This window comes from Myiozetetes cayanensis, unplaced genomic scaffold, assembly GCF_022539395.1.
Source record: "Myiozetetes cayanensis isolate MyiCay16 unplaced genomic scaffold, myiCay2020 scf5-8, whole genome shotgun sequence".
In the NCBI taxonomy this organism is placed as follows: domain Eukaryota; kingdom Metazoa; phylum Chordata; class Aves; order Passeriformes; family Tyrannidae; genus Myiozetetes; species Myiozetetes cayanensis.
The window spans coordinates 111029334-111101422 of record NW_026087742.1 but is presented as its reverse complement, the minus strand read 5'-3'; the positions used below and the strand labels follow the sequence as shown (position 1 = coordinate 111101422).

Here is a 72089-nt window from a genome sequence, read left to right as displayed (position 1 = left end):
GCCCCAGCCTTAGAGACTGGAGAACAGCTTCTCCCACACCTCTCTTTTGAAACTTTTGAGCATTTAGAAAACCAAGAAAATATGGCCTAGTTATGCTTTAAAAACCAGAAATGGATAGGATTAATTTAGGGGATTTTTTTAGGATTCATTAAGTTTATCTCTGGATACTGGGATGCCTGAGGTTAACAGTACTGCCCCAATTTAACCCCAAAATTTGAATTTGTATTTCTGAAGTTAATAGATTAAATAGATTTCCATATATTTTACTGGAGAATGTATAAGGAAGCCATATTGTTTAGCCAGCACAAATATCCAGGTTAGTGGGGTGGGGTTTTAAACTTTCTCTCCCTCCCCTCCCCACGGGAAGCTGGACAAGTCACTCAGAGCAGTGTCTGCTTGCCCTCCTTGCCCCAGCCAGCCCAAATCACTTCTGCTCCTCCAGCTTTAGGCAGGCCCATCCACACCAGGCCCCAGTGCTGAGCATCCTTAGCCCTCACTTTTCATTCACATGTGGCAGTGGCAGCTTTAACATCTCTGCAGGCAGGTGAGAAGAGGGGGATTTCCACTGGCATTTTATTTTATATTTATTTTATTCCACTTCGTTTTTGGGTTGCTGATGCTTCAGAAGTCCCAGTCTCAGAGTATCCCCTGCTTATAGATTCAGACAAGCTGGAACATCACATAAGGTCGTTCAAAATACCGGGTCTGATCCTGAGTCAATCAAAATCAGAAACAAGATCTTCACTTGTAATTTTTTTCCGTGGACAGAGCTTCACAGTGCAGAGCAGAGAGGACAACATATGGCCTTTTTCTGAGGCAAATATTAGAGCTGCATGGGGGACAATGTTTTAAGCCAGTATACCAAATAATCTACATTATGGGTAGACCTAGAAGTCTGGTCAACATCCAAACTTTCCATGACTATGGAGGAATCTCATCTTCCGTTTGATTGTGGTGTTTGAATGTGGGTAGCCACTGGATCAGCAACAAGTGCTGTTCCAAACTGCAATTTTACCTCTGTCTCACATCTTGCAGAAAAAGAAAAAAAAGAAAAAAAAATATCACCTTTTAGAGAACTAATTTACAGACAGGTTAGTACTAGAGAAGCCAACAGAATGTGAGTGGAATAGGAGATAAAATACCCCCAACATTCTCTCAAAATTGCTGAATAAATATCCTAAATCTACAAAGAAATTTCCATTTAAGATGACATTTGATATTCATGTCAAAAAAAACCCAACCAAACCCAAATCAACCTCCACTGTAAGATCATCAATACAGTTGCTCCGGATTAATGCTGATAAAACTGAAATCTGCCTTCCACCCACATAAGAAATCTGTGATTAGCAGGTGGGAGATCACACACAGTTCTGTGGAAAATTTATATATATATATATTTTTTTTTTTTAAATAAATCAGCAGTGAAACAGAGATAGTTGATTTCCTACGCTGGGTTTCTTCCCAACAGCGCTCATGTGAAGTTGTGGGTTTTTTCCTCCTGCAGGCAGATTTTGGTTGTGTGAAGCAGCTCAGCTTCCCCTGGAGTGCACTGCGGAATAGCAGTGGCTGACTGCACTGCTGAGCATCGCCACAGTGAGGGCAAGATGTGGCTTTAGTGTTGGAGGTGGAGAACATGTGGAGGAACGTTTTATTCCAAGCAGAGGCAGATGGAAGCAGGCACAGAACGGAGAGGATGTTTCTGAAATGCTGCGGTCCCACAAAACCCACTGAACGTCTCCGTGGCGGGATTACACAGCATTTAAAGAAGAGGAAAATAAGTGGAAAAACAGAGCAACTAAAAGGTCTGTCAGATCTGACACTCCCTGGGAGACAAGCAAGGGAAATATAAACCACACTTCACTCCATGTCTGTAAGCAATGAGAGCTAGTGAAAAAGGACACATATCTTGCTCCTGACATTAACTGTGTCTGATACCTTTGATGTGTTTAACAGTTTCCAGTTCCTCAAGCAGAGCAGGATAGTAGGAATGTACCAATCCCATACTCCCAACACAATGAAACATGTAAGACATTTGTAACATATTCATAACATGAAGGTAGAAAACCGAAGAAGAGGTGACTGATCTAATGACTAATCTTGTCACATGGGCTGGAGAGTGGCTGTGATTTAAACATGTGGGAAAAAAAACCAACCTTGGAGGTGGCCAGGAGAGCCAACATCACCTCTGGGAGAGGGACTGCAGATGGGAGAGGACAGTGCACTGCTCACAGGTCTCTGCTCAAGGAGCCACAACACCAGCACAGCTCGTGTGGCTCAAAGGCACTCACAGCTCAGTGTCAGGGGCTCCTCAGCACAGTTGGGCTGGTCTTAAGGGCCTCTAAGTGCCCATATCAAAACCATATATATGGGGGTTTGTGTGCTTGGATTTAGATGGAGAACAAAATGAATTGGTGGGAATTTCCTGTGAGGGACTTGATTTCAGGGACAAGGAGCCTGAAAGAGGTTGCAGAAATCAGTCAAGCAGTCACACACTTCTTGTGTCTCTCATTCTCTCTGTGGGCTCTGCTCCTCCTTTCTCTTCTGGAGGGGGTGCACCTTGCAGTTTGGGAAACATTGCTGCAGGATAGAAACTGGAAGGTAGGTGAGGAGCTGGAGGCTGTTGCAGGGAGTGTTTTAGTTTGACAGAGTAGGGAAAAAATGGAGCAATCTGCAGGAATGGCAAGGGAAAGTTTTGTTTTGTTTTGTTTGTTTTGTTTTGCTTTTTACTCTGTGCAACTCTTCTGCTGTTTCGTTCAATTCCCAACCTCTCCCTCTCTGTATTGCTCCATCCCTCCTCAGCCATCCCCTTAAGCCTCCCACTCACACGTTTGTTAAGGATTAATTGTTTCCTTTACACTCATCCTTGCCAACCCTGGCCTTCCCCACATGTTCAGAGCTTTCCCAAGCTCCTTTACCTCTGCACAGCCCAGCTTCTGCTCACTCAGAAATCCCCTCTTTGAGAGCAAACAAACCTCTGTGCAACTAGCCAGGACCATTCCTTCTTTCCCTCACCCAGGGTAAACCACCATCCCAACATCAGAGCCAGCTCTTCCCTTGGCCTTGGCACTCAGCATGTGTTACCCAGAAAGCCTCACATCCTTGCCATCTGTTCCACCTGGGCTCAGAAACTCCCTTATTTCTTGTTCTGGCCCTGGAAAACTAAAAGCAGTGGCATTAAATCCTATGACCAACCTCTCTCAGGTCAGTCTGATCTACGCAGAAGCTGCTGCACTCTGTGCTTGAGCAGCCCAAGGGCTCATGGGGATGTCCTTGCTGGGGAGATGCAGCTGAGCTGCCCTAAAACAGTGTGACCACCTTGGCTGCCATGCAGGTAGTTCCCAGCACTTACCACATTCCAAATTGCAGGATAACACCCCCAAACCAGCCCAGCCCAACAGCCAGACTTTGAGTAGCTGCAGTTCTGGCTTAGTTACTGGGGCTTAGTCCATCACCTGTGTGACCAAGCTGCAGTGCAGCTACACAAAATACAGCATGTGTGTAGGGGAAGGCAGGGAGCAGGAGAGGGGAAGACACAAATCACCCAGGCACAGCGTGGAAGACATAATGAGGAAAGCAGGTGTTTATAAATTTTTATTCCCTCAAGAGCACCCACATCTTACCCACAACAGGAATGTCTAAAGCTCAGATCAACTAGAACTTGGGTTTTGGGAAGTGGAATTTTCATCTGGCTCTTTCCCTTTTAAATAAAGTGCTACTCCATCTCACTAGCTGAAGCTTAAGGAGCCTCCTGAGAAAGAGGTAGCCCCTCCACTGCCACCCAGGATGAATACATGCATTTAAAGACAAAACAAATGTGTTTGTCCTTGAAACAACTATGACGCTGCTAGCTGGAAGAGCTGTTTGCATTTAAAACCGTATGACTGCATGAAGTGTGAAAGTTATATATATACAACACAGACCAGAGAAACACAGTCTTTTTTCCTTATTAGGAGGATTTTTTTTTTCCTTTTTCTTTTCCTTTTTTTTTTTCCCCCATTTGGAGCCACGTGTCACCGGGAAAGTAGGTACTGATAGTGTTCCTCCTTGGCGCCCCAAAACGCAGGAGGTGTGTTTGCCTAAACATGCAAGCACAGAAGCAAGACTTGTGTGTTTTATATAGGAAGCTGCTTTTGTTTGCTGCCAGTAGGATACACAATGTGCTCTCTACAGGGGATCAAGATGTAGGGCTGTACAAACACCAAGCAGCAATACCTTACATAACTGGCCCTGGGGGAGAGCTGTGTGTCATGAGGAGAAACACTTTTGCCAGGAAAGGTAAAACACAAGAGGTGATGCAGAATTCATGGAAGAAAACAAGAGGCACAGAAACCAAACAAAAGAAACTATCTGTGCAGATTATCCCCAGGCAGGCGGTTCTGAGGAAAACAGCCATGGAGCTACCACTGCAGACTCACAGTCGATTCACTGCTTATTGCACCAACTGCATCCATAACTCCTCCCTCCTGGGATTTGGCTTGCCTGCTGGCACCAGGCGGGCAGGATGGCTCCTCAGACTCCTGCCACGCTGCCCGAGTCCCTCAGTGAACACCAGCCTTTTCCAGATGGCATTAAAGGCAAGGGATGCTGCAGTGGTGCAGGACCAGCTCTGTGGTGGCAGTAAAGGGTTAGGGTTAGACCCTAACCCTGTCTGTGGGGTTTGGGGAAAGGGGGTTACTGTGGGGCTGGTGGGGAACCCAGGAGTGGACGGTGTCCCCTGAGTAAAGTGCTGGGCTGAGAAGGACCAGGAATGCTTGGGGGCTTGCTAATACACCTTTGCTCCTCCCAGGGGGACCACCTGGATGGGAGATGAGGACAAAGCACATGGGGCTGCCCCCAAAGGGCTGGTCAGGAACTCTGAGCTGCTGTGAAAACCACTGTGGACCTACATGTACAAAATAACCCTGTAATGGCATGACATGGTCTGGGTTTTGCACGTGAATGGATAGATGGGTCCCCCACAGCTGGCTTGGCACAGGAGAGAGAAACCCTTTGGAAAGAGAAAGAGATGGATGAAAGAGTGAAATGGGCTCATAATTGATGGACAACCCAAAACTCTGCATGCAAGAAGGTGAAAGAAACTGCTGGGCCTGATGAGAAATGTGGGCCATTGTAACCAGCAACAGCTTTTCTAAACCTGAATCAAGAGGACAGTCCCAGAGAGTCTCCTGAAACTGCAGCTGCTCTTGTCATCCCTGATGCACCAGCACCAGCTTCTTGCATTTTAACCCTTTGGGAGAATCAAGGATATCAAAGGACTTCTCAGAAGCCTGGCAGGCCACATGGAGAGAAGGTACATGAAAGCAGCGTCACAGTCACTTTCCATCCAAAAAGAAAGGAATTAAGGCCTAAGAAAGTAAGAACAACTCTTCCCTTCTCCAGCTTCCCACTAGTGTTGCCTCCAAGGGCCATCCCTCTCTATACAGATGTCTTGGCAACACAGGACACTGTCAGGAGCTGAAGGACTTAACCAAGACATCAGTAAACATCCAAGCCAAACAAAACCTAACGTGTTCTTTGATGAAGTACATTATTCCTGCCACTTCACTGAGGGTCCTCCACCTGATACAAAGCATTTGCCAACGATCACTGCAGAGTTCCAAGAAAAAGATGGAAAACCTAATGTAAGCTGGAAGCAGCAGTGAGCTGCTGCTCTGTGTCTGATGCTAAGCAGGGAAATGGGTTTGATTTTTATAGATGTCTTTTGCACTTCAGAAAAGTACTGTAATTGCAGATACCAAACTGAGTAAGAAATAGCAGTTCTGCTGCCAGTGCAGACGAAACACTCCCCAAATGTTATTAATAGAAAGGCAGGGGCATTGCCGGCAAGATAAAAAGGTCAGCAAGAACTTTTAGCCATTTTCCAATTAAAAAGGAAAAAAAAAAAAAAAAAAAAGAAAAGTAATTCTAGACATATTCTGAGGTGAAGCAGAAGTCAGATTAGACTAATACTGAATTTGTACCAGGCTGTGAATACAAATAGCATGACCACTGAATATCTACAGAGCACTGACACCCTGGCTGGCTCCACAGCCCCGCTCCCAGCCCTGGCCAAGCCGCTCTATTCCAGGCCCTGCAGCTGGGAAACAGGGAGTGCCACTGCCTTGAGCAAGAGGTCTGTGACCTGGACAGAAAGCTCTGTAAAGAGCAGGGGATTTTTAGTGTTGTTGCTGTTGAAAGCAGTGGAGCTTTGCTGAGTGCTCGAGAACAAGTTGGGAGATACTCTGGGTCTGCTCGTGCTCTTTCTTTGTCTGTGAAAGATGTTCGTAAGTCTCAAAGCCTCAGAAGTGGCAGAGACATTTTTATTTTTTTGAAAGTCAGCAATTAAATCACAAACCCCTCAAGCCAAAAATCTGAAGGAGGTTGGGGGGGGGAAGAATCTCCTTCCTCAAAAGACGCATAACAAATTGTATTTAAAAAAAAATAAATCAAAACTGCAGAAAAAGACCATACAACAACAAGCCCTATGGAGAACAGATACCTAAATAAAATTTCAAGAAGAATTTCTATTAGAGAATAGATTTGTAAGAAGTGATTTTTCTGCTCCTTTGCAGTATTTTTTTTTATGTACAGCCTTGCTAAAAATGAATATATGGAACTGATATACCCGTCACCTTTCTCCCCTAAAACTGCTTCTTTTTTTTAATAGTACTAATTGAACCAAATAACAACCCGAAACCCTAATTTTAGTGAACTCTATGGAACCTGAATTCCATTTGCAATCACAGAAATATTTGATCCTGGATTTGGCAACCTCAATTTATGCTTGCAGGTCAGACACAATCATTAAATCTTTTCCAGAAGTATTTAAAGCCCTAAGTCTGAAATTATTTGCAGCACTGGTTTAAGTGTTTTCAGAATTGAGCATAATGTACTTCTGAAAAATGATTACTTAAGTGAAAATCCTGAAAGTGTTATTTTTTAGAATTTTACTTGAAAATCTTGATACTTTGACATTTTGTCAGAACCTTGATAGAACAAAAGTTCATGATTTTAAATATTTTAGAATGGAACCTCAAGAAATTGTAACTTCAGATGTATTCCTTGATTGCTTAGTGGCTTGTAAAACTGTGTGAAGCCCATGCAAAAATGAAATACTGAAGGACAAAACTTCAAAATGTAAAATACAATAAAAGCCAATAAAAATATATCATTATTCTTGCATTTTTTAAAGCACTGCAAATACATTAATGACTTGTTGGAATTACAGCTTTATTCCTATCTCCATCAAGGCAGTAGGGTATGACTGGTAGGGAGAAATAAGTGCTCCCTAATTCATAGGAAAACTTTGCTCTTAACATAAATACATGATAAGATGGAAAGATAATTTGTGTAGTTCTATGATTTAGTTAAATCATTAATCTCTTTCAAGATATATATGATGTTTTAAGAGGTTTTATTCTAGTCTAAACAATTTTTGATACAATTCAACAGATTACATGAGATACCAACACATCCTTAAGGGTCAGCTTTCCTTTTGATAAATCACAATAACACCATGGAGGCTATTCAGTATGAAAGGCAGAAAATATTTGTGCAGCCCTTTGAAAAAGAAGTGTTTAATTAGTATGTTTTTATCTCTGCACAACTGAGAAAGTAGAAATGCAATCATTCTAAAAAGAAGTAAAATGTCAGATGCTTAGTAAATGCATTTTAATTTATCATCATCTAGCACAACATTTCATTATGGACTAATTAGCTCAAAATGTATTTCATATTAAAATTTGAAACAATTCAGCAACTCATAGTGAAATTTAAAATCCTACTTTTTGGGAAATAACAATTAAATTACGTAACAGTAAGTGTGGATTTTTTCATACTTTTTCTTTACAAAATCACCAGCATATTTGGGGTTGGGGTTTTTTTTCTTATTCACCCCTCCATGCTCAATAGCACTCCTTTTTTATTCATAGAATCACAGACTAGAGTGGGTTGGAAGGGACCTTTGAAGGTCATCTAGTCCAACTTCCCTGCCATGAGCAGGGACAACTTCAACTGTAGATCAGGTTGCTCAGAGCCCTGTCCAACCTGGCCTTGAATGCTTCTAGAGATGGGGCATCCACCACTTCTCTGGGAAACCTCTTCAAGTGTTTCGCCACCATTATTGCAAAAAACTTTTATATATCTATCTAAATCTACCCTCTTTAAGTTTTTTAAAAAAATACCTTGTCCTGTTGCAACAGGTCCTGTTTAAAAGTTCGTCCTCTTCTTTCTTGTAGTGCCCACTGAAGGGACTCAGTAAGGTCTCCCTGGAGCCACCTGTTCTCCAGTCTGAGCAACCCCAGTTCCCTGAGCCTTTCCTCATAGCAGAGGTTCTGCATCCCTCTAATCATCCTGGTGGCCTCCTCTGGACCACCTCCAACAGGGCACCTCTTTCCTGTGCTGGGGACCCCAGAGCTGGGGGCAGCACTGCAGGTGGGGTCCCACCAGAGCAGAGGGGCAGATTCCCCCCTTCACCTGCTGCCCACACTGCTTTGGATGCAGCCCAGGATAAAAATGGCTTTCTGGGCTGCCAGTGCATGTACCCAGGTCATGCCCAGCCTCTCATCCACCAGCACCCACAAATCCTTCTTGGCTGTGCTGCCCTCAATCCCCTCATCCCCCAGATTGTGCTGAAGTTGGGGATTGCCCTGGTCCAGGTGAAGCACCTTGCACTTGACCGTGCTGAAACTCATGAGACTCCCATGGGCCCACTTCTCCAGCTTGTCCAGGTCCCTACATTCTAACCTTCAGATAAAAAGCAGCTAACATACAGGCAGGCAAATTGCCAGCAATCTTAGGTGGTTTTCAGCTTTAAAAATCCTGAATTGTGGACACTCTTAAAACCCATAAATTACTGGTTTGGGAAGGGTTCCACTTAGGCTGTAAAGAAGAGGCATGTAAGGGAAATTTAAGACTTTTTTTCCCTAGAGTGAATGGATGTCCATTTTCAGACCTGTGCCTCGTGTTCTTTGATCTGCTTTTTTCTTTATACTTTAAACAGAAAAAAGAAAAAAAGTCCAAATGCAATCTGAAATAGGTTCAAATCAAAACAGGTCATCTGTGCAAAGCAGCTTGTACCTTGATGAGGTCCTCCCCCTGTCTCAGCTATTTGGGAGCAGTTCCCAGCCTCTCAAGCAAGTTGGGGCATTTCTGCATTCCCTGTGCTAAACAAATATTGCATGAAGTGCAACTTGATGAGAACTTAGGGATGTTTCAAAAACTACAGGAAGTCAAATACTATCAGTACACCAGTGCAAGCAAAGCATTACCTGCTGAGGTGCATGATGTCACTGTGTGAAAGCTGGGGACATGGTACTGTGTCAGCCTTGTCTTGGCATACAGGAAGGAGAGATTAATGGGAAGGATTCCCTTTACACATGTGAGGCACAAAAAAAAAGTCCTCAGCTAGCAATATGATTTTGGAGCACACTTAGAGAAAAAGGTTACACAAGCAATAGGGAATTAGCAGGTTTCACATCTTCATATCAGTCCTCATATTAATTTTGGGTGCTGTGTCTGTGCCATAATGGAGGGCGAGGTCTGCAGTTCAGGTATCCAAACACCTCCATCTATTGCAGAAAAGTCTGATGAGGAGTACAGAGGAGTTCCTCATAGCACATATGCTCCCTGAGGCAGTATTAATTCATACAAATAACTATATTAGAAAAGTACTAATAATTCATTAATTATTATAGTAAGCATTTTATTTTGCATGGATGAAAACCTTGTGCCAGGTACTGTACAACACCCAGCAATTGGGGAAATATCTGCTACTCTAGTGTTATCTACCTACCAGTGTATAGATCATTATCATGCTCAAGGAAGAGGCCAACTATTCACTACAGCTACAGCAGATAATACCAGGAGCTATTCCTTTGTTTCAAGTGAAGGGTGCTCTTCTCTTAGCCCTGAAGGTATTGATTTAAAATCCCACTAATCCTGGTTGGGAAATATTATGTCATGCACCAACTCTTTCCACATAGATTTTGTTAGAATGTCCAATCAAAATACAAAAAAAAAAGCCACCTGATTTCCAGATACTCTCAGAAGACTTTTAAGCAAACTATTTTAAAGTAAACATTTCTCTCTTCTCTACTTTTTAACTTTAAATTGCAGCTAGTTATCAATGATAATAAGGATGGAGAGGGATTAAAAATTAAAAAAAAAAAAGGTTCCTTCTGTCTCTATACAGAAATTAAGTAATTTTTTTATTACATAAGATTTCCAAGAAGCAAAAGCCTTTCTCCAGTAGCACTGCCAGAATATTATAGATTTTCTGGTCCCCTCAAGCCTGCACTACTTCTCTCCAACATCAGCGCTTGCAAGCCACACTTCTCCTGGTTCAGAAGGTAGCTGGTGAGATAATTGTATTGATTTCCTTCACACTCCCCCCCACCATGTTCTTGGCTCACCTTTTCCTTCACATTCAACTTCCTTCAATTACTTCAGCAAGGCTTTGCTGTTCAGCTCTGACCCTGTTACCCAGACAGGACCCCAGCAGCAGGGCCAGTTCCTACCTCCCCTCCCACTCCTGTGCCTGATCTCAGTACTTGTGCATTTTCCTCCACTGATCCTTGCAAACAGGGAAAGCAAAGCTGCCAAAGTCTGTAAAATTTGCTGTTCCTCCTCCAAAGCACCTGCTGTGGTGGTTCTCACCTGGGAATACACTGTGCTGTTGTGCCTTCCCCTGCTCATACTCTGCTCATGCTCTTCATCCACCTGTTCCCGACTCCGAGCATTGCTCCTTATGGGTTGTCCTGGCAGGCACACTGGCATCCAAATGAATGGCCAAATTCAGAAGCTAATAGCTCAGAAATGGCCACTCAAAAGAGCAGGAGAAAGTGCTGCCAAAAAAATATGTCAGCCTGGAGACCTCCAGCTTTCTAGCTTTCAGTTTTGTCTCTCCTGGCATGCCTCGCCACAAAAGGGAAATGAGGAAGGAGTCACAGGCACTTTTACTTTCCATGATAACCAAAGTGGTTTGGGATACTCTTATTTTTTTTTTTAGTTGTGAGTGGTCTCTCACAGATTCTGTGAAGATTTGGAGTGTGACAAAAGATGCATGTCCTACACACAGTGGAGCAACCTTTCCTTTGCTACTGGACTGAGGCTGCTCTGGGCATGAGACAGGGACCAGAACGGTCTTGCTTTCTTTCTTTGCTATTGAAAAGTAGGTTTGGGTTCACACTTCTCCTCTTGCTTCTTTTTTGGCATCTGGTAGTACTGCACAGAAAGCCTCAGCAGCACAGAAATCAGGCAGTTTCTCACAAATTTGCATTTCTCATGAAGATTTATTCCAACAAGATTCCTTTTTTTATGCAGAAGAAGGATGTTCCTGTAGTTAGGGCTGCAGTCTAGGCCTTCAGAGATGTGCCCCAGGCTTCTCATGTGCCTGGGGGATTGTGGTATCACGATGTGTGCAGAGCCTTTTCGTATTTCACCCTGTTTCTGGGAGTACAAAATGTCTGGGAGATGCTCTACTGTCACACTGAATGCTGTGGAGAGACAGAATTGCCAGTTTGTGACAGAGACTTGCTGGAAACCAATTCCAATTCTTTCTGGGTTCAGCTAACAGTGGTTTCCAAGTGTTGCACACAAGCATTAGGGCTTGACAAGCTTGAAGTGACCTGAAAAGGAGAGTTTTGACAAAAATTTACCTTTTAAATAATTCTGTAATGTGAGCCACCATACTTTAAATCCCCACACTATTTCTTTCCTGTGGGAGACAGCCAAGATCCCATAATCCTAGGTCTCCAGCTCCAGGGCTGCATGAATATAGATATTCCAAACCCTCTGTCTATGATCATGAAGTCAGAGTCTAAACCATTTGTAGCCATGAAGGCAAGCTTGAATTCCTGTAATACACACTTTCACATATATATATATATATGTTCATATATATATAACGATATATGTACCTATATATATGCATTCACCTTTATGAGTTATGAAAATATATTGCATCATCCTATAAGACTTGACAGTCAGCAGCTGCCTGGGTGCAACAATCTTGTTTGAAAATTTCAGAAGGATAAAACAATTCAAATGCATCTTCATTTATGGGAAATAAAAATAATTTTGATTCCAAACTTCATAAAAGCAAAAACCTTGACAAAGCAGAAATCCTGTGTGTTCCAAACTCCAAATGCAAGTGAGTCTTTTAAAAGTTTGTTGAAGGAGTGCCTGACCACTGCTTTACCTCCCAATCCCCTGTTTTCTATTTCTTTTAGATAATAGACTGACTTTCCTGTTTAGGTTTGAAACTGTAAAGCTGGTCTTTCAACATCACCAGTCTGCATGCTGAATCCTAAGCTTATATTTACTGACCTGGAAAAAAAAAAAATCCCCATTACCTTCCGAATCAGCAGTCATTTCAATGCTGTGCAGAACTCACAGAAGTGGATATACAAAATGTAACACCAGTGCAAAGCACACAAGGAGCAATCAGAGCGACAGAGGGCTGGAACAAACAGTTTGATGAACCCTAAAGCTTCATTGGAAGAATACTGATAGTCCATTTGTGAGTGGGAAAGCTGCTGGAAACTTCAGAGATTATTTTTTTTGGGGGGGGGAGGAGGTTTGTGTGGAGGCTTTTGTTTGGTTTGGACTTCGCTACAGAAAAATATCATGTTGGTTTATGTATTTTACAGTCACTTGTGCAAGAACAAGAAATATAAAGCACTGAACAAAAACCAGTTAAATGCAGCTCGCTGTAACAGTGCAAGTGCTTTGAGTGTAGGTGCCTTGAAACAGTAAATATATGGAGAAAACTAACTCTAAACATCTCATCTTCTGCATCAGAGCACTGTGCAGTGCTCAGCATGTGCTCTAGAAGCACCTGTAGCACTCATTGAAGAAAGAAGCCCATTCCTACACAGAAATTTTATGCTCTGGAACTAGATGATCTCTAGGGTATAAATAAGTCTGTGTACAGAAGCTGTCCACAGTAAGATCCAGAGATGTGACTCAAGCTCCAGGCCACCAAGAGTTTACAAAGAAATAATGTGAAAAGTAAATGCAGACTTAATAACATTCAAACCTTGAATTTTGTAAAACTTGCAGACCCTGATTAGGCCATTCAGTTGCTAAAGTTTTGTTGAGGTTGTGTCTGAGAATTAATTTGCTCTAACTTTGTATTTTGTGGATCTCCGCAGGAGAAAAGGTTGAACTACTGAGAACTGTGGAAGTCAGTGAGGTACCACATTAAAACACAGCAGGTCAGAAAGATGTAATTTTGTGCTAGGCTGCTACAGCATGTAATCATCCTTGAAATGTCTCATTTCTGTCAGGAACAAGTCTACTGTATGAGTGAGTAAAAGAAGTAGGAAGGAACACATCATTCTGAAAATTCAGTGTGGTTGATGAGGCACCATAAAAATCCCTCGTGTTTATTATAAACAAAGAGACATGACATTATGCCAACAGAGGGATGATGAAATGCTCCATCAGTAGAAAAGGACATGGAAAGTCCACCTGAGAGATGGTAGAAATAGACGAAAGAAATGGAAACACCAAGAAATGGGGAACAGAGACAGATAGACCCAAAGGTTCTATCAGAGGGCTGGTAAGGGACAGATCTGTTTTAACTCTGGCAATTCTGTCAGCCAGATAAAGCCTTCACTGAACTAAAACAGAGTGGAATTGACTCAAATCTTGCATCCCAAGAAAAATGGACCTCCAAGTTGCTTCTGAAAGGAGGTCATAGTAAGGTGGGTGTCAGTCTCCTCTCCCAGTACAAGAGGAAACAGTCTCAACTTGCACCAGGGGAGGTTTAGATTGGATATTAGGAAAAATTTCTTCACTAAAAGGTGTGTCAAGCATTGGAAGAAGCTGCCCAGGGAAGTTATGAAGCCACCCTTCTAAGGTTTTAAATATCTGCATCCCTGGAAGTATTTAAAAGATGTGTAGATGTGGCACTTAGGGACATGGTTTAGTGTTGGCCTTGGCAGTGCTGGGTTAATGGTTGGACCCAACGACCTTAGAGGTCTTTTCAAACCTAAATGCTTCTATGATTCTGTAAGCAAATTGCATATGGGGTGGCTATCTTTTCTTTTGCCTCCTTCCCATGTCCTTCTTGTAGCCTTTTTAAACTAAAAACTTTGAGACACTCTTTGGGTTGCTGTTGAGATACTCTGCAGCAAGTAAAATTAAACATGGAGAAAACAAACCATGCTTTTGAAAGGGCAGCCCAGGTGGGCTGCAAAAGTCTTTTTTTTTCCCTCCAAAATGAAAGCCTGGGCAGAGCCCACCCATTCCTGTGAGGAACCCAGAGGATATCTGAGCACCCTGGTGGGTGGCTGCTCCCATGTGATGCCCCGGGTTGGTGTGACAGGGGCTGGGTGCCAGGTGCACCGGGCAACCTGGGGTGACCCTGGTTCCAGCCCTCCCTCCCTGCCACACTACTCTGGCCTTATTTTACACTCAGGGTGCCGTGGTGGTGTTCCCTTCTGCAGCAGCGGGATCAAACGAGGCCGGTGAGTCAGCTCACGCGGCCAGGGGAGCTCCATCTCCTGCCGGCCCCCCTCTCCCTCCCACCTGCACTCACATGGGCTCTCGCTGAAGTGGGTCATCCCGGGCCTCCCTGCTTCCCAGGGCGGCTTCTCGGCTTCTGGAGAGTGACTGCCTCCTCCATACTGCCACTCTCCAACTGTTAGGAGCATCTGCCCTTTGCTAGCACTCAACACCGGGACCTTGGGGATGTGAACTCATTTTGGAGGGTGAACATATTCTGACCTCTTCCACTCCACAGCGCCCCATTTTTCCCTTCAAGCCACCTCCCAGAAACCCCCACCCCGGATCACAACGCCCCAAACCTCCCGTCTCTAAAAGAATCGCTGTAACTGAGCTGTGAAAAGGAGGGGAAGGGGAAAAAAAAAGTAAAAAATGGTTTCCATGGCAAATTTGCAAGATTTAATCTCGGCACAAAAAGAAGAATTTTAACATTCTTTCCCTGTTTTAGAACAGGCTGGGTAGCAAATGAAATTGTCTGTTGTGTGTTGGCTTCAAGGGTATCTCACTGATTTATGTCCACAGAGACTTTGTCCCTGTGTTTTCTTATTTTGTTCTCGTAATCAGAAAGTTGCTTATCACTGCCCTGTGAAGAAGATTAACATAATTTAAACCAAGAGCTGTGTTCAAAAGCTACTCAGAAGCCTGCTAGAAAATAACCAAGTTTCTAGAAGGTTCTCCCTTCTGAAGCTCCCTATTGAAGCACTGATGGCAATGATATTATTTGCTATTTGGTTCTTCCAGGTGGTATTGGGCACCCTTGTGGAAATTACTCTTTCTTATAATGCTCCAAAGGTCTTTTCTATTGTGGCTGAAATATCTGATTTGTTGGCCTTGTGACCCAAGACACATTCAGTAGACAGATGTAGGAGGACAGACTTCAGTTTCCCCTGGAACATCAGCGGTGTCACACTGATTTGGCTTCAAACACTTATTTTTCCCGTTGTATGAATCCAGTCAAATTGATCTGGGAGGAGAGTGCCTTTCTGACTGGCATCAAGTTTGCACACTCTCCAGTTTTGCAAGATATAAACACATCCAAACAGAGCCGGCAAATGATCAAAGGTGATTAAATAAATGGATCTTTTGTCTTGTTTCTTTCACATGGTAGCTGATCTCAAATGTTCTTGATACATAGTTCCTGTCCCTCCTCTCAGTTCCACCATCACACAACTTCAGAGGAGATACCAGGTAGTAAATCTCCTAGATATATTTCTAAAAAAGCAGCATCCATACTGTCAATAAAAGCACCTCTATGCTTTACTGATACACTTCCTAGCATAGAACCCCTTTCACTGAGAAACAGTAAAAAAGGGAAACAATAGGAAAAAATATCAGTCTACATTTAGTTATGTAAGTGAGTAAAGGTTTTTGACGTCTGGTTTTCTGGAGGGATTTTCACGTCAAAGCAAAGTCAGTATTTGTTTACTCATAGATAACCCTTTGAACAAAAGCCTATGTATTGAAAAATCTTAACATGTACAGGTAAAAATGAGTTACCTGGGACCTGTTTTGTTCTTCAACTGTAAGTGCCTCTTCCTTGCTCATATGAGAATATCTGCTTCTATATAGTGCTAACTTCAAATGTTTGCCTTGAGACCTCCACTGTGTTTAGTTAATTGTTTGGTTTTAGTACACTGAGTACCTCTATATGTCTAAAATTTCAGCACTGGGGATTTTTGAGGATCCCAGTCATGCTTACCTCCACAGAATAGCTGCTTACTGCAGGCAAGAAAGAAATGACAGTATTTGTAAAAATGCATAGATATTTAGATTATTTTTTTTACTCCATTATGCTTTCTACACAGTGTTCCAACAAGAAGTAAACCCAACATGAAAACTCAGACCTGAGCTTTTGAACCACTTTGCATTTATTAAAAAAAACACAAAACCAAAAGGATTTGTTTGGACTCTCTTATTTGTCCCAAAATGCACTTGTACAAGAACTAAAAGGATCTGACAGACTTTATACTGAGATCAATGTCTGCACTGCAGGGTTGTTTATTATTTGTGCAATGCCAGCTCCTGGAGGCTTTGGTGGAGGTCTGGGTGCTTTCCACCTCTGGGACTAATTCTGTGTCATTATAAGCTTTTGCAGACCTAAGCATAAGGATTCTCTTGGCTCTACCAGAACATAAATAGTAACAGCAATGGCAGTTTCTGCTCTAAAGTGCCCATAGTTAAAGTTTGGGGGTGTTGTTGTTGTTATTATTATTATTATTCAATAATCCCAGATAACTAGGTATTACCAGTTGGCAGACAAAGGTTGGATTGGCTGCTTCTTATGAACACTGAATAAGTATAGCATAGGCACATGCTGGTTTTATTGCACATACTTTCAAAATGCCTGTGAAATTATGTATGCACGTACTTTTAATTGTTCTGCTGTATTTTTTCAAAAGTTTCAGTAAAAAGCTTAATCAACAGTCCTTAAACATTCCAAAGTGTTAAAATGTTAGATGCACAGGATGAGTGCATGTTAAGATAAGGTTTCTCATGGCAAATTTGTGACAGAGGCACCTTAATGCTGCTGGGTTGACTCAAAAGCTGCTCAGTCTTTTGAAGAGCTTATTCTAAATCTAACAAGTTAAGCCTAAACAGAAGAGATTCTGAGAAAGATCTAGGGATAAGAAAGGAAAGTGTTTACAACCCATCTCAATCAGTATATAGTAAAAATGGAATCTATCTCTAAATCATTTGTCATCACACTTCCTTCCACCTCTAAGCTTTTTTCCTCACCAGCGGGTGGTGAAAGGAGAGAGAAAATCATTTTATGTCAACAAAACATGTTGTTACAACAGGTATTTTTTTTTGTTCAATACAGTCCCAATATAGAGAAGCTTTTCTTTGGCTGTGCTGCTCACAAGGCACAGATGGTGAAGTGGAAGACATAAAACTTCACCGGGCACAGCTTCTCCAAGGATCCCTGCACACATGAGTCGGCGCATCAGCTAATTATTTTTGTAGGTTAATCAAATCTGTGTTTGTCCTGAACTCGATGCTAAGCTAAGTCCTCCTTACAGAGATCCTGATGATTTTGTTTATTTCAGCACACCCAAATTCACACGGTGGCTCTAGAAGGAATTTTTAATTGATGGTAATTGCATATGAGCCTCCTAATGAGTCAGATGAGCTCTTGCTTTCCTACTGCATTCCAATGAATTCATCTGGGTGTGGGAGCCGGGGAAAGCTTGTTAAATATAGAGCCCTGGCACTGAGAGACAAATGCAATGCTGCAGAACCTCTGCTATTTCTTAAGAGTCTGGGCTGGGAGAGGGCTGTCCTCGTTATCACTTCATAACCTTGCATAGCTTTTTTTCTAAATCAAATAGCAGAACTACAGAGTGTTAAACATACACTAACATGATTTAATTGCTTCCTTCATTTTCATCTTCAGACATACAAACATTTGTGCATTTGTATGTCTCTTGTTCAGACAGATGCCACTACCTGTTTTCTAGGCACATACATTAAAGAGGTTAATCTCATTAAAAATTCTATAAAGTACAAGAAAAACTGGGGAAAAAAGTCTACTTGTTAATTACTGAACTGGCTTTGCTGAAATTTTTACAACAGAGTTCTTCAGTGCAATTGCAACACTTTTTCTTGGTGCATTAAGTACAGCTAATATTTTTTTAGTAAACAAAAATCAGATCTTGAAAGTATTCTTGGGAAATATTATCATCTGTCGTCTTTGCCAAAAGTGCAACTGCACAGTATGTATGGATCTTCATTTTTTGTGTACTGCTCCTCTACAAACACTGCACAGTGCTCATATTTCTGGAGGTGATATACATTGATTGGAATCATGATTCTACAGATCTCCTGGCTAATCTCCCCACACACACACACACACACAGAGTACAGTCCATTTCTCAGCGTAGCTGTGCTTAATTCGTCATAAAAATGCATGTAGAGCTGATTCAAAAAGTGGAATATTTTCATCTCTCTGTGAAAGCTCTGTAGGAGCTTTTTGGGCAACGTGGGACCACCATCCAAGTCACTGGGCTTTCAGTCTGACATCCACCCAGCTGGAAGGCTGCTTTTGCAAATGCCTTTTTGGTGACAGCGCCGTCAGTTATGTGGCAGAGAATTTTGGCTGGAAATGGGGTTTTTTGTAGGAAGAAGTTTCAAAGAGCAAAGAGCATTGCAGTGACGGAACAGCCACTCAGCAGTGAGGTCCACGTTCTGTACGTCAGAAATGTCTTCATGATAGGAGATCAATAAATTTGATGTGAAAAATACGTCAAAGTCATGTTCCCTTCTCCAGCAGTAAAGCCTGGCCGCAGCATAACCACAGTCACAGCATGATAAAGAACATTTCTAGTTCTTTTCCAACAACATGTTCTGGCTAAATTGTGAGGATATAACTAAATTTACCTAATGATTAATATATTCTATACCAGCTCAGCACAGTTTTTCAGTTGTAGCCTTTGGTAACATTTCAGACAGGTCTGTGCTAAAGAGCAAATCCTATAGATTTCCTCACAGCTATTAAAAAGTGGCCACAGAAATTTAATTATGGCCAACTTCAGATTATTACTGGTTTAACAGGCTGGATTTCTGGGCTTAATTTTGTTACTTGCCCAGAAAACACTGAAGAAACTGCTTTGGGATGTAAATGAAGAGGGCAGGTAGGCCTTCAAAAGGAGAAAGAGCTCATGGTGTTCTTTTCCTGAGTTTTCATTTGTAATCCCTTCTTTTCCAGCAGTAGGTGATAAATAATGGCTTGCCAGTGGCTCTACCAATATTTGCTGACAGCAGAGGAGTAGGATGATGGGAGTGTCCCAGGCTCAGTTCAGGCTGTGGTGGGAAACACCTTCTTTCCACTCTCCTTGAGCTTTGGTATCTCTTCACCAGATTGTCCCTGTCTCTTCTCCTTGTTCATGGCACTTTCTTCCCACACTCATTGATGTTGACTATTCAGTCAATCCTAGACTACAGGTCAGGATTTCGAGACCCAACCTCCTCATCCAGCCTATCCTTTCTCTCTTTTTCCTTCTATCCCTGCTCTCATGCACAACCCACTCCAACACACATTTTACTCCCATGGTCCCAGGTCAATCCTTCTGGTTCCTCATCTGACCTGCCTCTTTCCTTCCCCCATCATATCTTGGCTTCTTTTCTCTTCATCTGGTCAGTCAAGATGTCAGCTGTACATCTCCATTGGGCTGTTCTCTCCTCTGACAGAAAATGGGATTTGGGATTTATGTCCCATGAAACAGTTGAATAAACTATTTCATTTAAACTGGCTAAAAGGGAAAGGGAGGTGGTGTTGCCCTCTACTACCTGCATCAAAACCACTCACCAGATGCCTTAAAAAGAAACCTCAGTTATTTCCCCAAAACAAATAACAAAAAATGCTTACAAATAAGGCCATCATTCCTTTTGTCTATGTGTAAATATCATCTCTGTGTTCTCTTCTTCCTCACTCAGTCAGTTCCCATGGTTTCCTCACGGCCAGCCCCTTTCTGCCACCCAAAAGAGCCCTTACCTCTTCCAAAAGGTGCAGGGCACCTGCCTGAAGGCACTGTTCATAGAAACAGGACTGGAGTGAACACAGTGCATGTGCAGTAGAGTGTACACCACTTCTTGGGATCAAACCCAGCAGTAGTAGAAGTCCTTGAACCTTGCTCATGATTATCCTCTTTTCTTCCCCCGTCTCTAGGAATAATGTGCCTTTCAACTCCACATAGCTTTACATTCCCCTGAATGCTTATTATTCGGTTGTATTTTAAGTGCTCTTCCAGTTTTTCCTCTGCATGTGACCACCCACCTCTCCACCTACAGTCTCTATAATGTGATTTCTATCTGCTGTAGCTTATAATGGTTTAAATTATGCTAATTGTATTCAGAGATTAAAGTAAAAATCAGTTCGACTATTATTCTGCCCATATACTGTACCAGTGCTGGTAGTTATTCACTTCAGAAATGAACATGGCTAATAAGATAAGAAAATTACACTTGCATACAGTTAGTCAGTTTCATATTTAATTAGCAAGAAAAAAAATTATTTCCATGTCTTCTTATTGAAGGAAAATTAACTCTTTTGCCTCTGACTGTGCTTGTGCTGACGAAACTCCATTTCATACCACGCAGAGTTCTCTCCATAACACCTTGAGGTTTGGTTTCCTAAATACCTTATGCCTTTTCAGTAAATATTTTTTTCTTGAAATTCCATGGGCAAACACATCGACATGGCATCACTGTGGGCCATCGAGGCCATGCCTTAGCGGCACGCACAGAGGGTAACTCGCTCCCAACAACCTCCTTTGTTATAAAAGCACAAGAGTTCGTTCAGCAAATGTTCCCTGGTCTAATTTTGTTAATGTGTCGTGAACAGACTGGTCTCCAAATCACTCTCAAATTTCAGATTAAACTTCTTAAGCATTTACCGTGGCAACAAAAAAAAAAAAAAAAAGTGCTTTCAGAATTTAAGATGGCCATGATATGCTGTCAGAAGAGGCCAACACACTCCCACACTTGCTATAAATAACGAACCAGAACACAAGTACAGGCTGGATTTAACTGAATTTCTTCAATCGCTGCAAAGTACACTTTGCTACATGGTGAAGAGATAATGTGTCACAACACATTTTGCATAAAGTGAAGAATCTATCCATGAGAAACGCTTCTGTTTTGGATTTCCCCCCAAAGCCAGCATCATGGCAGGGTTCCTCTCACTGAAAGTAGCCTGAGTCTCCACCTGAAGCAAGTGGACACCGTTTGACCAGGGGAAATAGAGACTCAACCACCCGTATGCAGGTCGGGTTTGCCGTGTGGAGCTTGGTTGCAGGTGGATGGGCAGAGTGCTCTGAGAGCCCTTGTACTCATCTCCTTTCTGACAGAAGTTCCCAATGATTTTTTAAACCCTCTGGTTGATTTTTGGTGAAACCGCAGGCGAGAGCAGGGAACCAAGTCTGCTGAAGTAGTTTGATTTTGTTTGTGCATCACCTTTCAGATGTTGTGCCGAGGTTTTTCGAACACCCTTGTCAGCAGTGGTGAACCCCCTGCTGCCAAACCATTCTGTCCTGTGAGGGACAGTTCAGGTGCATACTATCAGGGCACTTCTGGACCTCATGTGCCCTCAGGGCTGGGATACTTTTGGAGTATTGGCTTATAAAACTGTTTGCTTGCCTAGAGTCACTAAAATCTGAATGCTCTTGGTTGCATATTGCAGATTTGTCTCTCTGTAACTGCAGAGTTTAATCCAGCACAAACAACTCAAACCTGAAGCAAATTCAGCCATGTCAGTGCAAAACAGCTATTCCATTTAGTCTTTTCCTTGTAACAGCATTTTATAGCCATTCCCACATCTAATTGCTACCAAAGATGTAGGGCAATGGAAAATCAATCATAACTACTACGGAAGCTCCACCTTGCCAGTTATTGGACTTTCATTCTTTATTTTGTTTGTATTGTGACTCTTTTTATGATCCTGCAAAATTTATTTCTTTTTTCTAGCACTTAATGTGTCGATGTGGTCCCTATACTTTGGTGAGCTGCAGGCTGCATGTCCATACTACATATTAAACAGTACAGTTTTAAGTAACTTAAAATTAGGTATATTCTTTATCCAATCCAATATATTTATCTGGGAAAAAAAGAGTCTGGAGCAGTCATACTGTTTTACAATTCCTTTCCCAGCAGTTTCAAAACAATACTTTTAAACAACACACACGTGTATGTTTTTATCCTCCATGTCAACAGAAAGACTTATGGGTGAAATTTGCATTTTATCACCACTGGAAAACCTGCAGTGCACTTGCCTAGAACATCAGGAACATCTAATCCGTTAGCACATGCAGAAGAACCTTTTTTGCAATAACAAAATCTGGCTCTTTGCCTGTGATGTTGAATTTCTTTCAGGCTAGCATGGTTGTGCGGATTTAAACACCTGATTTATAGTTTTTATCATTCTTCTTAGTGCATTGAAAGTGTTTCTGAGCACGAGACTGATGAAACCAGCAGGAATGTGGAATGGGCTGAATTTAAGAGATGCAGATGTGTTACAGAGTCACATTAGTTTTATAATAGCTGCAATTTATTATCCTGGACCATTACAGTCATTGCAAGGGACAGTGCTTTGGGGAAAAATGTGCAGATATGTTTATGCAGCACACCCAAAGATGCATAGCTGGGGTAGTGCCTTGGCATGGAATTACTCCAGGAACTGGACTTGATGATCCTGATTGGTCCCTTCCAACTCAGCATATTCTTTGATTCTATGATCCTATGATACTCAGGTAAAGGGCAATCTGCTGCAGCACCTTCATCTGCTTAAAGTCATTATTTTCCTCCCGGATCTTCCCATTTCTGTGACTTCCTGGGCATCCAGGACTGCTCAGCACCACCTTGCCTGCCACACTCTGCCACATCTGTCTTCCCACAGGGGTTCTTTCTTCTACCCCCACTCCCCAGGCCTTGCCAAGTCTTTACGCCTTTCCAGGCAATACCCTCTGTACTCCCTCCACACTCCCAAGCCTAATGTTAGTCCCTGCTGTGTGCTTACAGGAGAGCCAGGCTCATCCTGCCAGGTGCCATGGAGAACACTAGGAGGGCAACCCATGGTCTTTAGGAAGGACACAAAGCCTAAAAGCTTATTCTGTGCCTGGTGAGGTAGAACTTGTGAGCACAGCCAGCTTTAATGTTCCTTCCAACCCAAGCCATCCTATGATTCTCTGGTAGTAAAGCAACCAATCTGAGAAATGGTTCTCTCTCAAAGGTGACATTATTTATCCTTTCTGACATGATCTGTTTGATGTTGCTCTTCAGGAAAGAAGTTCTGTTCTCTCCTGGCTCATCAATAAGCAGCTCTGTATAAACCATTCCCAGTAATTATTGTGTCTTTCTGATTCAGAAACCTCAAAATGAAGTGTGTAACAATTGTTCCATTAACAGCTTTTATAGCAGTAGCATCAACTATACCCTGAATGAGCATCAGCCCAGTCATTACTGGGTAAAAAGGTAGGTGGGAATAGGTAGAAGTTGTAGGATCCAAATCTAGTTTTTTCCCACTGTCTCTGTGGCAGTGCCCATGTTCTACCTTGGCTTTACCTACTAGGAATGAGCCAGTGTCTTTAAGTCTTGGACCTTATTTTTAAATTTATCCATTTAAGCTTCCTTGGATCTCTGACACTGGGTCACTCAGTAAACCATCTGTGCTGCCTTTGAGGAAAATCATTGAGTTTAAACCCTTTGCTCTGGAGGGGAAGTCAAACTCAGTATCAGAATTAGCAGTGATTGGCAATGGTCCAGACTTGAATAGCACTCAGTTTTACAAGAAATCAAGACTGGGGCTCTGAAAAAAAAAAATGAAAAAACTGCTATGTTGTTCTGCAAAACTGACCACCACAGGAGATCTCAAATGTTTCAATGGACTATGCCTGGGCTCCACCCCATTGCAATAACCTCAGCTGGGCACTGGAATCTCTTTGCTCTCCTCCACCTTCACTCTGGTCTCTTACACAGCACTGCTGCAGGACCTCTGTGTGCCTCGTGGGGACCCTCCATATGCACACAAAGAAAGAGAAGGCTCAAATTTGGCAGAAGATAGAGCCGAACAAGTGGGGTTTTTTTTCTGCTGATGAAGCAACAAAACAATTTGTCTTTGCCTGAAGTAACGATTGCAGTGTCGCAGGAAAGCAACTGGTGCCAGAAAGTTAATCATCATACCCTTTGCACAGTTGCTTCCCACACTCTGAAAATCCAGTTCTGTGTGTTAGTGCAAGCTCCTCATATTGCCACTGCAAGCATGACACCATTTAACCTGATGTGACCGTTCTGGCTTTTACCATAATTTTTTCCATGGTATGTCTTAACTGTAGTCAAGATATTGCCAGATAAATGAAATCCACACTCTTGGATCACCATTACACTACCCCAATTGAAATACACTTTAATATTTTATTTTGTTATCACAATGAAGTATTAATTGCCAAGACCATCCACAGGTGCTCAAATGGAAATCAACACAGACACTTATCACATAGACATCCTTACTTGTAAGGGTTATATAGTTAAATGATGCAAAAATCCTGACTACCACTTAGGAGAGCTCTATCTGGAAAGGACTGGAAACACAGGAAAACCTACAAATCTTGTGCACTGAAAGCTCAAATCCTAATTATTCTTACTTAATGATATCTCATAGCATGACTCCATGCAGCTGAGGAAATAAATCCCTTACCTCCTTATAAGTCCAAGAATAGCTCTTTCTGCACACAGATGAGAGCCTTGCCCAGATTAACGGGAGTGCTTTCTAGAGCACTCTGCTTGGAGGATCTCATCTTTCCACTATTTGTTATGCTTATCTGAACTTTTGTTTAACTCCTTTGCTCTCCTGCGTTTCCCTCTGAAATATTGATTTTGATCAGAGGCCAGAAAGAGGGTGGGGTTTTCCAACACTTGACCTGTGGCAGCTGGGACTGCAAGGATTAAAGACATCAAGGAAGAGGGCGTCCACTTCTCTAGGATCAGCACTTCACTGCCACTGCAGGGAGATTTCATAAATATTCACAGCCATTAACTAATTACAGACGCTTGAATCAGCTCCCGTTTCGCTTCTCTTTCGTAAGGTCTTTCTTCACCCGTTTGCCTTATCACAGCTCGGATTTGTTGTTAGAAAACGTTAATAGTCAGAAAGTTAAGGAAGGAGTTACGTTGATCCATATCAGTGTGTCTTGGAGACAGTTTGGGAAGCCCAAAGTTTTTTGGGCTGCGCAGACACAGCCCAAGAAGCTGGGAAGTACTTGGGGTTAAAGTTCAAGCACAGCCTCCGTCCCTCCCACCCCTCCCAGGTTTCAGGTTTATTGCCTAGCATGTCTACCCCAAACAATACAAATTTGGAAAAAACCTCCATCTACATTCCTCCTCCGCAGCTTCAGATGATATCCGCAGCAAGGAAAATATACAAATTAACAATAAAAGCGTATCTCATATCCCCTGAGACCAGAGGCTGGGTTTTCTTTAGCAAAACTTTAGTTCTCTCTTTCGGATACTGAGAAGAACTGGACTCAGCTGCAAGTAGCTATTTAGCAGTTGGAGCACAGTGGTGGATGATGAATTCATCCTTAGCACTGGTCTCACAAACTCATATTGCTTCCTCCTACAGGACTTTCTGGCAGGAGATTTGCCATGCAGCAGGACCAGGAGCTCTCCCTTATGTGCCCTGGATGACATCTGTGTTCTTATCACATCTTCCTCCCAGAGAAAGTCAAGTCTTTGGATTATTTTTTGGAACAGGTCGTTTGTCTTCAGAGCCTCAGCCAGGCACATGAAAGCTACTGGAAAAGGAAGAACAAGATGTTGATCTCTGTGTCAGGCTGGACCCAGAATATAACTTCAAGCAAGTCTGAAAGCTCCTCTGGGGTGTTCTCAGGACATTTCAATAGGAACAGCTTGTACTTCCCTTGGTGGGTAAAAGTAGATCAACTAGTATCACCAGAAAAATTAACATATGAGTGTAGCAATCTTCTTCAGGTGTATGGTTTCACTTTCAGTGACATGACTGGGCCAACTTTGGAGATTTAGCAGTTCTTCCAGTCTAGGGTACATGTGGCTTCAGTTATGGTTAATCATCTTAACTACACTGTACAGACTTCTCCCTTGCTTGAGGCTAAGATAGGTCTGGAAATCAAGTGTAATTCTGTTTCTGGTAAGATTTGCCCTTGCATTGTGTTTTCTTCACGTGAGGTATAAGAAGCATGCATTAAACATGAAATAGTTGATCTCGGCAAGGTCTTTTTGAAGTAGTTGAATACACTTGTAATTTTATGCTGGAAGCTGGGGCACAGGGAAGGTATAGGGACCAGCCACTGTCATTTATTAGTCATATATTAGAATCAGGACATCTGTCTGTTTCATTATAGTTATTTAATGGCAATTTTTTCTTTACCATTTCATCCATAGGCTTATCTGGTTTCAGTGAGGGGTTTGTTTGTCTCTCACTGATCCTGCTTTAAACCAAATAACTTAGGAGCAAGATAGATGTGTTTGATTTGCATCTGGGTTTCTGCCCTTTCCTAAATATCAATAGAATCATAGAATGGCCTGGGTTGGAAGGACCTGAAAGATCATCTAGTTTCAACTCCCCTGCCATGGGCAAATCCAACACTGAGATGATGGGTTTGCCAGTGGCTGATGATTTTTCTGTGTCCCAGGTATCTTATTCAAAGTTTCATTGTGGGTTGCAGAATACATATATCAGAATGTCCCATTTACCCAAAGCACCTCCAATGGAGATGCAGCACTTCTTTTCCGGGAATGAATCATGGTTTGTATTCATCCCAGTAGGCCCAAAAGGGAAACTCAAATGTAATGAGAAACTTGCCCGCTACAAGAGAGTTTCAACTTAGAGGTGAAACCCCACAGCTGGCTGGCTGACAGTCCTTTGCAGCATCTAAATTTCACAGCTGTAATTCTCTATTTCCAACAGCAACAATGAAGACACAGGTGAGATTGGCATGTCTTTGCCACTTCATCCTCCCAAGTTATGATTTTACTCGTGAGTTTCAGAACTAGATCCCAGACGCTGTAGAAACCAAAAAATGTCAAGCCTGTGTGAGCTCGATGTGCCACTTCTTTTTATTCACAGTTTCTGTTGATTTAATTTTCCACCTGCAGACTTCATACCTGGGCCTCCCATGGACCTTCTCCAGGGTTCCTTCTTGTCTCCTTCTCCTCTGTGAGCATGGGGTCACCAAACCTGGTAAAGCAACAGTGATCAGTGGCAAGCAGTGCTTGTTAGCAAGGGAAAATCCACCAGGCTAGCGCTGACTGGCTGTGGTGCCTGTGTTTGAGAAAGTCCTGCTGCCATCTGCACCCTCTTTACTGATCCCTGACATTTCACTCCCGTTAAATTCTTTCATTTTCTCTGAATCCACAATCAGTTTCTTTACAGCACAGTGTGAGGAGCAGGGAGGAGAGGGGCTGCATGGCCCACAGGATGTGTGCATAGGGCAGAGATGCAACGGCAGCCACAAGGTGACTTCAGTCCCTCACTGTTGGCATCTTGTCCCTCTTGGTCTCACAGGTGTTGCAAAGGTTCCAGCAGGCAAACAGGGCTCTGTGGAGAAAGTTTAGCTCAGGGCTGAGCCTGCCTGTGCAGGACCATCCACACAACGAGCTGCTAAGGCCCTAAGGAAGGGTCTTAGGTGCTGAATGAGGCTGCTTAAAAGGGCGACCAGCCAGGCCTTGGGGGTCTTGGCAGAGTAAAAGAAGAACAGCACTGACCCAAGGCAAAGGCATCTGAGTGTGGAACAAAAGCCAGGCTCAGGGTGTATCAGGCAGAGGCAACCTGCACCTTTCCAGAGCATCTGGGATTTAGTGCAGGACAGCATCCATCCCTGGGAGTCTGCAGTGACAAGGAGCATGGTGGCCTGCCAGCCCTGCCCTTCAGCATGCCTCACTGAGGGGGGATAATGGGTCAGGATAGGTGTGTCGCTGCCAGCATCCACGGGGAATCCCAAGCCTAAAAACCCCACAAAAGTATTTTATATCCCCACCTACGGCAATATTGCAGGCTATAAATTTTGCATTTGGTCACTGTATTTTTCCAGAGCATGTGGGCGGCTGTCAGCTTCCTAATCCTGGATTTATTGGCAGCAATGAGAGGAGAGAGGAGGCTCTTGTCAGGGACCAAGAGGACAAACCTATTCTTGGCACTTTGGAGAACTCTCCTGATGGTGGTTTGATGCAGTGGAGTCCCCATAGGCTCCCATAAATGTCACCCTTCCCAAACCTGAAGACGATCCATCTCTGCAAGCAACCCCCTCATGTTTCCATTACAACCAGCCCTCAGTTCCCCTCCCTTTCCCATACCCACACTCTGGATGGTAACTCAGCAGCAGCACTCTCACAGCGACTGCTGAGGAGCTCAGGCAGAGAAATCAGCTCAAGCTCTGTCTCCTTGCAGGGAGACAATTTTCCAGAGCAGCTTTCTCTGAAGCAGAAAAGGAAGACTCTGGGAGAAATGTCAGGGATGGACTGTGGTTGTGCTCTGCCTGGGGCCAAGACATGTTGGGGGCCAGCAAGTCCCACCCACTGGAGGTGGAAAGCCCAGATAAGGGCCTCCAAAAAACTGATTTCATTTCTAAGACTCCTCTGGTCCCCCAGACCCCTCATTTTCTAATTCAAAGTAGTAGTAGAGACTGCAAACCCATGAGCTGGAGTTGACAACTATTCCTTTGTAGCCAGTTGAAAGGTACGGGGGGATTTTGCTGGAGCAGGACAGCAGACCTAGGGTGAGTCTGTGGCTCTGTTTACTTCATACACACACCTCCACACCTCCCAGTTCTCCCCTGCTGCAGCACACAAAGAGATCTTGGCATTCATCCGTAAGCCCTTCTTTATGCTGTGGCAGGAATCTAAAGCACTTTGGAAGCCAACAGGTAAAAATGGTGCTCACAGGTTGGTTCCAGCTCCGGGATCTCCAAATAGCAGCTACTGGTGCCAGGCTAGGATGTTTTTACCAGAATAACATGAGTTTCTTCACTGTTGCTCCGTGGATTTTAGCATTTCTTTCAGAAACAAGAGGATTGCTTGTCTGCTGGTGCCTGTGAAATGAAAAGGTGCCTGGTGCCTTCATCTGGAGTACTTTTCTCTGAAAGCCAGTGAAGAAAACATTTCAGAAAAAAAAAATGAAAAGCAAGGAAACCCAGAACTGTTTCTTTACATTACTCACATGGACTCTGCTACTTAAAGACAGTAAAGCACAATTCGTGTGTCTCACATTGTGCAAACATGTGAGCATCTGGCAGAAGCACATAACTTACCCATCGCTGGTAGTGAGTGAGTGGAACTCTTGCATCCAGCAAAGAGCAACAGGTATCATGCTGTATAAATGACAGCTTTGGAAATGAATTCATTTTAGAAGAGCCTGTCAGCTTGAAGCCCAGCCACTTCACAAAAAAGCGTTTCAAAACGTTTTTAGGTTGATATCTTTGCTGAATTTTCCCCATCACTCTCAGCATCTCATTTTTGTATCATTACCCTTTTGCTCTGCTGTGAAGAGTACACACACACACACACACACATATGAAGTTAGAGGAAAACCAATCATCTACGCAGATTTACATGATAAGACAAAACCAGGAATGTGTCATGACTGAGGAAAAAGCTAATAAGATAAATCAGCATGAAGCAGAGAGGGAAGGAAGGAGAGGATGTTAGATGACTTTCCTTGTAAAACAACTTTCTAATATACTTGTAATAAAATCAAGCCTTATCGGTTTACCAGGACAAGAAACTCCAATCCTGCAAGCTCTGCACAGACCCCTAAACCGGTGCAGAGTTGCACTTTTTAAATTTAATTTTGTTTTGTTTTGTTACTGACTAACAGCACAGTTTAGAGCCACCTTCAACATACCATGCCTTGGTGCAGGGAACTGTGTTTTCACAGCACTGTCTGCAGCAGCACAGACTCCAGGCAAAAGGGTCTCAAAAGGCTCTTTTGCATTTCCCACTTTGGCTTCATCCAGTGCTAAAAAATGAGCCCGTTTAAGCATAACTCACAGTTATCTCTTTCAGCTCGTCTGTAAAATGTTAATGTGATGTGTTCCCGTTTAAAGATCCCTTTGCACTGCGAGAGACACGTGAAGCGGTCTCTACAGACAGGAGCGCGCCCGAATTAACCTAACGTGGAAGAAGGAGGAATACGAGGGACCTTTGGAAAAGGCAGGGTGAAACCCACCCCGGTGCCGGAGAGCCCACTGGCTGTGTGGGCATGGTCGGCGACGGGCGACACCGTCCACCCTGGCGCCAGAGAGAGCTCCTCGGTTCGATCCTCCGAACCAGGCAAGATGTGACTCACTCAGTTTTGCTCGCAAAGAAGGAGGACCATCTGCTAGTCATGAGCAGATGACAAATTCACTGCATTGCGTCTTGTCGCTACTTCCAAATTTGTAAGTAAGTAAACACATTTTGTAACCCTCTCTCTCAGAATATTTGAGAGCTCCGATAAAGTGGGGGGGGGAGGAGGAAAAAAAAAAAAGAAAGAAGAAAAAGTTTAAATTTATGTAACGCACGGAACGGGGGATGGGGGGTTGGGGGGGGGGATAAATGTTTTATTCTGAATGGGGTTCGAAAGCAGCCGCTCCAGCCTGGTGCCGGCTGCCGTACAAGCCCTGCAGGCGCTCCCTGCGCGGGGCCCGCGGTGCCTGCGCTCCCCCGGGCGGCCGCCGCTCCGCGATGCAGCCGCCGCTCCTCCCGCTGCCCCTCATCTCTCTCTCTCCCCTCACCAGCGGGCAGTCCCCACCGAGAGCACACCTCAAGACCGGCAGCCTTGGAATGGGAACTCTCCGATCCCCCTCCACCGCGGGCTGAGCCCCTGAAGATGCCCCGCAGCATCCCACCCGTCTTGGGTCGTGCTGAGTCCATCCATCACCAGATCCTAAAGCCGTTTAGGGCACGAGTTATGTCCTCCTGCCGTGTCAGGGGCAAAGAAGCTACGCAGCACAGAAGCAAGGGTTTCAGCACCATCAAAAGCCTCTGCGGCTCAAGCAGGTCAGCCCAAAACTCGAGTAGGTACCTGTGAATTGGATCTGAGCTTGCATATCCAAAGGAGTCTAAGGAGTTTCACCTGGGGAGGTTTAGACTGGATATTAGGGGGAAAAAAAAATTAACTGAAAGGGTGATCAGTCTTTGGAGCAGGCTGCCCAGGGAAGTGATAAAATCACCATCCTTAGAAATGCTCAAAAGTTGTCTAGATGTGGCACTTGGGGACATGGTTTAGTGGTGAACGTGGCAATGCTGAGTTAACTCAATGAACTTACAGGTCCTTTCCAATTCTGATGAATCTGTGAGTCTAGAAATTTAAGCATCTTTATCTTTCTACCTGAGAGAAATAATTCAGAGAGTGACCACAAAACACTCCAGACAAAGTATTCCCATGATTTTTGAAGGGCATGAGCCTACGATAAACAAAAAAAATTGCACTAACCACAATTATGGAAGCTATACACTAAGTGCAGACGTAAGAAGGGCCAAAGTCACAGGACCACCTTCATTTTACGTCAGTCCAGCCCTTAATGCTCCTAGACATAGTACAGTCTTAATTGAATGGAACTTTACTGCTTTTAGCGAGAGATTGTCCTTGTCCAATCACTCCTGGTGAATAACTGCTTTGCTCTGAGTCTCTGCCATCTGGACCAGACTGACAGGATGATGAAGGACTAACCATGCTGTCTCTGAAAACTGAAATCGGGGGAGTAGGGTGATGATGAACCTTGTGGCTGTGCAACTCTCATGTTAGCTAGCCCCAGGAAAGCAAAGCCTCTGTCACTGTTCTGCCTCCTCTGTCCCAGCTCTTCCACCTGCCCCACTGATACCCTGACTTCAGCAGCTTTCAGCACCTCTGCTTCTTCTGGGTTTCAGCAATGCTGATCTTTAATGCAGGATGTCCCAGCCTGTCCTCGGTCTCCTTAATGTTTGTTCACACCTGAGCAAGGAGAGCAGAGCAGCTAAAGACAGGAAGGAGGAGGAAGAAAGTCGGAGACCAGCAAGAGACCTCTGCAGACCAGATGGTGAAATCACAGGGAGCAGCGCACAGCCCTGGGGAAAGCACTTGAGTCTTTCACTAGCCAGGCACCCACAGAGCCATCATCTTCCCTTGGTGACCTTCTGGCTTCTCCTTCTTGCTCAAGTCTTCCTTCTGCAGGTGCTCCTCTTCACTGTCCCACTTTCAAGGGACTTCTGCATCTGCTTCTCTCTTCTGCTCTGGTGTCTTCGTGCTATCTCTGTGCAACCTCACCTACTGGCCCAAATTCAAATGCTCTTCCCCTGTCCCTTGTGATTTACAGATCTGCGTCCCTGCTCCTCTCCCTCTACCACCACCCAAAAGACAACTCCCCTTCCAGCTGAAGCCCAGCATGGTGGGAACAGCTCAGCTGACAGCCCTGGGATGTACCATATGGCCTCAGGAGCATGCTGCCTGTCCCACAGGCATCCTAGGAGGCATCTTTGGCTCAGACTTCTCACATCCTCAGTAATTTTTTTCTTTTTTTCTTTTATTTTTTTCTGGTTACCATCTTTACCCTGTGGCCTTTCATCTCCTTTAAGCTAAAATTCCTGTGCAGGCTTCTGGCATTTCAAATCTCAGCTACTCCCACCTCCTTTTCTTTCTGGCCTCAACATGCACTCTCATCCAACTTGTACCCAGCTCAAACACTGCTATGAGCATCCTTTCCTCATGACTCGCTTTCACTCTGCTACTGCCTCTGCCTCCCCTCTCCCTGCCCTGATATGTGCAGCAGAAGCCCCTTCGTTCTGCTTTCAAGTCTCCCCAGGGCATCACCCACTAACCAGATATAATTTATGCCCTCATCTAGCCTTTCATTGGAACCTCGTTTTCCCGCTTGACAGATTTCTGGACAAGCACCTTTGCCCGTTCACTCCCACAACTCCTCAGGTGTGAGACAGGCCCACCACAAACACCCACACAGCGACTCTCTTGTCTTCTGTCAAAATCATCACTAACAGCCTCTGGGATGCTCTCAGAAAATCTTTCCTGTGGACTGTCCCTGTGCTGAGCTCGTTTCTAGTGCTGCTGTTCCATCATTTCCTTCTGCTCTCCTTTCTCTTCGCCTACTTTGTCATTCCCCTTTGCCTCTGCTTCGGTGCTAAGCTCTCTAGCACAGGGCCCATCTTTTTTTCTTAACCACTCAATACTCAATCTGGTGATGTTCTGGTCCTTGATTAAGATTCATGTGAACTATGGTGATATGAATAGTAAATCATTAGGATGGATTCCCTGGTGCTACACTGTCATTCGATGCATTTGCTAAAGCTCCTGGAAGCAATTTGTATTTAACTTTGCTTCAGCACCTCAGTTCTGAAGGTAGGAAGTGTGTGATGTTAATTATCTCTAATCATGGCTGGCATTAAAAGTACTGGTAGAAACCCCATAGAAGTAAGTGCCACAATTCCCTTTCTCAGAATGAAGATAAAAGTTTTTCTAGTGTTACATTTTTTAACCTATTTTGCTGAAATTTAGTGTAGTTATTTAACTTTCATTTTCTTCCAGCTCCTAACCCCTCACCTAGTTCAAATGATTCATCCCTGCTGCATTCACTGCCCAGGAATGTTGGCTTTCAACAAACTACAGCAAATAATGTAAAATAAACACGAGCGTGCTTTCATCTCACAACAATCTGGGTTAAGTACATATTTCACACACTGCACCACAGGATATGTTAAATTAAAATCAGAACCACCAGATTTAAAAATCCAATGCCAATTCAAACCATTGATGAGTTATTTCTGTATTCACTTATATGCCATAGTGGGCATGAATAACAACCATTGCTTTGTTAACCCTAAAATGTGCCATTTGGCAACTTTTTTCTCCGTTAGTTGAGGAAAACCAAGAATTTTGATTTGAAACTACTCTTCACAGAAATTACTCTTTTATACTCTTATGTATATTCTTGAGTATCCTGTTCTTCTTGAATGAATCTGGAAGCATACAGATAGTCATGTCTCCATCTTCCTCTTATTTTAGTGTTCTACATTTTCAAAATTGCTTTAAATCACACTCTGAAAAAAGCAACCTGGAATGGCTTCCTTGAAATGATAAATGTGTTTTTAAATGTCTGCTGCTTCGTGTTGCCAGAATCATGCAGTCTGAGGTCTTGCATGTATTCATTTCCTAGTCAAAAAATGTAGGGAACCTACATTTGTAAAAAACAGGGCAAAAAAAAGGTTGCAGCGATGGGAATCTGACAGGAAAATATCAATGTTCTGGGCAAGGCTCAGATTTAATGCACTCTTACTCTAGATTTCCATAGTGTAACATTTTATGAATCTAGCTTCTCATTCCAGCAGCACTAGGATAGGAATCGTGCTTGGTTGTTGATTTATTTCGAAGATACGCAGAATAAGCATTGTATTTCCTTTAGACTTTAAATGCAAGACTAGAGATTCCCTAAAATTTAGAAAGCCTCTCGTTCAGTGCCGTGTTGCTGTGTTTAGACTTCAGCAGAATCTAAAAGTCAGAAATTAAATACTGGGGCTAGCAAGAGGAAAAGAGAATCAGTGTGGTTCGTTTTTTTCTTTATATTATGGCTTGATCAGGCTGTTGCTTTCCTTCTGCAGTGTCTGCTTGAAGAGATGAGCAGGGACGTTTTGGGGAGCTTTGCTAACACACTCGGCTTTCTCCAAGTTGCTTGGAAGGATTGCGCTTATGGGAATGAGAGAAGTGTCCTGGGGACAGAAAAAGAAACAGTTTCATTTTAGCAGGTTAATGGTTCCTGGACACTGAAGGGCCTACCACTTGCCAAAACTACTTCTTGCTTTTCTTCTTTCAGCTTTCATGCTGTTGTAAATCTAGACAACATCTTTCCCTGACCAAGGAAAAAACATTGACCTTTTCTGGTGTTGACAAAAGCAGCAGAAGACAAATCCAGATACAAATATTTTCATCCATTGCCACAGAAACTCCTTGAGACCCATATAGCCCTGTCTGGTCAGCTGAAATGTGAACACAGTCCCTTGGCTGAGAATGGATGGAAAACCTTTCTCTCTTTAATGAGAGTATTCTTCCACCCAGCACAGGAGGAGAAACATCTCTATCCCCAAAACCCTGCTTTGTTTTTTCTTTTAGGTCAGGTTTTGTATAAGGAAAGCCGTGAAACTTACTCTTAGGACTAGAGGTTGGAGGTGGTGACAAGAAGAGCAGAGCGGTTGGATTTAAAAGATAAATGCCTTTTAAAAGACATTTTGTTCTGGATGAGACTTTGAGAGACAACTGAATGTTTGTATTCCCAGAATTAGAACGACTTTTTTTTATGGCACTGCTACAGTAATTAAGGTTTAGAGTTCAGTTCAAAACCTGGTACTACCACAACCGGCATTGGTAAAGAAAAGAGGATAAATAAGCTAGTGGTTCTTCCTCCTTCAAAAAAAAAAAAGTCAGGATTTTCAAAATTACAGGAAAATTCATCATAAAGCATTTTTTCAGTTGGCCTCAACAGTCTTTGGATCCAGTCCTTGGAGACATTACTACTGCTAGAACAAAATGGAGTGTCAAGGGAGAAGTGCACCAAATCTTATAGCCATTGTCGAGAAGAACTGTTTTCTCATCTTCCTGTGAGGTCTCAATCACAAAAGCTTTTCAGCTTCTTTCAGTGGCTGAAGCCCTTTTTCTGTAATCTCCAGTTGTGCCTGTATTACAGGTTAGGGGAGTGGTGGGATAGGCTTGTGTTAGGAGACGGGGAGCAGATGCAGCTACATCACTGGGAGAGGAGAAGGCTGAGGGAGATGCCAGCTCAAGTTTTGTTCCAAATACTTCTCTTCTCTACCACTGATTGGTAAATCGTCCTTAGTATCTCCGTGGACCAGCCCACTACAGAGCTGCATGGAAATCTTCTATGGTAACGCCTTTCCTAGCAGAAAAAAGAGAAAAAAAAATAAAGGTAATGGGGTTTTTAATCTAAGCAGGACAGATTCAAAGAGAACTAGTTTTGGAAAACAATTTTTTTAGAGAAAGTCTTCAGAGGTCTCACCTGAACTTTCTGAAAGCAAATGTTTCGGTTTTTCAGATTGATAAGACAATTTACAGGGTCTTACTTTATAGTACATGAAAAAAATTAGTTTTCAAGGTGGGGTAAGAATGAGAGATTGAGTTTTTATTGTTAATTAAACATTGAGAGCAGCTCAAAAAGGGGGTTTTAGAGCGTTTTGGGGGAATTTGGTTTGGCCTCAGGAAATCTGGGAAAAAACGGAATGCCTTTGTTTCCTTCTGAGAAAGAAGGATTTTTCAAACCCATTGCTTTCCCTGTAGAGAGAAATCCATCTCTCACCCATCCCTAATACTCAGGAGCCTGTATCTTTTGCAATGGCAGGACTGGATTTGTGCTGTGGGTGCTTAGTGGGATCACAGCCAAAGAAAAAGCACTGTGGCTGTCAGGGGAAAAGAAACTTCAGCTCGTGGGTAGGAGTGGGTGAGCCTGAGAATTACCCATGCTTGTCTGAAAATTGGCAGCCTGGTTGGAAAGCATCCAGGATCTCCAAGTGCCTGGAGTTTACAGGCCAGCCCAGGAAACAGCCTGCCTTAACAGCCCCGGGACACCCTGGAGGCCTTTTTTGGTTAAGTGCAAACCTTTAGTCACACTCACAGGCCCCACCTTTGAGCAGCAACCCAGTCATTCTCAAAGAATGTCTTAAAAATAATTAAATGGCTTTACATCATGTTCCAGGAGATTAAATTTTTCTGCCTTGCATTTCTTAAAGCTACCAGCTTATAAGGTAGCATGTCAAAGTAACAAAAGGTCATACGTGGCACTACTTGCTGCCTCCAACAAGGAGGAGTAGCCTGGTACATTGTAATCCTTTTTCTTTGCTAACAAGAGAAAAGAAGATAAATGCAACAGTCTTGGGTTAGGCTGAGTAGTGTCAATAGACTTTCTGCATCTACAAGTTCCCTCTAGTCATGAAATGTTAACGCAAAATGGGCATTAAAGCACAGCTGATGTACCCTTTTCCTGAAAAATAAGTTGTTTTCCTCACATTCAGCTGCTCAAACATATATAGTGTCCCCTAGTCTCTCTTTAATACAAGTGCAGAGTGGTGCATTTGGGATCGCTTTACCTCCTGGTAAGTTGTGGATGTCTTCCAAACATATGTTGAACATAAAAAGTATGTCCTCCTCAGGTGGAATTTGGAGAGTCCCTTCATTTCTCCAGTACTTGTAAAAACAAACAAGCAAACAAAGAAGTAAAACCAGTTTAAAAGTGAGGAAAGGCTCTAAATAATGCCACTGTGTTATCACCTGCTGAGGTTCGAAGGGTTGTTTCGTTTATCTTTTCAGTTTTTTTTTTACTTTCATGAGGTTTAAATGTCCATATTTTAAGACTATCTGTGGCAGAGAAAAGAAAAAAAAGACCATCATGAGCTACAGGCAGACACAGGTCCTGTAATAACGCACTGCAAATAAACACCTCAATCTCACAGAGAGATCTTTGTGTTATTCCATTGCTACAAGATTCTTTTTTTGCAATGCTTTTCAAATCAGCTTAATTATGATTCTCAGAGGAATCTCAACTTTCTTTTTGCATCATGATAACAAAAAATGTAGGTGCCATTTTTGAGCACTATTCCACATTACAACCCCATGTCTTGTTCCAGTTCCTGGCACCCCCAACCACAGTACAGATGTGGCTCTGATAACCCCTCCTGGGCAAGCTGCTGGTCTCCTCATGTGGAGAAAGGACATAGAGAGGAATACATAGCTTAGGATAACTGAAAAAGCTTTTCCAAATTTTTCTCTCTCTTTTCAATTGTTTGATGAAAACATCATGGAGGAGGAAATAGGTGAAAAGAGAAAATGATGGTCTATGGGCTTTGTGCCAGACTCAGAATATGAAGGATGGAAAAGGAAAAAGAGACAAAAGAAATGGTAGGGATAGTATGAAAATGAATGAGAGAGGGAAAACGGCCACGATATACAGAAAGAAAGCAAGAGGCAAAGTGGCTGAGAAAAGAGGGAGAAGACAATTTGAAGGAAACATGCGAGGCTGCAAAATAGTAGCTGTACTTCTCTAGTGGAAAATAGTCATTATGGGGCACACATAAGCGAATATAACATTAAAAATTACACAATAGCAGATAAGTAAAGGCTGTGGGTAGGTCTGGATAGTTCTCCTCCAAATAAGGCAGCTGAAAGTCAGCATTCCCTTATTGCAGCTATTGTGAAGCTAAAGTTCACTTGTACTGAAATGTTTCCTTACTTTGTATCATAGCTTGATAAGTGATTTGTTCCACTGGGAGAAAACCTTTTATCACCGTGGCCCATGTGTGTTTTGTTGGCACGGTATCTGAAGTGCAATTATTCAATATACTTTTTTAGCTGGTGGGTATTTGTTTGAATTTTTAACAAAGGCGGGGTAAAACAGTGTTTTTCAAAAATTCTGGTTTGCACTTTCTCAGCTCTTCTTTTGTTCCTTTTTCTGTCTGTCTACAGCCAAATCCACTCCCTGAAGCACTGAGGCACCGCAACCCTTAAACCAAAAATCCTTTGAGTGCTTGTAAATGCCCTGCTCACCCACAGGCACACCAGTTCCACCAGTGACCATTCCCACTGTCGTTGTGCTGATGGGCTCTGGGAGGCCAAGCACAGTCCACTTCTGATTTGAACAAGGTACCACTGCAGGGATTACACACCAAACCCCAGTGCCAGAGCTGCAGCAGGGCTCCTGGTTCTCCCAGTGCTAGTGCAGCCACTGCTTGGTGACAGCTTTTACAACACTCTCACACTTGTTAAATTCCTCCTCTCCTTGATTTCATATGCTGAACAGTAGCCAAAGCCATAATCTGTGATCCTTCTACCTCCCAAGAATCTTGTAGCCATACGGTTTAATGAACAGGTGTCCTGTTACAATGACAGTGACCTGGAAGTGACAAAGAACTTTTCCAAAATGTGCCATGTAAACATCATGGTTTTTTATAAGATGGCTTTTTTTTTTTTCCCCCATTCTCAACCCTATTTACACAATAACCTTTATTTTACTGGACTTTTTTCTCTTCAGTTCTTGAATAATACAGGTTTTACATGAAAATAAATGTTAGCCCTTGGCTTTGTTCATGCAGACGTGTAAGCATCTGTCTAAACTGAAGAGCATCACAACTTTTTAGCATAAAGCATCTGATTTTTGACCATTTTGTAATTGAAAAGTACACAGAAGTTAGGCAAGGCTGGGCAATATGTAAATGTTATCTACCAAGAGAGGCTGCTACACTGTACAGCTGCTGTAAATCACAGGCCTGGTAAAAGCTGATGCTGGGGCTAAGTGTCCTACATTCAATAAAGAAACAATTTTCTTTCTTTGATGATGGGTGACCATCCTCAAGCTGCTGACCACATATTGTGAGATGTGTCCCTAGGGATTTCTTTGGAGATAAGGCATTGGAGTGCTCCTTGGCTGCAGCTCTATTAAAATCAGTCAGAGAGTGAAAGTAAGGAAAAAGCAACCATACAGCAAAAAAAGAGTGTGGCCCTGGGTAGAAATAGGAACCCAACACTTCTTTTGGTCAGAGAGCTTACTGAAAAGTCCAACCATCATTTCTCAACAAGGAAATGAATTTGTTGATTGTTCCCACTGGTCCAGGAAGAAAAACAACGCAGGATAAATAAACAGGGTTGCCCAAAATAAATAATTTGTCTCTAAATATCAGTGTCAAAACATCACCCTCATGGAACTGAACTAGCATGATCCCAATTGTTCTATCTTCTACTGGGATGAGGGAAAAACTGCATGCAGCCATTGGACAGCACACAGACTTATAGATACAAAAACTGGGGAACCAGGACATGGCAGTGAAGACCTGTCTCTTCTTCATTTGCAAAAATCCTCAGTCAGTCTCACTTCTCAAGGTGACCTGTCTTCCCCCTTTCTCTGAGCCACTGGTGTTGCCCTGTTGAGCTGGCTGAAAAACTGAAGGGAATTTTGCCTATTTGAAACCATTTAAATTTAAAACAAAAAGACTTTCAGAATTCCTACAATGCAGAAACTTAATAACTCTGGCAATTGCAGGAAATACTTGGTGCAGTATTCTGAGAGTTCACTTAAAACGTTCTGTCTTGATGCATGGCTTTTCATTTGTGGATTGATTAAAGGCCTGGTCATGACCATGGACCACTAGCAATCCTTCTGAAACCACGAAATCACGGTGCTGCTCAGCAAGCAGGTTGTAACTCAAATTTGTACAGACCTGGAGAAGACACAGGAACACAGATGAGCTACAATTCCTATGAAATCTTGGGGTTTGTCACATCTTTATATATGCCTGCTGGTCCCTTGCATAACAACCCTTCTTATTGAATGATTACATTTTAGAGGTATGGAATGGGAAAAGATCTCTTGAATCACCCTAATTCCCCCTCCTGCCACAGATGACTACATCCTAGAAGTATCTTCAAAAACCTGCTTAAACTCCACCTTAAAAACGCTACTTTTTTCTTTAACATCTTGGCTTAACACAAATATTGAAACTCAAGTTCCTGATAACATTCTGACTCCAAGCTTTGAACTAACCTTTGAAAGTGCTATAAGCAGGTTATTTTCTGCCGTCAGATGACTTGTTACTCTGCAATGACATTTGCCTTTCCTCTGAGTGTGGCACACTGTGATTAAGAAGTGAGTTGTTTATCCTCTGTTCATAATCGCTTGTAAGGATCTGAAATACCTGTTACACACCACCAGCCATCCCTCCTGTTCTCTGCTACACTGTCATTTAGCTTTATGGTCAGTTTAACATTCTTGAGCCAAATCTGAATGCGTAGGACAGCACAGTGCTTATTCCAGGCACATTCAGAGAATGCTGAGGAAGGATTTTATGCGCATCCTTGAAATCCCATGGTGCATTCTCTTATGATCCCTCCACCCAGAAGTTTTAGGAAACAGTCAAGTTTCAAGGTCAGGAGTTACCATCATGATCATCTGCAGTTTTTCATGCACTCAATCCCTTAATACCCCTAAGGGAATTACTGTTCCCTCTTATGTGAATGAACTCTCCTGAGCCAAGTAACTTCTGTTTAAAGTAAAAACTGTTCCTCAAGAAAAAACAGAAAAAAAGTCCAGCCTTGCTTACATCACCTTTCACTATCAAATACCTTCTCTTAACATAAGAGCTAATAAATTATGAGCAAGCCATGTGCTGGCTTCATCAGTAAGCTAAATACACAGAGCTTCAACTCTGCCTTTGTGAAGCAAATTTTTCCACATATCCAAGGCTTTTTGCTTGAACTGTTTCTGGTTGGTCACATTCATTTTGAAGAGGATGCCAGAGAGCAGACACAGCACTCCAGAAAAGGTCTTGAAGTCTGGCTCAGTACAGATATCCAAAACAAGTGTGTCTATTGCTGAGGTTATCCCAAGGGCCAAACTCCTTCTCTGGAAACCTGTAGCACAACTTCCCTGTGCTGCCCACAAGGAGCTGCTTTAGGGCCTGGGAAATATGAACCATTTCTTTAAAATTCCATGAGGAATCCAGGCAAAAGGTGAGGGACACAGATTCTCTCTGGGGATGGGAAAAAGGGAGAGACTCTGCTTTTGAGGACATTTCTTTCTCACCAGTCCTGATGCAGTTACCTGTTTGGGAGACAGGTTTTTATGTGTACATTGTCACAGCACCAAGGGATGCAGAATCAGGGTCAGAGCCCCACTGTGATGGGCATTGCAGATCCAAAACATAAAGCTGCTCCCCGCCCTGTGAACAAAAAATTTCTATCAATTTTTTGCTGCAGACTCAGAGTGCTCATAGGGCTTTTGTTTATTGTTTGTCTCACTGTGGTTTATAGTAAAAAATATAGTAATGATCAGCCTAGTTCTTCTGTATTTTTTTCAATCAGTGCCTTATTTGTTTTCTTCCAACTCTCCAGCAGTGTTCACAGTAGTTCAAAGGGCTTGTAAGCTTGGACATCAGAAAACAGGTTGTCAAGTCCAGCAAACTAATATGTAGTGAAAAAATAAGAGTAGACTTTTATTTTTTTTCCCGAATCTTTCAATTCCTGACCTATAATAGAAAGATGTATAAAAATATTGACACCATATGTGAAACAGTGATGATCAGAAGATTTCTACAGGTATTAAAAATAATGATTTAGCACTTCATTAGAGTTTGCTTGTCTGTCTAATTCCCAGTGACAGCTCTGCTCACCGTACCTGGCTAGTAATGGTGTTCAGTAAAGAAACTGGGGCTAAACTCAATAGGAAGCAATTGTGGAATACTTTTACCACAGAGCAGCCTTATGAAAGCAGAGATTGTATTCATTGGTTTCACTGTGGAAAAACAGTGCTGGGTTGTGGATGAGGAAAAATTAATTGATACATGCTGCTACTCTTCATTTTATTCTCTGAATAATAGCTGAGATGAATTCAAGCCATGTCATTCAGTTGAATTTGTTTAGAAAGAGGGCAAGGAGTGCAGATGGCATCCCATCCAAGGTTTGACTTGCATCTCATAAAGACATGGGGAAGATGTAACTGAACTTAATTTAATATGGTGGATTTTGCTTCAATTCCCCTCTAGAAATAAAAATGTGATCTACCCTTATTTGGGAAAGAAAGGCTGTGCTGAAAATAATGAAGCAAGCAGTAGAGGCCATAGTGGGAAGGTTTTGGATCCTGATGGTCTCTGTGCTTTAGCTCCTCTCACAACTATAATTTTTATCCTGTGGGCACTCAGCTGGACTGGGATGTGGCTGCTGTTTGTGCAGCAGATGGGTGGTGCTGTGGCCAAAGCATCAACACAGCATTCAGGAAGAATCTGTTTCTTTTTAGGCTTTGACATGGACTTTCTCCACAATGTTGAGCAAATAACCTGTACAAAGAGAAAGCAGAAAGGTAGTCAGGCAAATTCATTCATGTCAGTGATTAAACTGATTATAGCACTTCTGCCTTAGAAACTCTATGGGTTTGAAAAAGATGTAATTTTTTAAAAGAAACACAACATCAAGATTCTGCTCCCCCTTATCTTGTGATGTGATTTTCCCCTACATAACAATTTAGATTACTTTATTCTTAGAAAAAACAAAATTAGATCCTTCAAGAGCATAAATAGCTATTTAGAGAAGAACAATACTAAGCAAACAACAGTAAAGGTATGCCATTACTGTACTTCAGAAGTGAAGCCCATCTGCAGTCTGCTCTCTGAATCTCACTGCACTGAGCTAGTTTGGGCACACAGACCCTCACTGAAGGACGAAGAGGTGGCAGAGGAGAAACGGGTGAAAAGATCAGCCAATAAAAGCCAAGAGCAAAGCTCCGTGAAACAGGTGGAAAACAATAAGTACAAATGTCAAGCATGAGTCAGGGAAATTCACCCATTTAGTTTTCCTCAGACCAGAGAGAATGGTTGGTTAAGTTAGTTTGTGTCGTCAGAAAGTGTGTGTGGCCTCCCCAGAAATTGCTCTCCACACAAGAAATTGGAAGGCCACCTCTGCCAATCCAGATCTTGGGACCGTTTCATCACATTGCAGAGATGCACTGAAGTATCTGCCATCCTCCCAGGCACCATATGGACCAGAGCTTGTGGCTGTTCTCATGGGATTCAGTAATTATATTGTCATTATTCCTCTTGTTTACTGGAGGGAAAGATGCTATCAAATTTTAAAGAACCAGGTGGGAAAAGTCATGGAATAAAAAGAAGAGATTGAGTGCTGAATTACTGAAGAATGGAAGGAAAAATACCCCACTTTCCAAACCTGTAAAGCTTGCAGTAAAAGGAAAAAGCCACCCAAAAGCAAAACGCACAGAGGAAATAGCAGTGACTTTGAAGTTCTAAACCTCCTCTATGCTGTATAATGTTTTGACCTGTGTATGTGTTTGTGTGTGTACACATACAGAGAGAAAGTGAAAGATCATTTTTGCTCTGAAAAGCTAAATTATTAGAGCTTTGGAACATTATAGGATGTGTTCTCTAAAGTTTGCAATGAATTAAGCAAGTGAGAGGAGATTCAGGGGCTCCACCTTTCTTCTGTAAGACAACATTGGCACCTCAAAGGACATGATAGCCATGGAGAACTTGCTTTTCATAGTCATTAAGTACAGCTGAGGAGTGCCACCACCATTCCTGGTGCCCTGCAGAATACAAAATATACACAGCTCTCATTAAAAGGAATTTAATCTAAAGGGTCAACTCAGAGACTCCAGGAACCAGTTGGGAGCATTGGAAAGTCAGTCACAACAACACAGGACTTCTGTTTTCCAAAAATGCCGTCCTGATGTAGAAATACCTGTCCATGATCAAAACTGACCTGGACTCTCAGGATTGTAAATCCCACTGACAGACACCTTAAAAACACCTCTCTAGTTTCTGCTTTTGGAAACGCTGTGCCCAAGAACAACTGAAAGCAACTCACCCTGTGAAAAGCACACTGAGGGAACCACAGACTCCTTGAATGTCACTGGATTTAGAAAGCAGATCTTCTAGCCACACAGTGTCCCCAACTTCCTGCTTACAAACTGCTTCAGCATTGACTCAGTAGGAATAACACCATCCACTGAATCACCCACCCATCTGCAACACCTGCTTCTTCCTTAGCTGTTACGCCTTCCCTGGGATGACTCAGTTTAGCTGCTCTGAGCCTGTGAGATGGGAGAAGACCATACCTTAATTCACATGGGTTTAGGGGTAATCAAGCCCCCTAATAATTACTGGCTTTTTGCAGTCTGGGATGCAATAATCCCTTGTCCACTCCCTGTGACTCCACTCAGTTGGGGGCTGTTTTGTAACTTTTCCAGCCCTGCCTATCTGGAACACTTTCCTGCCGAGACACTGACTCACTTCCTCTTTAGGAAGCTCACCCAAAATCCTTTTCACTTTAGCTTATAAACTATTATTAACTCCATCTGTAAAGCAAAACTTTTACTCATCAGTAGAGCTAGCTGGGAATTTTCCAGTGATACACACTTTTTTCTATTGTAAGATGTTGATTTGTTAGAACATAAATCTTTTTTAGAAACACACCAGTTTTGCTTAGGCTTTCATCAGAAATAGTGCTTGCATCCAACGAAGGAGAACAGCTCAGATTAGCCAAGACACTAGTGGTTAGGTCACTGACATAGCAAAACTGAGGTTTTTGGCAAAAGAGGGACCTAAATCTGGCCTCCCTATCCTACACAGTGTCATAACAGCAATCATCTCTTAGGATTAAACAAGTTCATGGCCTCTCACTGATGATGTTTTATTAAGTGACAAGTCAGTGGTACAAAAACTTGGTCCTGATATCTTCTCCATTTCACATCAGTGAAATCCCTAGGTAACAGGCAGTTCAGGAAACTCACCTTTTTTTTTTTTTTAAATCTTTCTCATTTTCCTGAGAAACTTCAAAAGATCTCAAGTTTTTCCCACCAAGAAGGATGTTTTTAAAATCCTGAAAGCTGTCACAAAACAGGAGAATTACAAAAGATTCCAGATGACTTGGACTTACTGCTTTTCCCAACAGTAGTCCCAAACAGCAGGTCGCTCCAGTCACCTTACAAGCACACACAGGTGCAGCCAAGTTGCAGGGTTTTTTCTTAGGAGTGATGGCAAATTTCTTTGTGATGTATCTCCAGCAGAAAATAGACCGCATCAGTCAAAGCGTTTCCTCTGAAATACCTGATATTTGTTAAATTTCTGATGAGTGAGGTTGTGGGTTTCTGTGGCTAATGGACACTCCAAATTTGTTAGAACATAGGCACAATTGCACATTTAAATTTCACTATGGATAACACATAGTACATTACCCATGTGTCTACGTTTTTCCACGGGCTAAAGAAGCAAGTGTGTGTTTTTTTCCCCCCTCTATTTTCACCCATGGTTCAGGATAAATGTCTCTCAGAAGTAGTTTTAGATATGTACTTAAGATCAAATTCTTGTATTTAAATATATTTAGTTTAGTCTTTGAAAATGTTCCGTTTTACAGCAAGAGGAATGCCATTATCATCTGAACTGTATCCCTATTTTGTATTCTTATAGTTTTGCTCAGTAGGAATCATGGGGCTAATGGAACTACTCCCACTCACTTGTTAATTGTAATCTGTTACTCACCAAGTGTTGAGCTTCTGGGCAGCTCTTACAAACTATATCAACTATCTTATAACTATGGGTTGCTCCCCATTTAACAGCCAAGAAGTCCTGCAGCTGCTGACACTGTGGACCTACAAAAGCAATGATGTGCTGTCCAGCACCCATTTGATCAACACAACCAAACAGGGTGGTGCACATCTTTCTGAAAAGCAAAGGCTTTTGTTGCTGTTCTGGCTGGGATATCCCACTATATGAGGACACTCTTTCAGTGCTGTTTACCTAACTGTGAGACTCCATGGTGAGAAAGGCACTTCTTTCTTCTAAGAGAACTTCATAATTGAATATCTCATTTCTAGGGAAAATGCTTGTCATCTGTTTCTAGGAAAGACATTATTTCAAGGAGATTTAGCCTTGGCTGTGTCTGCTTTCCATGCACATGCTGTGGATCCATATTTAGTGCTAGAACAAAAGGACAGTGAAGGGAAATGTCTGTGCAAAGGAAATTTTCGACCCAAGAGTGGAGTCTCAAGGGTTTTGACTGAAAAGGAACAGGAAAAAAAAAATATCCAAGCCAATCTGCCTTTTCCACCCCCTGTGTTTGTCAGTTGCTCCCCCTCCTTTAGACTGTCAGATTGCACTCCCATTCTACTGTATGGGCACATAAATCTTGCCAGATATGCTTCACTCACTTAACACCTACCTGCTGGAACTTAGATCCAGAGAGAGGGGAGAAAAGCAACCTCAAACCCTGGCAATTCTTATAAATCACAGTGTTGCTAATCTCTTTTCAAGGGAGTCAAATGTAAAGTCATGTTCCTTCTTGTGAAAACATTACTAGCCTGTGGGTGTCAACACAGCCTTCTTTTCCAAGAAATCTGTTGCATCCCACAGCGACTCTGGAGAAATTGCACTCTGATGACAGTGAAGAGAGTCTGCTAGAAAAACATCACACGCCAATTCCATGCAACAGCAACCTCAACAAGCACTTGTTTTTGTAAGATCAGCTCTCCCCAGTTTCACAAAAAGCAGAATTGAACTTGACCAAGCTACACTTTAGGGGAGTTGTTTTCATGACGTCGTTGTTGCGAGCTCTTTCCCCACCCCAAAAATCACATTTTTAGCTTCCTTATTCATTCTGTGCCAAGATATACTATCCTATTTCTTTACAGCTCTCATACAGAGTAAAAAAGAACTGAAGCCACCCAGCTGCTAGCTTTATACATCCTTCTACACCCTGTCTTCCAGCAGTGGGACTGTCTCCTCCCCTGGGAATACACCTCCTTAGCAGCAAGGAGGTCAGCCCACAGCAGTTAACCTTTTTTGATAAAGGTCTTGTCTTTTCCTGATGAAGAGATCATCCCTGGTCCCTCAGACCCTTACAGAAACCCATCTACTCGTGAGACCTGAGGAAGATCCCAAGCTACTTCCCAGATTAGTATCTGGAGAGTGTCCATAGAGCACTTGCAGGGAAAGAGCCTTTTCTAGGAAGCATTTTTATAACTAAGTAAAGGAAATAACACATGCTTTATGAAGAGAGGGCAGTCAGCATATCACCTAAGTCAGGTATATCACCTAAAGGCAGCACCCATTAAACACTTTGTTCTAGTATTTAAAGGGTGACTATAAAGAAGATGGAGACTCCATTTTTACAAGGAATCACATGGAAAAGACAAGTTAGTCCTGGGGAGATCCTGATTAAAAGCAAGAGGAAAATTTTTCACAGTGAGAACAGCCTTTGGAAGGATCTCCCCAGGGAAGCAGTGAATCCCCCAGTGCTGGACACTTTTAAGATGCAGCTGGAGAAGGTACTGGGTCATCTTGTCTAGACTGTGCTTTTACCAAGGGAGGTTAGACCGGATGATCCTTGAGGTCCTTTCCAACCTAGTATTTTGTGATTCTATGATGCTGATTTGAAGTCACATGGAGTGTGGGACTCCTCTATATTAGAAGTTCCCCACTGTCAGAACAGGAAGATCCTTTGAATTCATGTGCGTGATGAGGAGCACCATAAAATGACCAGAGGTCCTTTTAGTTCCTGCACTACCCAGGGTGAATCATTTACAATTTGCGTATGTTTTGATTTTATGTATTCATTTATTTGGGTACAGAGAAAAGTTCATATACCCATCTGTCTGTGTTGTAGCGTCTAGAGCTTAGACCACAACTTTGCCTTGGCCGTGTTTCTGCCCAAAATAGTGACTCGGCTTGTGACAAGTTCATATGAAGTCATGGGGCTGTCTGAGGAGGCCTCAGCTCTAGACAGAACTTGTCCATTCCCATCCTCCCGCTTCCCTCTCTGCAGTTATCCCAATGCCAGGGTGAAGTCAAGGCACCGCCTTTTCAGGCTGCCCTGGAAAAGCAACAGCACATACCAGTCTGTGTCTGTCAGCCTGTGCATGCACACCTTAGGCATGAACAGGCAAAGCTTCAGCCCCACAGCCCTTCAGGGGCGCATTCACTGGCTGACAGATGTGCGTGTAACCCTGAGATACTTCATTACAGGAGGGTTTGTTAAAAAACAAACAAACTTCGAGCTACCAAAAAAAAAAAATTGTTCAAATGCAGCTATTCACATGGAAATAAGTGCCTGCTCAAGTGGACGAGAGGAAACAACAAAACAACAAGCTGGTTCCACTTCACATGTTGTTCTTCATCTTCATTTCCCAAAGAGCAGGAGAAAGGGGTCATCTCCTCTTTCAGAAGTTCACCCTCTCACTTCATTAAGCAGAGGGGAGGTCTGGGGAGCTGCTGCTGTTTCTGATTCCCTCTGTGCCTCCCTCCCAGGTTGCAGCCTGCACTCCCAAGATTCAGGACAAATCAGCCCAAGAGGCGGCTGTGCAAAGTGGGTTGGGGCAGAAACCCCACCAGGGACCCCACCAGAGTCCCCACCTCACATCACCAGCCAGGCCCACTCTCTGGTCTCATCTCACTGCATATCTGTCCTCTCCCAAATCTCTTTCTTCTGGGATGATCTCGAAGTCTGGGAAAACATGAAAAAATCTTTTCAAAACCTGTCAGCAATAGGGCAGGAAAAGGAACAGAAGAAAAAGTCACTGAAAACAAATGAACCAAGAGACAAAAAGAAGAACATACATGTTTTAGAATTACTATCTGAAAGATTTGGAAGGGAAAAAAGAATAATTTTTCTATGAATTTTTTCCTAATAAAATTTTCTAGCAAATTATGACCCCAATAAGAGCATTGGCAAGCTGGCATCTGTTTTGTTCTGGTTCATTAATCCATTATGAGAGGTGACAGCCCATATAATGATTTCTTGGCAAGGCAAAGAGGCAGTTCTTTGGGTAAATCATAACTCCACTGGCATCACATGGTACTGTGACAATTTACACCACACAAGGGCCTATTCCACTATCTGAATTCCCTCGCCCGGTTTGTATCCTGGCCAGCTTGACTTTTATGGTTAAACATCCCTGTCATTTATTATTCACACTGTGGCAGAAACTTGAAGTCACAATCAGGACGCTGTTTGCACGGGGTTGGATGCTGTGACAACATATGCAACACCATTCCAAAGAGCTTTCATTCTTACTCTGCTGTTATCTGACACATCCCCACCCTGAGTCCCTCCAAACAGATTTTCACCAAGTGCTTAAATGGCTGAACTTTGGCCAAGAAGGCACCATGGAATTACTCACAGTGGCAGCCTAGATGAAATGTAAGCATCACCAATTCATCCAATTATTTTTCAATAGAAGCTGGGGCCAGAAGGGACTTTGTACATCATTACTCTTGATATTCCAGACATTCTTGTTTGGAGTTTGGTTCTGCAGAAAGAAATAATAGTTTGTTTCATTGACAGCGGAGGACAAGTAAAAATTAGCAGATTTTATGGGACATAAAAAAGTCCATTAGAAAATGATGTTTAGAGAGAGACGTTTTTCATCGTGCAACACAATTCTTTACCATGTTTCAAAATAAAATATTGATGAAAAACATATGACTATGCTTACCAAATATTATTTTTGAGTAATCTATAAATTTAGAGAGATTATAAGAGAATAATAAAGGAATGTGATGGATAAAAGGAGGGTAAAAGTGATGGTAGTTTAAAATACACCTTTTTTTTTTGACTCTGTGCACTGAAGAAGCTAATAGTGGCTTCCCAAAAGTTGGTTTTGGTAGTGATTCACTTCCATCCTTGAGTTCACTCATAGCTCCTGTAAAACTGAACTTCAGACCAAATTCAAACCATAAATATGGGCGCCTCAGGAAGCCTGGATTGCTTGAGATATGAATCCAGATCTCGGTTCTGCATATCAGCCAGGACAGAAGTCTAGGTCTGAATGCCCTTCCAATACCATGGCTCTGCTTGTGGGTTCCCATATTCTCAGCTGGTGCTTCTCTCCACTGGAAAGGCAATTACTATCCAGGTAACAAGCAGGGACAATTTCTTTAAAAATACTTACAAAAAAATGACAGTTGAACAATTTAAACTGTTTCCCAAATGCATATGGAATCAGCCTGGAAGAGACTCTATAAACAGAACTACCCATGAATCAAAAATCTCTTTAAGTTTTTCTTGCAACTTGAGTTAAATTTCTGGGTTATTCAAATTTATGTGAAATTGAGATAAACCTCCAAGATTCAGTCACTTTTAATAGCATGAGATACAGACTTCTCAAATCTGCTGTGAAAACTGAAACCTGGGCCAGCTTTTCATCCACAAGCCACACTTAACATCAGTAAAAAAGACATCACTCTCTCTCTCACTTCCTATGCAGTTTAAGAAAAAAAAAAAAAAAATGGCAAAATAGGAATATACAGGACAGATTAAAAAAATTATTTCTGAAAAACACAGTCCTTTCTCATTCTGGCACTTCCACTCCTATCAGATGTTTTGTTTCATACAGTTCACCAGCTTCTGTGCATCCCCAAATCTGCATGGGAGATACTCAGGCTCTTTGCAAGCTGGGCAAACCTCAGAGGTGACCCAGAAACCCGCTCAGCAAAGCACTTGCCTGCACCCGTCAGAGGCTGAGCACAGCTGAATTGGCACCTTAACCCATACCAAGCCACTGCTGCCAACTCCAGGCAGGATTTTTCTAACTCCTTGTTCCAAAGGAAAAAAAGAAATGATTCTCTCCAGCCAAAATCCCCTCCTGGCCTGCAAATATGTTCAGGCACACACCTCTGTGTTGTAAATGAAATATCTGGCGTACTGCAAAACCGTGCTGAAGGAGCCAACTGGAACCGAGCAGAGCCAGCGCTGGGAGAAGGTGTTTGAGCTGTTGAATTTAGTGACTCCTCGTATGTCACATCCTAGGCAGCATTACACATCTCACTTTAATAGTCATGGTGGTGGGTATGAATTTACCACCTGGTCTTTTCAGACCCGATAATGGGCATTTTGAGGGGCACTTCTTGGGTTGCCTTATGTGGAAGACATCTATCTGTCATCCTGCCTGCAAAGGAAAGCAAAGCTCTTGTGCCATCCACTGACTCCAACAGTAAAAGTTACAAGGAACTCAAGGTGTCCTGTTTAGTTCCAGTTACACGATTAGGTGGCCAGACCACATCTTTTCAAGTCCAGGCCAAAGCGAGCCTTTGAAATCACTAAGGAACACCAGTCAGAAGACTCCAACTTACACATGCACTTGGATACACAAAGCATTTCTGAAGGGGTTGGTATGAACTGTTTAAAATTTGATAATATAGTTTTTATGCTTTCTAGATTTCGGTGCTTTTTAAGGGATCACATTAGTAAGAGAGAGAAAAAGGAAAAAAAATGAAAATTTAGAAGGGATTTTGCATGTTCCTTAATGAACCGGGAGGGTGACTGGACACCATTCCATGTGAGGCAATGAAAAGACCAAAGCATGAAATCATAAACTTTCATCCTAAGAGTAAGTTGGTACTGAGGACTGTCTGAGTCAGTGCCAACAGTCTGATTTCTGATCTTTGGCATACACGCATTTACGTTTATTCCAATGAGGTATCATGAAGTAATAACAAAGCAATGAGGTAATCCTGAAATAATGAAGAAAACCTAAATTTTCCCAGATAGCAGTGGTAAAGTATCTAGCAGTCCTGAAATGCTCTGCAAGGTTTGCAAAGCACTGTATCCAACATTTACTGGGCAGAGCTCATTATATTACCATAATTTTCCTCCAAATTTTATTCTCTTAAGAAGTCAACAAAGAAAAGCAGAAACAAAGCCTGGATGATTCCTGAGGAATCGTGGGTCTATTATTTTCCCAAGGGCATGACACTCTACACCCAACAGACGTCTGTCTGATCTGGTATCAAAAATCCCCAGCAAAAAAGAATCTATTAAGCTTTTGCTGAACTCAGCACGTGGTAATTCAAATTAAATTCATAAAGGTGAAGAGCATCTGTAAGGTCCTGCGTGGCTGGAAGAACAAACTGTGGGAGGCAACACCTGACCATGTAAGACAGTAGAGTCTTTCCTAGGAACAATCCATACTTGCAGTTGAGACCAGATACTCCTTCTACTGTATTGTGAAAAAGCAGTTCTTCTCCTCTTACAAACCTGAGCATGAAACATAAAAAAAAAATGTTTTTAAGAGGGAAGAAAAGGGAACATAACATCAGCTTGGGAAAGTGTAGCCACCCTCTATACAAAAGAACAGGCTTCCCTGGGACACCTTTAGCAGCAGTCTAACTTCACTAATTTTCCATGTGTGCCCAGCAGGTGAATGCAACTTCCACACATTCCAACATCCATGCATCTTCCCATCTTCCATATATTAAAGTGCAGCAGGTCCTTTGCCACCCATGTCCACCTTCCCAGGGGTCAGTTCTTCCAGTGTTCAGTGTGTGTAGGAAGCTTGCATGGGCTTGCCAATGCTTAGGAAGAAACTCTTCATCCCAGAAGGTTTCTGAACCCCCCTGCAGTCCACTGGGGTCTCACTTGTGGCTGTGCTGATCTCCCAGTTGCAGCCTGCTGCAGTTTGCCTGTGCGAGGTCTCTGTGTTCAGGCTTTCCCTTCATTCACCAGCAAGGGGAGCAGAGGACACATTTCTCCTTGGAGCTCCTGGCTGCAAGATTTACAGTTTGGGATCTGTCTGGGATTTTTTCCTCATTTGGCAGACAGGTCCTTTGACACCTTAGGTGCTGTGCTGTCAATTAAGTCCACAAGGCTAATCCCACTGTGATTAATTTTACTTGATTCCGAGTATGGAGAGGCTTTGGTGGAGCAGCATTCTCAGGAGAAAGCACCAGTGCTTTCCTGATATCCTCAAGCAACTATTGGCACATTGTATGGCAGACTGCAGGCCCAGCAGGCATCGTCCTGTTACTCCATGAATTTTTGGACTGCAGTGTTGAGGGACAGTGAGGGACGGCTGTTCCTTCGGGAAGAGGAGCCAGGAGCCCAGACTCATAACAAGGCAACAATGCATCAGCTCCAGGGCTTACTGGATTCATTGAGCAGTTCCCTGGCCAGGCAGAAAAAATAACTTATTAAAAGGAAAGAAAAGAGTAGTTGTTTCCTGACTGAAGGAGCTGAGTTAACTCATGGCAGCGGCTGAGGAGAAGAAAGGAAGGGTCAGGACCATGCAAACAGGAGTGGGGACAAGGTATGGCATGAGTAGAGGAGGAGGGAAAAGGATGCAAGACGGGGTTCTTGAAGGTGGCAAATCATAATACTGGCTCACCTGCTGTAGGTGAGCACATGGATCACCTGTAGGTGCTGTGCAGCAGGAGAAAATCTGGATATGGGAACCGGAGCTGCACATCCTGCCCTGTTTACCACTGCATAACAGCAAGAGATCTCTCCTCTCTGAAGCATTTTTGAGCTTACAGCTAGATAAAAGCAGCCCTACGCATTTTCTTTCCCTTTTTACCTACAGATGGGAGTAAAGAGCCTTGTACCTCTCAAGCTCTGAATCACTGGGCTTACGATAAATATATCCACTTTAAGAAAATGCAAGACATAGGAAGTGTTCACAACAGTCATGAAGAATAGATTATCACATCAAACAGTCTTGGCAATGTTTATCATTTTCCATGCATTTATACATTTCATGTGGTGCAGCTTACTTACATTGCAACCCAGAAAAAATGAGTTGGCCCAGCTTGGAAAGAATTTCACATTCTTCAAGGTATTTTTCTAGACTCACCAAGCTTATTTTTTGTTTTGCATTAAAATTCTACAAGTAGCACTAACAAGAACTAACCCCATACCAGCCATTTCAGACACGGCAATGTGGTATTTAGTAGTTTAATATTGTGATCTTAAACTTGTAACTTGGGTCAACTCACCCTAGCATACTTTCCTTGGAGCAACCTTCTATAAGCATCTTTGGGAATTGCATAAATGCTGTGCATGAATATTGTCCTTAATTTTGTGTTTTCTATACAATTTTTTAAAAGCTATAAATAAATAATAATTTTACCTGTTTAAGCATAATATAAAACTGAAATGTATATTTAAAAAATCATCTGCAGCAAAATACTCAAGAGGATGAAAAATGTCAACATATATATAAATATATATATATATATATATAAATGAGATAATGTTTTCAGCTTAATCTTTTTTTAAATGAAGCTGTTTTGGTATGAGAGTACAGGTAGAGGCTTGATACTCTTCCAGGCAGGTTAATGTTATAGGTTTTATGCCAGAGAAGTTGTGGATACCCCATCCCTGGCAATGGGGTTGGAACTGGATGATATTTAAGGTCCCTTCCAACCCAAACCATCCTATCATTCTATGATACATAACTGACAAAATATTCCTTTCAAAAGGAAATTAAATAAAAAGTATTTTATTTTTCTCCCTAGCACAGTTGCTTTATTTTATCCAAAGCTCATTATGATGAAGACTAAATGCTTTTGTCTGATCACTTGGTCATGTTTGCAGAGAAATCTGGATCCTGTCCCTGCCAGGTGAGTTTCAGGACCTGAAATCAGAGCTAGAGACCAGTTGTGCTGTGGGCAGGTCACTGCCTCACACCACTTTTCCAGAACAGCAGGTAAGTAACTCCAGAGATGCAGCACACATGGACACCTGGCTTCATCCACAGATGACTTTCTTTGCAGCTTCCCTCCCCTCCTCTTTTTCCTCCTCTCCCAAGCCTCGATGGAGAAGAATTTCTGTGCCAAGAATGCTCCCATTGTTTCCCCCATAGCACAGTGAGTGCAGCACAATCCGTTTCCATGATTTGGTTCAGGAAGAGCATCAAGCAGAGTCTTGAAGAGCTCCATATGTTTAGCCTGTCAAAGAGAAGATAGAATATTCTTTTATTGTAAGTACCTTATGTACTCTTACCAAGCAGAAGCCAAACATGAATCAATATCTGGGAGTTAAATCTGGAGAAATTCAAGTGAGAAATAAAGACCAATGTTCTAAGATCATAATTAATTATTTGCACAAATTAGCACATTAAGAGGTGAATCCTTTATCTCAAGCCCAGGTGCCTTTCTGGAACAGATACTTTAGGCAAATACAAGATGCTGAACACAGGTTAAGGGTAGTTGGGTGAAATTTTCTGGAGGTCAGACCACTAGTTTACTTGACTCAGAAGTACATATATCTAATAATCACCTGGTTTTAAATAAAGTATATTTAACTTGAACAAAAAGGATTCAAAGCATTTTAGAAGATACTAAGAAAGTCAGTCTGTAGTTTATACCATTCAAATCTGGAAAGCCACAAGAAAAGATGATCATATTCTCTTCACCATGGAAACATGGATACACTGAAGAAATCAAAATGTTGGTTACTGTGCGATAGAAGACAAAATGGGACACGAGGGCTGTGAATTGAGTGGTTAAAACTGAATAAACTTTTAAAGACCAAAGGACTCAGCTTGTAAAATGCATCCTGTAATTGCAATGGGAGAAAAGCAGCTAAAGACACGTTTCTTGGGAAAGATAGTGGTAAACCCCAAGGACCACACTCAGAAAGCCCAGCATGCAACAGCAAGTTGAGGAGGAAGGTTGAAAGGTAGAATGGCAAGATGGAAGAGGTAAAAATAAAGATCAAATAGTTGAGTCAGTGGTTATTACCTTAAAAAATTCATGCCATTTCACAATTATGAACTGATTTTAATATCATTCACTTCTCTTGTGACAGTGGAAGGACAACAGTGTGAGATTGTTGCTGACCATTTTTCAATTTAGCAATGTTTTCTGTTGCTAAGACACAGATGTGATTCTTCTGATTGCCTGAACATGATTACCAGTGAGTTTTCTATTAGAAATAGATGTGTGAAGTGAGTATTTCACTGTGGATACAGAAATCAATGTCACAAACATCAGGAGCTATATATAGAGAAGGACAGCTATAAATTCAGAGCCTCTTGGATACAATTTCTTCTCTCCCTGGGGTAAATCAGGAATAAGTTGGAGTAAGTAAGGGACAATGCCTTTTTTACTTTCAGCAGCTTCTGGGAGGGCTTCCCAAAGACATGGGCCACGACAGCCTGTCACTGAGGGACAACATGGTTTAGGTATGTACTTTCAGCTAGTTCCTCCTTCTTTGCCTCTCTTTTTCTTGTGAGAAAAAGCACCTTTTTGGTTTTTTGTTTTTTGTTTTGGGTTTTGTTTGTTTGTTTGTTTGTTTGTTTGTTTTCTCAAAGCAACCACAGAGAATGGCCAATATTGAGGGTTGTTTCACTTGGGAAAAGAAGCTAGTGCTGGACCTGGGTGCTTAGTGCAAGACTGATCACTGAAAAAGGATGTCAGGAGCCCTATTTTCCTGAACTCAGCATGGGCAGACAATAGGACGCAGTTTCCATTTCAAGATTCTTTTCAGCCAACACAATCCATAACCGAACTTCTTTTTTTCTCTTGGTCTCTCTTTCTCTCTCCACAGCTCTATCTTAACAGCAGATGACAAGTAATTTTGTGGTGTGTCCTCATTTTCCATCTCTCTGTATTTCTTTTCCTGCAGACTGGGCACGCACACTCAGCTGGTGTTAATTCAGCCCCTCAGTCTTTTTGTTCTCTGTTCTCATTCAGGCCACCATATAGATGGTTTCTCCCATCAGGAACAAAGAGGACGTTAATTTGCCCACTGTTTTGCTGACTCAAAGGTATTATGTTCCCCAGATTCCAAGCAGAGATGTGAGTGCACATGGATCAAAGACAAGATGTGCTGAGGGCCATTCCCTCATCAAGGTAACAGCCCCTGAGCCATAACTTCCTCAGCCTCTCCTCTTGACTTCTGGCTCGTGCAATGACCAACCACTGAGGACAAGGTTATTTCCTAACACAGATGAGTTCCAAGCCAAACACTTTGCATCCTGAAAGCTGTGCCATACAAGTTCTGTCCACTTGAGATGCAACTGGCTAAGTTGCTTATTACTTATTTTCCAGGTTGGCTTACAAGTAGATTGCTGCCTCTCAAACTGAATCTCCACATTGTGAAGAACCTCCTAAATCAACCCTGTGATAGAGAAGTGTATAAAACTGAACTGTGCAAATGCAGGTTTTTAAAAATCAGGTCAGAGAAACCCTGTCTATGAAGAGGGTCAAACAGTAGGAAGAAGAGAGAACAGAAAAGAGGAAAAAAAAAAGCATGGTTGTCTTTCCTGTTCTCATTTAGCCTGAATAAGAAATTAAAGAGGGGAGGAGGGAGGGAAGAGGAAAGGCAGAACTAGAATAAAACTATTTCAGGATCTTTTATGGGTGCCAATCTTTATTATTTACATATAAAACCTGACTGGACAAAGCACTAAAAATACACTGTATCTCATTGGGAACAATCCTATACCTGCAGGGAAATGTAGCAGTTGACATAAATGGCCTTTTTCTATCATTAGCCTCTGTGATTCCATACCCATTTCATCCGCAGCGTGTATGCTTCTGACAAGTCTCTCTGCAATAATAGTTCCAGAAATACAATCCAGTGCAGCACTCATTCTCTGCACTACTGAGGAACTGGTGCTTTTTAGTGCTTGTCATATTGGTGTGGACATTGATGACAGAGGTCCCAGTGCTCCTCTCTATTCCATTAGTTTTATATCAGCATAATTCATGCAGGGAAAAATGTATAAGCAGAACATCTCACACAGGTTTTGGGGTGATTTCTACAGAAAGAACAGGTGATGCAGTGTGCTACAAAACTCCTGGAGAAGATGAGCACTGTTATCTGCCATTGATATACGTACTAATTACCTGTCAGCCATTAAGCAACTGCCTTGACTTTTCCACTTTCTTCCAGTCCTCTGGGTCTAGAGTTACCTACCTTCGTTATATTGAAGTTGTCCTGTCAGTCTTGCGGCAAAAACTATTTTTACAGGGCAAATTCCCCTGACCTGATAACAACAGGGGAATCGTCATTACCAAAAGTAGGAGGCATATGAAGAGTTTCAGTTAACACCAGAATACCCTTATAGCACTCTCTGAGAAGGCCACACAGGGCACCTACTGTAGGTTTTGTACACCATCCAGCACTGAAATACCATGTGCTGTCTTTCCCTTTTGAGGTCACCACTTAGCAGGAGACTCCAGCTCATGGAGGTATGTGGGTACTGTAACTGAAGGCAAAATACCTAGGAACTTTGTTCAAGCAGGTTTTTTTTTGTTTCAGGCTTTTCCCACTGAGATTATCTGAAGATCAGTCTCTGATGTGACTTTTTGGTTTCTCTGTATTGTTAAAGAGCTGACCTGGCATGGCATGCAGGTCTATACTACACAAATGTTATCTAGGTTAACATTCTCCTCCCCGTATTCAGCTTCTCATTGCAGGCTTTTGGCTTTGTTGTTTTGTGCAGACAGTCCTCAGGGAGAGGGAGACCTTTGGGCTTGGCTGGCCCACATTTCTTACTGCAGGTGCTCTTGCAGCACCTTGTGAAGTCCAAAGGTCAATCTAAACCCAGAGGGTGGTTGGGCACTAGAACAGGCTCCCCAGGGCAGTGGTCACAGCACCAAGCCTAACAGAGTCCAAGAAGTGTTTGGATGATACTCTCAGAGGCACAGGGTATGATTCTTGGGGATGGTCCTGTGCAGGGCTAAGTGTTGGACTCGATGATCCTTGTGGGTCCCTTCCAACTCAGCATGTTCTATGATTCTGTAAATCCAAATGATGGCCTTAGAAATACTTCTAATTCCAAGCCAAGACCATTTCAGCTCAAAGAAGAGATGTGTTCTATACACAGGTTGCCCAAGAGTTTGTTCAGCCTCAGCTGAGGGAAACCTCAACTGGGAAAAGGTAACTGCTATGTCAGAGTTGGAGTAGGTTGCCCTCAACACATTAATCATGAACTGACTTTGGTTGTTTCTGACCCAGTTGTATCAGTTAAATAAGAAAATGAAGAGTACCTCCTTATGAAACAGCACATTTCCTACCCCTGTTTCTAGTCTGGAAATTTTAATATTCATCCTGACTGATGATTATTAGAGCACTACGTGCGTGGATGGGTGTATTAAATGCCTGACTCTTCCTCCACTTGCATTTTGGATTCCAGGCACCCGTCGTGCTATGGCTTAACAGCAGGAGCAGCAGCCAAGGCAGCTTGTGCAAAAGCCCTGAAATGCCATGTTTTACAAGCTGAAATATGAAGTGATAACTTCAGGAAGTTTGTTCATACTTTGGATAAGTGACTGAGGGAGGAAGCAAGTGCATGGTTTCAGAACGAGTGAATTATTTAAGCCAGCAGCCCAGAAGCGCAAAGGAGGGATGTCAGGCCTCTGGAAGAAGCTGAACTGGACTGTATTCCCTCATCATCATCAACAACAGCGTGGGTGTTCTGAATGCTACCAAGTCCTGGGTTTTGACACGAAATTTTACATCACCATGAAAAAAACATCTGTTCAAATTTGTCTTCACCAACACTTCTGTAATTTAGCAACTTGCCAGTTGCATAATAAAATCAAACTGGGCACGTTGCCTTATGTGTGGCGCTTTGGTTTATTTACGTTTTGCATAGGTGCCCAAAGATCATCAGGCAATGATTGATGAGAAATTCACAATACTACTGCAGGTTCTTAGATTAATAGTCATTCTTGGACAAATGAGACAATGTCACACAAAGTTGAGAGAGCCACAGGGCTTTTTTAAACCTGCTTTTCTAAGCTAATGAGGTCTGTGTGTTTCCAGTGTACGTGTATTTTTAATTATGTGCAACTATGAGACCTGGCAATACTTCTGAATCTGTTCACCAATTAAAAAAAAAAATAAAATCTAGTAGGAATATGGGAAGAGACGTCAAAGATACAACTTTCAGTGAAATTCATTAAAACAGAAAGAGCTAATTAAAATTTACATGAGAGAAAAGAAAGGGCAAGAAGGAGAGAAAGAGTGAAAGACAGACTTTAAATGTCTAGCTATAGGGAAAATTTCAGTTACAGTTCATATATTAGTAAAACTGAAGTTGACCAAAAACTCAAACAAAAACCCATGGTAAACCAGACTTCCTTTACTCCAGTGTTTAGGGAGTTACTTGGAGTTTTGATTTCTTTATGCAGTAATATTTTTCCTGCGCAGTGTTCCTTACACATAGAATTCAGCGACATATAAAGGGGCTTTAAACAATGGGAGGCTGGAATATTGAACGGATAAATTTAGAAGGGAGGGAGGGATTCCACTGTACCAATGGGACTTCACCATCTCCCTTTCCTTGGCATCTAGAGAAAACTCCATTAGAAAAGCAAGAAAGCATGACAAAGTAAACCACAGGGGTTTTTTTTCCCCTACTGAGAGCTTCAGACATACAAACGGGTCCTTGCCAGATAGCAAGTGAGACTGTATCATTTCCAAAGAACTGACTCAAAATAAAAAATAAAATGCAGGCACCTTGAGAATTCTCTCAGGCTCAGAACTGCAGAGATCATTTTGCAGAAGTGAGCTTTGCTCTTGGATTACAAATGTTTGTGCCAAATTTCAGTTTCCGATGCTTTTGCCTGCGTGTGAGTATGTGTGAAATTATTAATCCTTGAAAGCAGGGACTCATAATAATGGAGGTATTGACATTTTCCTGGCTCTAACATTGCAGATGTGATACTAAAGACAAGAAACATTCCCACTGTTTGATGAAGAGGGTACCCAGGAAACACCAGCAGTAATCATTCTTCAAGCAGAAGATGTTTTCTGTCATCTGGTTCTTGACAACTATAAATAAAGGACTCAATCTTATTTTTATACACCATTTCTACACTGTAAGAGAAAGAATGATATATCCCACAGTTTGCTATGAAAGCCATATACACAGGGATAAGATTATAAACAAAGTATGTATGCAGCACAAATGTTTGTGTTTTAAGAAGCTTTGCAAAGCAGAGGTTCACAGTTGCACTTGCTGACCTTGGTTAATGCAGAAACCATTTTTCGTGCCATAGCTAAAGTGTTTCAAAGACAAATGTTGGTATGCAGACGGAGGATGAAATCAGTACTTGCTTGAGAGCATAAAAGAACTATTAAGAGCTACCAAAGTGAAGTGCTACCACTACTTTTCTCTGCTATGTCAAACTAAGATATTTGAAAGCAGAAATACAGACTTGGATGAGCACTGTGGTGCTCATCCCCAGGCCTGAAAGATCTCTACATGAAGCACCAGCACTCCCCTTCCCTTTCCCCTTTCCCCTTTCCTCTTTCCTTCCTTTCCCTTCCCTTCCCAAACCTTCCCTTCCTAAACCTTCTCTTCCCAAACCTTCCCAAACCTTCCCTTCCTTCTTCTTTAGGTCCGACCATGTCATTACCACATAGGGGGGAAATAATAAACATAAACCCCACAACACAGGGAGCTACTGGCAAAATAGGTAAAGGAGGTGCCAATGCAACCCTCTGCATCTGAACATTTCATTTGCTGTTTTCTTGTTATTCAAGCTCTTTTTGTATTCTGTTGCCTGAATCAGCATGGGCTCCCTTGCCACCATGCCTGAGTTCCCAGGAAAACGCTCTCCTCCTCCCACCTTACTTCTTGCTGCAGGATTACAGCCATTTAGCCAGTGTGGAGTACATCACAGGCCCAGTTGCAGACAAAGAGTGAAGAACAAAAATGGAGAAAGCTGTGACTGCCACATTGGCGTCGCCAACTCTGCAACGAGAATAAATCCTCACAACCATCCCCCAGCACTGGGGGATTACGCACATCTTCAGGAAGCAGATTTGACCCTCTGCCTGTTTTCCCCCCCACTGAAAATCTGCACTGCAGGTTTGCAGCAATTTAGACACGAGCACAGACCTTTGCTGCATGGCAGCAGTATCAGTTTGCAAGCAAAATGACCATGCCGGGAAGTGCGAGTTCTCAGGCTATCTAATGACTGTGTCACCACGGATGTGTCAGTGCTGTTCTCACAAGGCATCATAGAGCCTTGCACAAAGTCATGTGAGAGTGAGTGAGTGAGAAATCAGCTGAATCTAATCAGAAGGAATGGCATAATTAACAGGAATTCTGTGAGGAGCTGTTTGTTAAGTGATATGCGGGGTTCTCTGTTTAGTGGCTCATTATTCAACCAAGCCCGAGCAAAGCTTCGCTGTCTCCACGGAGCACAGTGTAAATAGAAAAACAGCTTCATTTTACCCATCCTGTCACTGTAGACCATAATTTAAGCTGATCATATTTTTCCATTTTTCACACAGCTTTTCCACAGTGTGGATAGGGGCATCTAAAGTGTTATAGAAACGTGCTGGCTGAGGAAAGGGGAGGAGGCAAGCTGGCCAGAGCTGCTTGGAGAGGGCAACCCCACTGCTTTCTGGCTTCTCCTGAGACTGCTCCAAGTGTGAGGAAGCAAGAAGATAATAACAGTTGCTAGTGAGACAAGGAAAGTTTTGGTGAGGCAAGTTCTGCAAAGCACTTCAAGCTCACGTGGGGAGGTTTTCTTGGAAAGTAGCTTCCTCTTTGAGACATAACCAGATAAACCCAGCACTGGCAGGGGATGTGGAACCTCACCCACTCCATGACACTGCATTGTATGCAAAGGGAAATTTCAGTCAGCAGAAGACAGGGAGGAAAAAGAAGCATCAAGGCTGGCTGTTGCCAAAGGAGTAGCTCCAACGTGACCTCACACACTGCCACTGCCACAAGCCAACTAGTATTGCTTCTGCCCCACCATCCACCTTAGATGGAAGGTAAATGCCCTTCCTTCCCCTGCTGCCAAGGACTTGTTTGCTAATGGACTGCTGACAGATGGGTGAGAACATTTGTTTTATTTCTCTCCTTTTCTTAATTTCTAAAAAAGCCTCAACCCCTTGGGAAGAAACAAATGCCATCCACTCATCTATTCCTCTGCAGACCAAGGAAATATGGGCACTCCCTGTTGATTTAAATAGCTTTAAAAACTAAAACAAAACAAAAAAACAAACAAAACCCCAAAACAAACAAACACCTCCCCCCCCCCCCCAAACAAAACAAAACAAAACAAAACAGCAAAAAACCACAAAACTAAAAATTAACTGCTGTGTCTTGTTATGGGAAATGCAAGGATGTGGCATTAGGCTTTCTTCCACTTTGTGCAAGAAATGCAATCATGTAGCGATCACTGGCACATCAAATCTGTGCTCCACAGCTGCTGCTGACCGACAGCAAACAAAAGCCCACCATCAATGTAGGGCAAGGACATCTAATCAGTGTGCTCCAGCTTCTAGTGTAAAATCTAGGTGGGAAATCAAGGCCAATACATGACCAAAGACATAATTTAGCCGGAGAGCTGCACAGTGAATGAATTTCCACCTTTATTTCTCCCTTTTTCTGTCGACAGTCGCGAAGACTTCTCTTCCTCAGACTTCCACAAGTCTGCCAGAGATGTTCTGGACAGAAATACATGTCCCCATACAGGATACTGCATGTTCAAAGGCCTTTACCCATCTTTAGTGAGCTGGGCTCACCATTCTCGGGCGGAACATCTGCCTAGGATTCAGATTTACCAGCTGTGCCTTCTTTCCCTGCCCAGAAGATCTGTCCAGACAGGATCTGAAAAATACATGTCCATTTGGCCTGAATTTCTCGATGTTCAGCAGTCCAGAAGGAGTGATATTTCCAGTCAGAAAATGAGGCAAGATCAACAAAACCCAGACACATGGCAGTTGCATCTTTTACAACACAGATGGACTGGATGCATCCTCCCTTGGAAAAAAACTGCTGTCATTATACCTCAGTTTTAATAACTTCTGCTACAAACTGGATCCCATTGCATCAATTCACCCTCATTTCAGCAAACTCCAGCTCAGCTTTGCTTCTAGGCTCCTGTTAGTGAGCCCTGACTGGCAGCCAAGGAAATTAGAGTGTGTTTTCTAACTGCAGGGGTTTGGAGAACCAAAAGTAACCCCAAGCCCCAGACAGTGGTTAGGAGGCAAATGTGAGGCTGGTTATACATGTAAGGAATGTCTCAGTGGAAAGAGAAATAGAGACCAACCTTAAATCCATTGCTGGTGATGACTCAGAAATGAAGGAACAGGAAGTGTAGATGGAGGAGCAAACCAGGCCATGACTGAGACACCCAATTTCCAAGTGAGATACAGTTTGGCCAAGCTGTCCTAAGAGTGGCAGGTATGTTTGTGGTAGAACAGATGTTTCTTGGGAACATGTAGGTATCCCTCTACCTGAGCAGAAAGGCAGCCATACCTATAAGGTAAGAAAATCCCCTCCCAGAATAAAAGTTCAAAACAGAAATAAAATAACTGAATGTAATTCCCTCCCCCTTCCTCCCCATTTTCTTCTTTCTTTTTCTCTCATTAGACACATTAGATCTGTTGGAGGGATTTTTTTTTTTCCATTCATGTTTCATGAATGCAAAACCATGTGCAACATGTGCAAATTAAGGATTTATTTGACAGACAAATGGCAGCTGCCAAAGCCAGGAGGGAAAAGTTTCTAAAAGCTAATGGTTTCACAGATCCTTACAGTTGCCTTTTTCTTGTGTGCTTGTTGTTGTCTGGTGTGTAGTAGATTCTGGTAGGAATCCCCAAAACTGATGTTTTTTTATGACTTGAAGCACTCTGCACGTTTTTTATGTCCAAATCAATAGAACAGTTCATATTAAAAAAGATGTGTTGCAACAGTCAATTCAAACAGAGCAATTTGTATGCAAGTGGAACTGATCAATCCAATAAAAATGATTGCCAAGTCTCCTGAGACTTTTAGAAATACTTTCAAAAACATTTTTAATAAAAAATAAATTAAATGTATAGGAGCATGAGATTCAATTGGAAAGCAAACCTTTTCTGAACAACTGAGGAAAAGAATTTACACCTTGGTTAAAGACTGTTTATATTAAATTATTAATGATGTATGGATATGTTAGTAAAGAGTGGTATTTACTTTTAAATCCTGTATTGTTCACTCAGATCCTATTTGTCCATACAGTTATTTTGGGGGAAGTGCCAAACTCCAGGGTAACCTCTCTTCCCAGATTAAAGGAAATAATGTGCACTTTTACACTTGTATTGTGGTGTCTCCACAATAAGGTATAGAAATATCTGGTCAGAGAAGGGAGATGAGGGAAAAGTGCTTCCTTTAACTAAGCCAGGCTCAGGCCACACTCAGCCTAACACTGATGTGGCTTCATATGTGTCAGAAGGGTTCTGAAATATCAGTCTAAGAAGGGGACACTTTTGTTAAAAGAGAAAAAAAAACCAGCAAATTTTCTGGGGTAGAGACTGCAGTGTATCTGCAAGCTCTTGAGAGAGTCCCTGTCACTGGAAAGCAAAGCACACAGTGATTTGGTGTTCAGCTGAGTCAGCATTAGTAGCAAAGAAACAACGTCCAAGGCAGGAAGGAGAGGATGATCCTTCAGGTGTGGGTAATATCAGTCTTCCTTCCTTCTGGCTGTGGCAGGGACAACTTTGTGATAGGAGTCCCCCATCCGAGGTTTTTGAAATCATGGTTGGTTTTGTTCTACCTTCAGAGATCGGGCTGTGACACGATGGGGTGGGAGGGGACACGGTGAGTGTGACCTGCAGCGTGAGTGGGCACCGGCCTTGCTGTGTCTGTGAGGGATCAAAGGCAGTGGCTCTGCCTCTTGCTGTGCACGTGGCACCTGTTACCTCACAGGGACACGAACCAGCGTCGTGATGGCCTGCTCACACAGCATCTCTGGGCAGATGGGGAACACTTGCCAGAGGGTTCTTACATCACAAGATTAAATAGTCACTTTTATGCTGTTATTTCTTTACACTACAAAAAGATTCAAATAGATTCCTGGTGGCTCCTTAGAAAGGAAACCTCTCTGGTCAACATTTGCTTATAAAATCTTCACTCAGATTTCTCAGATGTAGACATTGGGCTTGTAAGTCATTTCCAAGGGATGATCTGGCTGGAGGTACTCAGTGTCTATGGGATTAATTTTTGAACTTAAAGTTTCTCTGAATGGACTCCCATTTTGCTGTCTTACCTTAAATCTACAAGTCTCTGCTTGAGCCCAGTTATACTCCCCTGCTGATTCACCAAAGAGATGTGCTCATGCAAACTCTGCTGCCTGTTGGTGAGAAAGGCAGAGCAGTCGGGTTACAGAGCTGGCTGTTCTAGAATCCATTTCTCCCATCGACTACAATTTCCTCAGCCTCTGGGGAATCATGACTACTAGCTGTGCAATAATTACATCAGCAGGAATAAAATCATAGAACTGAGGCCTCCCTGCCACAGTCACAAGCCCAGCTGATGTAGACAAACAAGAAGTGTTGTCACTGGTCACCATCAGGCAGACTTCGGCTTGCATCGTTGTGGGGTACATGAAATGAATGACCTTTGGCGTGATACACACTTAGTCATTAACAAAAAAAAACCCCAGTCATTCAGCCTACTGCTTCTCCTACATTACCAAACTGTTTTCATATTCCAGAAAATAACTATTCCTGTGAAGTCATGCAGTCATCCCTCCCAGGTTGCTCACTTTGCCTAGATTATATCTCTTTCAGCTTGGGACCAAAACTCTGGATAGCAACATGAAAAAAAGCGCAGTCATTAGAGACATATTTGATGAACCTCTAACATTTAGACTCAGGCACAAGACTAGTCATCCCTGACGTCAAGGTTTTCAGTGACATATGGCAGCGTAACATAAGACTGTGGAACAGAAATAAATGAATGTCTAAAATGAGTAACCAAGCTCCCTGTGAGCAATAGGTGAGGTAGTTTGGAAGATGAGATCAACCAGTTATCTTCTGACATCGCAGCATCATTTTTGTCAGCTAATTCTTTACTGAGCAGAGCCAGAACAAATTCAAAAACCTGACAGTGAACGTCACCAAAGAGGGATATGCCCTTACTAATAGTATTTATTTCCTCCTCTGATGTTTAGTGACGTGTTCCATCAGATTCGAGTCCACTGAGGGGTCAAGGAGACTGAATCAGACATCAGCTTCGCAAAACCAGTCTGGGAAAAGACCTTCTGATTTTATTTTTTGAAAGACAGAATTGTTATCACAAGCCCTCAAACTTAGACTCACACGGGAAGCAACTTATGCCAAAGTATTGCCAGTACACACTTCTTTATTCTTTTATTCTGAACATCCTCAAATTCCCCAGGTTCATCCTGATAATGAATGTTAGTCACACACATCTTTCCATGGAATTTGTCCATCAGAAAATTGTGCCTTTAAAGACATCAAATCACTGTTTTGTGGCATGTTAAAACAGAGAGTAAAACCCTGAGAGTTTTATTTCAACAATGTTAATTTCTTCAGTTTGACCTGCAGGTACATTGCAGATTACTATGCTCATGCTAGCAATAAATTTAAAGATCAAAACAAAATGCTGCAACTTCACTGAAACTGATAGCTGGTATTTCTGACATAACCTAAAATGGTATTGTGCCAGTGATTTAAAATTGTAAAGTTTTACTGCGCTTGGAGAGGAATCACTGGCACAGTACCACGATGTTCCCTAAGGCAATCATGCACACTAACCACAAATGCAGATAAAAATTTCTCAAGAGCTACCTCTCTGTGTTTTCCTGACCACAGAACACATGGAGGTAAAATGTCATGCATTAGCCCTTTTAATAAACAATTTCAAATGATTGACAATACTAAAATAGAAATTTCGGATCCGAAATCCCGGATTTTGGGGAACTGCAGATGGAGAGCTGGGACTCAGCAGCTACTTTATGTTGCACAGACAGCGCTGACATTACGATGCAGTCATTTGATGTGACAGGGATCATATGCATTCCCAAAAGCAGCTCCTTGGGCTTACAGTCCTTGAGCAGCCATAAAAATAAGATGTCTCTTGAGACATTTCAAAGATAAGGCTGGAGAGAGAAGGGCCATGTGGTTTACAACACTCTTGGATAAATCCCATGGCGCACCAAGGCCATTTGCAAAGTATCCGGTTCTCTTCATGACAGCGGACAGAAGTGCTGTGCTAGGAAAGCAAAATAGGAAGAAAGTATTTGGAGCTTTGCCACTTTTCCAGAAGAATTGTGTTTTTATGGAAACACACTCCCAAGAGCATCTTCGTCATAAAATTTGATTTTGTTGTAGGGTTTTATGACACACCTCCCCCAACACCTCCGTCCCTACCCCACCGGCTTCTGAACCCCAGGAGGATGGCTGTGTGACATCCTCTCTTCTTTTCAGAAGGATCACAAACACTTTATTGAAGATTTACACAGCCTTGTCAGCTTGTGCCTTTAGGGCATCTGGTGTTTAGTCACACAGTCGTATGAAGGAGGCCTATTAGGCTTAATTTCTGCCAAGTTTGCCGCGATTAGGAAAGATGCTCCTGGTTTTTAACATCTGTGCTAACCATGCCCTGGTATGGTGTTTTCTGTCCTTCTTCCCTCCCTTTCCCACCTCCTCTCTGGGATCTCCTCCTCCTCCTCGGCCCATAGCAGGTGTCAGCAAGAGCCAGCAGTGCCAGGCTGCCCGGGGAGAGGCGGGGCCCCCGTGGTGGCCGTGCCATCTGGGCACCCCTGGCATCGTCCTCCTGCACCGCTCCTTGCAGGAACAGGGCGCGTCAGGCAGGGCTGGGGCTTTTGATCTGAGATCAGAGGTGGGGGAAGGAGGCTTCACTTCACTTCCCTTGCCAGCTGGGGTGGTTTAATCTCTTCCCGTACCCACAGCAATAAAACCCAGCATTTATTCAACCCCCTGGGAAGCACTGTGCTGTCAGCAGGGCTGCAGGGCAGGGGATGCCCCTCTCCCTGGGAGGGCAGCTCCTCACTGCCAAGCACAATGACAAAGGGTCCCTGCTCCTTTTGGGATGTTGGCTCGCCCCCAGGGGCTGGGTGGGTTTGTGCTGAGGATAACACAGCAGTGGGGGTCAACACCCACCTACCTGAGTCCTCACCCCAAGCAAAGACTGCTCTAACCACACAGGACTAAATAAGTTGATTTAAAGTAGTCCCAAAGCAAATCTTCACTATTTCCCCCATCCTGTGCAGCATATAAAAGAAAAAGCTTGAAGTGTTATTTCTTTTGCTTAGAAAGAAATCTAAATATTAAGTCCTGCCTTCCTTATTTGTGCTGTAGGGCTCCTTGGAGGGCTGGCAAACATGGGGAGCTGCAGCATCGCAAGCATCAAGCAGCAATGGGAATATATTTCACACAAAATGCTGCTTGTGTTAACATCTCTTCAGCACAAATGCCTGCAAGAACACTCAAGGGACAAACTCTCTTTGTGCAAATTTCAATATCGCTGCCTTTTTCTCTGCAGGCGAGAAAGGTTTCCTTCCCAAAATGGGAAGGAAAAGTGTGTGACATTCTGGATACTTCTAAAAGAGAAAAATAAACAGATAGCGTTTTGAATAAAGTATTTAAAATATTTACATTGTTTGGAATGTGGTATGTATGATAAATTAATAAATGCACAGAAAATTATCCATCTATATAGAGAACTCTGTCTTTATGTTCATATAGATATGTCTGTACAGGCAGTGATACAGAAAGATATTTATTCCACAGGTGTTAGGGGGTAGCAGGATACATCATAGGACACTGGGCTGGAAATCACAAAATCTGGTATTAAGGCCTGGCTGTGTCACCAAGGTTTGGCATCATCTTGGGAAAAGAACTTCATTTCTCTGTGTCTGTCTCTCTCCTCTCTTCATCTGCTTGAATTGTGTCTCTAAGGACTTTCAATTATCATGTGTTTGTACTGAGGTTTTCACCATGGGCATCTCTAGGTCCTGCTCCCATCAGTCCTCAGTGGTTCAATTCAGTTTTCTTTCTGAGTACTGTCTGCAAATCTGGGAATGCAAACCAGAGAAGTACGTTCCCAGTGGATCTAGCAGTTTCCAGATTGCAAGTCTAACAGCTTCAGTTCCCTCTAGTTTACGAAAGACTGTGCTTTGAAATGTCAAATTTCATATGTATTTAAGCAAAAAGCTTATGCCTAGGTAAGATTTAGAAACGAGCAGCAAGTGTTTGTACCCTAATGGATCACAGTCCTCCCCGTTCTGTACCTGCAAACTGAGGGAGTAAAAACTTTTTTTGGCAAGATCAAAATGGAGAAGTTCCCGCAGCAAAACAGAACTGTGAAGATGAGTGGGGTTTGCAGCAGAGTAATACACAGCCCTGGCCAGCAGGATGATTTAATTGAGTCTTGTCTAAAAAACGGAGCTTTTCATCATAGGAGAAGTCATTTTGGCTTGTACATTTTGGAAAACTGGTTCAATAGGATTCAACACCAACTATTAGCTAGTTAGTATATTTTATTATCTGTATATTTCTTTGTGAGTGTACAGGGAGAGGGGGTAGGAGTGCAGCAAACCCTTGCTAAGGGAGCAACAGGAGCCCATCAGGGTTCCCCACCTCCCCACTTGTTCTGGGCAGGTAGATGAGCTCCAGCCAAGCCTTTTGGTGGAAGTGATAATCTCCACCAGCCTTAACTGGATATGCATGGAGAGAATGCTCTTCCAATTCTTCCATAGTCATCCCCACAAGACTGAACACCAGGGACGGAGACCTCCACCAACTGGGCAGACCCATTACCTAAGCAGGAGCACGGAAGCAGAATGGGAAGGAGATATGCATATATGAAAATTGAATCCCAAGTGGTAATCTGCACATCTAAAGGATTTGCAAGCGTGTCTTATAGGTGGGGATATAGCAGATGGTGGGGGATTTTTTTATGAGTTCTTTCTGAATGCAAGGAAAGCAGAGTATGGAGGGTTTATGCAACTACATGTTGCCAGGCTTTTTTCTTTTACTTAAAGGCTTAGATATTTGAATCCTAGTGGTCTGGGTATGGATTTTGCCTCATATCTGCTTTATAAATTGCCTCAGGTATTTAAATTTTGTGTTGTCAAAAACATTGAAAATTGAGTGGAATATGTTTGTTTGTGTGTGTACGTATGTTTTTGATAGGGAAATCAAATGTTTATTATGATTCAGCCATGATGCTTGTTAGAGCACCCTGGAGTACAAAAATGTACCGTCTCCAGATATGCAGTTCAGAGCTGACAACAGGCAATTCATTCTGTGTATTGATTGCTTCTCTGAAACTTTTCCATGAGGAATACATTTTCTCCATAAAACAAAGGAAAAAAACCAACCCAACTAACAATATATAACTTCAAAACTGGGGCATCACATCCCTGCGTGGAGAACAGCACAGACAAGTTTTTCCAAGATACATGCAGGGAGGCAAACCATTGCTTCTACTGGACAATCCTACTCCGTCCAAAATGTTATTTGCATTCACTTTTTGGTTTGATTGAAATGCCTTAATTTCTTCTGGAACACCTCCTAAAGGTTTTCCCTTCGGAGTAACCATAATATTACTAAATGACTAAAGCAGAAAAGGAGACAGCATTTGTCCACATCTACGCATATGTGCATTTTGAAACAACTAAAACCAATGCCTTAATGGGGGTTTGGAGGTTGAGAAAATATACTTCAAAGGGAAAAATACTACCCAATTTACTAACACAAAATATAGTCATTCTATAAGGCCTCATATGGCCCTTTCTAAAGAGGGTATACACACTTATAACTTACCCTACCTTAGGGTAGCTCCTACTATAAAGAAGAAAACAAAAAAATCACCCAGAGTTCCATCCAAATCTAAGGCTAATTCAGAATGGTCTACATACACACTTCTAAGGCGAAGGACATTTTAAGCATTGAAAGTAGTTCCCTCCTCTTTACAGTGCTTGAACTGGCTCTCTCATCCACCAGACCTGTGTCTCCAAGGGCTGAGCAGCACTTTCAGCCTTCACTGCCCTGAGCTCCTCTGTAGCCTCCCGAGTTCTGCTCCTGCACCTCTGCTGAGAGCAGCTCATCAGAC

General features: G+C 42.6%; 1 protein-coding gene across 12 annotated transcripts; it reads left to right on the top strand.

Annotated features, from left to right (window-relative positions):
• Window positions 1-29907: 29907 nt before the first annotated feature.
• On the top strand, window positions 29908-59817 carry LOC126648937 (uncharacterized). 12 transcript variants are annotated; one of them, XR_007630941.1, is made up of 5 exons: window positions 29908-30393; window positions 30729-31007; window positions 34579-56429; window positions 57031-57099; window positions 58514-59817. XR_007630941.1 is itself a non-coding variant. In XM_050332658.1 (3 exons), the coding sequence occupies exon 3, from the start codon at window positions 48222-48224 to the stop codon at window positions 49143-49145; it is 924 nt and encodes a 307-aa protein (XP_050188615.1). In that variant the 5' UTR covers window positions 29908-30389; window positions 30729-31007; window positions 34579-48221; the 3' UTR covers window positions 49146-59817. The 12 variants fall into 12 exon arrangements, 3 of the variants coding, with proteins under 3 accessions (XP_050188615.1, XP_050188614.1, XP_050188613.1); XR_007630940.1 differs by having other exon boundaries at window positions 57298-59817; XR_007630936.1 differs by having other exon boundaries at window positions 57031-59817.
• The last annotated feature ends 12272 nt before the right edge of the window (window positions 59818-72089 follow it).

Excerpts from the sequence above, each read along its gene's own strand:
- LOC126648937 (XM_050332658.1), top strand. The coding sequence starts at position 48,222 with ATGGGGCTGTCTGAGGAGGCCTCAGCTCTAGACAGAACTTGTCCATTC.